We start from the raw sequence: 72,089 nt of genomic DNA on the forward strand, positions 1-72,089 counted from the left end.
GGACCTTGGGTGTTATGCTGCTGTCCACTAAGGCAGGGTTCCCCAACTCCAGTCCTCAAGGCCCACTAACAGGTCATGTTTTCAGGATTTCCTTAGTATTACACAGGTGATAATTGCATCACCTGCACAGGCAATAATTCCATCACCTGTGCAATACTAAGGAAATCCTGAAAACATGACCTGTTGGTGGGCCTTGAGGACTGGAGTTGGGGAACCCTGCACTAAGGGAACACTATGCATAATCTGAAAAAGATTAACCGTGGCTCCTCCTCTGCAGTATACACCCCTGGACGGCATCAGCCTTCTCCAGTTTTTGCTTAGTGTCGCATAGGAGGCACACCTAAAACTTTTACTCCGTTTTCTCCGACGGGATTACAGATGAAGAAAAGTGGGTCTACTGCGAGACTCCCGGCATGGCTCCTTCCTCGGCCTCTTATTACGAGGTGCACGGTTGAAGTCGAGATGGCTATTCCCCATGTCGCTCCTTCCCCAGCCCCTCGGGTGCTGGTTCGAAGTCGAGACCCCCCTCCTTCCCCAATTCCTTTTGGTTTCTGGGTTGAGGTCGAGGCGAGGATATAGCCCCCTGACGGTGACAGCAGCACCTCCCTAATCCCCACCCTGGGGGTATTAGGTTGAAACGCCTCAGGTAGGGCCTGTACAGGCAGCAGCTCCCAGCAGCCAGCACACTACGGCTCAATCCAGGGACCCCAGTCCTGCTGCGGGCTCCTGTTGGGGCCAGGGGGTGTGCAGGCAGGCATGACACAACAGAGGCACAGGCCTCCCTGCGCCCTGTTTCTGCGGCAGCACCAGCTCTATGGTGCCTCAGGGGGACTCTTCACAGGGCCCCCCCTTCCGCTCATACCCCACCGCTATCCTGCCTTTAAATCCGGGGGGGTCCGGTTCAGATCCGTCCCCCTCCTGGACTTCCGCGCCAGTCTGGAGTCCCTTTGGGCATCAGGCATCTAATTTAGGCCGCGGCTTCGGCCTAGCTGAAGCCACCACCTCCTCTCCCCGGCCCGCCCCCCCGGATGACAAATTTGACACTCTACAGTGTCATAGAGGGGGCAGATCGAGACTGAAAGGGCGCGATTTCACACAGTTCTGCCGCCCTTTTCAGCTCTCAACCCCACTTCTTTCTTAACTTTACTCCGGTGGCCATTATCTGCTGCAGGATAAGGGAAGACCAGCAAGTCTCCGGGGGGCACTGGACTGTGGATCTTCGGCGCTGGAACTACGGACACACTGGTGGGATAAGATCACAGCTTGAGTTCTTCCTCGGCTGTGAATCCATTATTCCTTATAGGCTCCTCTGCATAGCCAACCCTGTAGGGCCCTCTGCATAGCCACCCCAGTGCACTATGCCTGGCTCAAGGTCCAAGAGAACCAGGCAGGACTGCTATTATGCACTCTGTACAGCCTGCAGCAATACTCTCCCCAGTGGCAGCACGTACCCGTGCTGCCAGGACTGCATCCAGACTACTGTGCCAGAGCCCCAAGAAGCCCCTGTCAATGCTTCGGTGTCTAATTCCATGCCGGAATGGGTCACTCAGATGTCGCAATCTATGACGCAGTCTATAGATAACCTAACCTCCACATTGCTTCAGGCTCTGCAGAGTCATGCCTCGGCTATGAACGCTACCCAGCAAAGGGAAGGCTCGACTCAGGGACATGACGACCCGGGCACATCCACGTCTAGGTCACGACGCAAGCGGACCCACAGGTCACGTTCATCTGCGTCATCCTATAGCACACGGTCATCCCCTTCTAGAGAGAGACACCGTAGTTCCAGGTCATCTAGACCGTCCCCTACCAGGGACAGACAATGCAGTTTTCCACAGCGATCCCCGACCAGACCTCCACCCCGGTTCACCCAGCAGGAGATGCCTTAGCGATACACAGGATTCGGAAGGCATCTGTAATTCCGACTCAGACAAGGAAACTGAAGGGTCCCTGATCCCAATTCCCCCTAGCAATACAGCGCTAGTTGAGGACGTAACCTCGTCCATCCATCGGGTGCTGGACATTTCTGATCCGCCCCCGGAGTCACCACAACACAAGATTTCCTTTTGAAGGAGTTCTGAAGCCGCCTAAGGTCTTCTTTGACCACCCAGAGTTTAAGTCGATCCTTAAAAAGCAGTTCTCACAGCCTGAGTAGAAGTTTACTAATCGCAAATATCTGGAGGCGCGGTACCCCTTCTCACAGGAGGCCACCAAGGAATGGACAGATCCACCCGAAGTGGATCCCCCAGTCTCTAGGCTAGCAGCACAGTCACTCCTTTACAAGCTGGCCTCCAAGTATCTGCTCCTGAGCTGTTGGACCAAGCGGTTCAAATAGCAGTTGTAGCAGATTGCACGCTTCATGCAGCTCTGGATTCTGCAAGGGGTGCAGCGGGGATAGCATCAAACGCCATCAATATTCGGTGTATCCTCTGGCTGCGGGAATGGAAAGCAGATGCAGCCTCTAAGAGGTCCCTCACGCACCTCCCGTACCTCAGTGGTCGACTTTTTGGTGAATAGTTGGACACGATGATATCCAACGCCACCGGGGGTAAGAGTACCTCTCTCCCCCAACTGCAACCCAAACGCACTTACAAGAAGAGTAACCAAACTCGATTCCGATCCTTTCGGAACTCTTCGTGCTGGTCCGTCTCGAGGCCAGCACAAAATAGCAACCACTCCCCACACAGGGACAACTCACGGTCGACTCAAAAGTCGGACAAGACCTGGCAGTCAAAAGCAGGCTAGTCAAAGTCCAAAGGAGGAAAATCTCAGACTTCCTCCTCATCATGACTCATGGACTCCGGAAGACACCCCACCTATAGGTGACCGACTTTTGCTTTTTCATCAAGTCTGGCTGCCTATTACAGAAGACAGGTGGGTCAGGGAACTAGTGTCTTCGGGATGCAAAATAGAGTTCACTTCCAACCCACCAAACAGACTCTTTCTTTCTGTTCCCCCAAAACCGCCAGCCAAGGCTCGTGCCTTCCGCCAAGCGGTCTTCTCGCTTCTTCAAGCATGAGTCATATTACCGGTCCCCGCGGCCGAGGGTTCTACTCCAATTTATTCGTAGTCCCCAAGAAAGGAGGAGGCATACGGCCCATACTGGACCTAAAACAGCTCAACAAATATGTACGGGTACGTCACTAACGCATGGAGTCCCTTCGGTCAATCATTGCGTCCATGGAAAAGGGAGAATTTCTCGCCTCCATAGACATACAAGACGCATACCTGCATATACCAATTGCACCTCCCCATCAGAGATTTCTCAGGTTCGCAATCGACCAGGACCACTACCAGTTCGTGGCTCTCCCGTTCGGACTCGCCACGGCTCCCAGAGTGTTTACCAAAGTCATGGCAGCCACCATGGACTTCCTGCACTCCAGAGGCATAGTAGTCGTTCCATACCTGGACGATCTCCTTATCAAGGCTCCCACCTTCAAGGACTGCGAGCTCAGCGTCTCAATCACAATCGACACTCTGAGTCGCCTGGGCTGGTTAGTCAACCTACAAAAGTCATCACCAACCCCGAGTCAGTCTCTGACCTTCCTGGGAATGCTACTCAACACCTTCAGGGGTCTAGTGCTCCTTCCCAAGGACAAGGCACTGCCTCTCCGTCTAGAAGTTCGCACTCTCCTCAGCAAACCCCCTCGATCTCTCCGGTTTGCCATGAGAGTCCTTGGCAGGATGGTGGCGGCAATAGAAGCGGTCCCATTTCCCCAGCCTCTCCAACTAGCCATCCTCAAGTCATGGGACAGGAACCCTTTTTCTCTCGACAGGGAATTTCAGCTGACGTCGTCAACCAGGAGGTCCCTGCACTGGTGGCTCAAGCCAACCTCACTAACAAAGGGGTCAATGGAAGGTTCTGACCACCGACGCGAGCCTGACGGGTTGGGGTGCGGTGCACCTACACCACAGAGCACAGGGCAAGTGGTCCCCAGCGGAAGCGACCATGCCCATCAACATCTTGGAAATTCGTGCCATCCTTCTGGCGTTGAGAGCCTTCCATTTCTTACTGGCAGCCTCTCACATTAGAGTACAGTCGGACAATGCCACGGCTGTGGCATATGTGAATTACCAAAGGGGGACCCGCAGTGCCCAGTCGATGCGAGAAGTGACACACATTCTCCACTGGGCGGAAGACACAGGTTCGATTCTCTCTGCGGTCCACATTCCGGGGGTGAACAACTGGGAAGCAGACTTCCTCAGCCGGCAAGGAATGGACTCGGGAGAGTGGTCTCTCCATCCCGAAGTTTTTCGACAGATCTGCCATCGCTGGGGGACTCCGGACGTGGACCTAATGACATCCCACTTCAATGCCAAGGTCTCCAACTTCATGGCCAGAACACACGACCCGTGGGCGCTAGGAGCGGATGCCCTGGTTCAGGACTGCACCCAGTTCCAGCTCCTGTACATTTTTCCACCTCTCCCCCTGATATCCAGAGTCGTGAGGAAGATCAAGCAAGAGGGAGTTCCAACCATTCTAATCGCACTGGACTGGCCCAGACGTACATGGTATGCCGACATCGTACAGCTCACAGCAGACGTCCCCTGGCATCTCCCCGACCGCCCGGATCTTCTGTCATAAGGCCCGTTCTACCACCAGAACTTAGGGGCCCTCAAATTGACGGCGTGGCCATTGAGACCTGGGTTCTAACCCAGTCAGGGTTCTCGCCGGACGTCATTGGAACCATGATCAGGGCACGGAAGCCAACCTCTGCTAAGATTTATTACCGTACCTGGAAAGCCTTCTTTACCTGGTGTGAATCTCGTGGCCAGAACCCATTCCCTTATTCCCTCCCCAGGGTACTTGGGTTTCTACAGTCGGGTCTGGAGGCCAGACTGTCCCTGGCCTCCCTTAAGAGCCAGGTATCAGCTCTCTCAGTGCTTTTTCAAAGGTGCATTGCTAACAAGCCACAAGTAAGGACATTTCTTCAGGGGGTTTCACGATTGGTTCCCCCCTACAGACGACCACTAGAAGCGTGGGACCTCAACCTGGTGCTGACAGCATTGCATGAAAAACCCTTTGAACCCCTTAGGGAAGTCCCACTCTGCTTCTATCCCAGAAAGTGGTTTTCCCGGTGGCAATCACCTCGCTACGCAGGGTGTCTGAACTAACAGCACTCACCTGCAGATGGCCCTTCCTGGCTTTTTACCAGGACAAGGTAGTTCTCCATACGGTCCCATCCTTCCTTCCGAAGGTTGTGTCCAACCTCCACCTCAATGAGGAAATTTCACTGCCATCCCACTGTCCGGTCCCGGTTGATAGAGTGGAGAATGCTCTGCATACGCTTGACCTTGTCAGGGCATTGCGTATCTATGTGTTTAGGACTGCGCCCTTACTGAAATCTTATTCTTTTTTCCTTCTTCTGGAAGACGGTCGCAAGGGTCTGCCAGCTTCCAACGCTACCCTTGCCAGGTGGATCAAATCCACCATACAAGAGGCCTTCCGCCTCAAATTCTCCTCTTCCAGCAGGTATTACGGCACACTCTACACGTGCGGTTGGACCTCCTGGGCCATTCGGCACCAGGCTTCGGCACAACAATTGTGTAAGGCAGCCACCTGGACTAGCCTACACACGTTTACCAAACACTACAGGGTTCATACCCAATCCTCGGCAGATGCGAGCCTGGGTAGGTGTATCCTGCAGGCGGCGGTGCCCCAATTATAGGGGCCTGTCTACACAATATTTGTCCATTGCTTTCCACCCAGGGAATGCTTTGGGACGTCCCATGGTCCTGTGTCCCCCAATGAGGCGACAGAGTAAAGGAGATTTTTGTGTGCTCACCCTAAAATCTCTTTCTCTTAGCCTCTAATTGGGGGACACAGCTCCCACCCTGTTGCCCGTTTCGGGCCGTTGTTATGTTGAGTTCTCATATTGTTTTTTTTTTTTGAGCTCGTACATAGTTATATGAAAAAGTTTGGGCACCCCTATTAATCTTAAGCTTAATGTTTTCGAAAAATTGGTGTTTTTGCAACAGCTATTTCAGTTTGATATATGTTATAACTGTTGGACACAGTAATGTTTCTGCCTTGAAATGAGGTTTATTGTACTAACAGAAAATGTGCAATCTGCATTCAAACAAAATTTGACAGGTGCATAAGCATGGGCACCTCACCAGAAAAGTGATATTAATATTTAGTAGATCCTCCTTTTGCAAAAATAACAGCCTCTAGTCGCTTCCTGTAGCTTTTAATGAGTTCCTGGATCCTGGATGAAGGTATTTTTGACCATTCCTCTTTACAAAACAATTCCAGTTCAGTTAAGTTTGATGGTCGCCGAGCATGGACAGCCCTCTTCAAATGATCCCACAGATGTTCAATGATATTCAGGTCTGGGGACTGGGATGGCCATTCCCGAACATTGTAATTGTTCCTCTGCATGAATGCCTGAGTAGATTTGAAGCGGTGTTTTGGATCATTGTCTTGCTGAAAGATCCATCCCCTGCGTAACTTCAACTTTATCACTGATTCTTGAACATTATTGTCAAGAATCTGCTGATACTGAGTGGAATCCATGCGTCCCTCAACTTTAACAAGATTCCCGGTGCCGGCATTGGCCACTCAGCTCCAAAGCATGATGGAGCCTCCACCAAACTTTAATGTGGATAGCAAGTGTTTTTCTTGGAATGCTGTGTTTTTTGCCGCCATGCATAACGCCTTTTTGTATGACCAAACAACTCAATCTTGGGTTCATCAGTCCACAGGACCTTCTTCCAAAAAGAAATTGGCTTCTCCAAATGTGCTTTTGCATACCTCAGCCGACTCTGTTTGTGGCGTGCTTGCAGAAACGTCTTCTTTCGCATCACTCTCCCATACAGCTTCTCCTTGTGCAAAGTGTGTTGTATAGTTGACCGATGCACAGTGACACCCTCTCCAGCAAGTTGATGCTGCAGCTCTCTGGAGGTGGTCTGAGGATTGTCCTTGACTGATCTCACCATTCTTCTTCTCTGCCTTTCTGATGTTTTTCTTGGCCTGCCACTTCTGGCCTTAACAAGAACTGTCCCTGTGTTCTTCCATTTCCTTCCTATGTTCCTCACAGTGGAAACTGACAGGTTAAATCTCTGAGACAGCTTTTTGTATCCTTACCCTGAACAACTATGTTGAATAATCTTTGTTTTCAGATCATTTGACAGTTGTTTTGAGGAGCCCATTATGCCACTCTTCAGAGGAGATTCAAACAGGAGAACAACTTGCAAGTGGCCACTTTAACCCCTTAATAACATCTGACGTACTAATACGCGTCTGTGCCCTGGGACTTAAGAGCCAGACCCGTATTAGTACGTCATATCTTTAATGCGGCACCGCGACTTAAGTCGCGGTGACAGCATTAAAGTTACGGTGCCATCTTACCTCCTGGTAGATGGCGTCATCATCCCGGGGGCTGTCGCCGCCCCCCCGCACCAGCGATCGCTGTGATTGGCTGTTCAAATCTGAACAGCCAATCACAGCATTTCTCACTGTTTCCGGCAATGTGATTGCCGGAAACAGTGATCTGCAGCCTAGGATCGGTGCTCCTATGAGCACCGATCCTAGACTGTTGCAAGGACACCCCAGCCCTGGCCCCGGACTGCTATGATCGGTGCGATCGCCGATCACATCGATCGCACCTATCGTAGCGCGACTGCGCGGTGACAGGGCGGTCATGGGGCGGTGACCGGCTTGTGACCTGCCTGTCACCGCCCCATGACCCCCTGTAATGTGATTCAATCCCCCAGACTGCTGTGATTGGAGCGATCGATGATGACATCGATTGCTTCAATCAGAGTACCCTCATCCACCCCAATCCCCCTCTTCCCACTCCCCTGTTTTCTTACCCCTCTTCCCACTCCCCTGTCTTTTTACCCCCCTTCCCACCCCAATCCGCCTCACCCCAGTGTCCCTGTTAATTCTTTTGCTTCTGATCTCCAGCTCCAGTACTGGTCTCCTGCTCCGGGCTCCTGGTCTCCTGCTCCGGGCTCCTGGTCTACTGCTCCCGGTCACCAGCTTCGGGCTCCCGGTCAACAGCGCCGGGCTCCTGGTCTCCTGCACCGGGCTCCTGGTCTCCTGCACCGGGCTCCTGGTCTCCTGCTCCGGGTTCCTGGTCTCCTGCTCCGGGCTCCCGGGCTCCTGCTCTGGGTCTTCTGTTCCAGTACTGCTGACCCTTTGGTAAGTCCATCTCTGATCTCCCCTCATCCACCCCAATCCCCCTCTTCCCACTCTCCTGTCTTTTTACCCCTCTTCCCACTCCCCTGTCTTTTTACCCCCCTTCCCATCCCAATCCGCCTCACCCCAGTGTCCCTGTTAATTCTTTAATTCTTTTGCTTCTGATCTCCAGCTCCAGTACCAGTCTCCTGCTCCGTGCTCCTGGTCTCCTGCTCCGGGCTCCCGTCTTCCTGCTCCGGGCTCCCGGTCTCCTGCTCCGGGCTCCCGTCTTCCTGCTCCGGGCTCCCGGTCTCCTGCTCCGGGCTCCCGGTCTCCTGCTCCGGGCTCCCGTCTTCCTGCTCCGGGCTCCCGGTCTCCTGCTCCGGGCCCCCGGTCTCCTGCTCCGGGCTCCCGTCTTCCTGCTCCGGGCTCCCGTCTTCCTGCTCCGGGCTCCCGGTCTCCTGCTCCGGGCCCCCGGTCTCCTGCTCCGGGCCCCCGGTCTCCTGCTCCGGGCTCCCGGTCTCCTGCTCCGGGCCCCCGGTCTCCTGCTCCGGGCTCCCGGTCTCCTGCTCCGGGCTCCCGGTCACCAGCGCCAGGCTCCCGATCACCAGCGCCGGGCTCCTGCTACGGGCTCCCGGTCCTGAAAGAACAGAGAGGACTTTGGTAAGTAATCTGATCTCCCCTCATCCAACCCAATTCCCCTCTTCCCACTCCCCACACATTTGTGCGCACATCCAGCAGCCGCCGAGTATTGATCGGTGGCATAGTTCACCAATCCACACTCGTGCTCGCTGTTTGCACCACATACAGTATTTCCTTTTTCCACACACTCTAAATAAAGTACTGACACACACACACTCTCAAAGAATTGACACACACGCACCACATACATAACAAACAATGTCCTGCTCATCCCAAACTCATTATTCAGCGGAGGAGGCTTACGCTATTCTTGCCTCCGACACTGACAGTGAGGGTGAGGATCCCACATTTCTTTCTTTTTCCGACTCCTCGTCGTCTTCCTCCTTCTCTTCTTCCTCCTCTTCCTCAGGTTCTGCTGGCCCGCCCGGCCGTCGTCGCAGGAGAGATGTTCCAGCGCCCCCCACTACTGAGCCTATATGGACTTCGCCCCCCGAAAATTATGAGCCGCTGATTCCTGATTTCGTAGCGGAATCAGGAATCAAGTTTGACACCACCGGCCTCACAGAAATAGACTTTTTCAAAGTCTTTTTCTCTGAGGATTTTATAAACCTCATGGTGGGCCAAACTAATTTATACGCTCATCAATTTTTAGAACAAAACCCCTCTTCATCATTTTCTAACTGGTCTCCTGTAGACGCAGTAGAAATGATGAAGTTTTGGGGCCTGGTCCTTCTTATGGGGAACTTGAAGAAGCCCGAGCTTCGGCAATACTGGAGTGCTGACGTTTTGTATAACACTCCAGTGTTCCGAATGGTCATGCCCCGGACACGTTTTCAGGCCATCTACAAGTTCTTGCATTACCAAGATAATGCAAGGTGTCCTGCATGCGATGACCCGAACTTTGATTGTCTTTTCAAAGTTCGGCCGGTCATCGAACACTTCAACAACAAGTTTGGTGAAGTGTACGTGCCCCAAAGGGACATTTGTGTGGATGAGTCCTTAATTTCTTTTAAGGGGCGGCTTGGATTCCGGCAGTACCTGCCCAGTAAGAGGGCAAGGTATGGGATCAAGCTGTATAAACTTTGTGAGAGTACCTCAGGATACACTCACAAGTTTAGAGTTTATGAAGGGAAGGACTCCTGGATTGAACCCCCTGAATGCCCCCCTGTTCTGGGAGTGAGTGGGAAAATTGTGTGGGACTTGGTGCACCCACTGCTTGATAAAGGTTATCACTTCTACGTGGATAACTTTTATACAAGTATCCCGCTCTTCCAGTCCCTCTCTGCGCGACGTACCGCAGCCTGCGGTACTGTCCGCAAAATTCAGAAAGGCCTCCCAAAGACGCTAATTGGGCAGCTGCTCAAAAGGGGTGAGAGCAGAGCCCAATGTAGCGACCACCTGTTGATGGTCAAGTACAAGGACAAAAGGGATGTCCTTTTCTTGACCACCATACATGGTGATGGCAGCACACTCAGCACTGTACGAGGTTCCACTACACAGGTCGTCAAACCAGACTGTGTAGTGGGGTACAACAAGTACATGGGGGGAGTTGATCTCTCTGATCAAGTCCTCCAGCCATACAGTGCTTTGAGAAAGTCCAGAGTGTGGTACAAGAAGCTGGCCGTGCACATTGTACAGATGGCAATGCACAATGCTTTCCTTCTGTCACAATGTGCAGGCCAGACTTCTGCGTCGTACCTTCAGTTTCAGGAAACAGTTATCAAGGCCCTGATATTTGGCAGCAGTGACAGAGAGGGCCCCAGTACTTCTGGAATTGAAGGACCAAGAATTGTACCAGGCCAGCATTTCCCAGGGCAGATCCCTCACAGCGGAAAAAAAGGAAAGTCACAAAAGAGGTGCCGAGTGTGTTATAAAAGTGGAATACGCAAGGACACCATTTATCAATGTGACACCTGCCCTGACAAACCTGGCCTGTGTATGAAAGACTGCTTCAAAAGGTACCATACTTCGATGGACTATTGAATTAATTTATGAAGTATGGTATCCGCTAACAAATTGTCGGCTCAAATTGTTAGCGGATACCATGTGGCATTTGAAGAGTCCCTGTGTGCCCAAACATTGGAGCTCCCCCACAAGTGACCCCATTTTGGAAACTAGACCCCCCATGGCACCTATCTAGATGCATAATGAGCACTTGGAACCCCCAAGTGCTTCACAAATTGATTCATAAAATTGAATAAGTGAAAAAAAAAACACTTTTTCATTTTTATGGATCAATTTGTGAAGCACCTGGGGGTTCCAAGTGCTCACTATGCATCTCAATATGTGCCTTGGGGGTCCTAGTTTCCAAAATGGGGTCACTTGTGGGGGAGCTCCAATATTTGGGCACACAGCGACTCTCCAAATGCAACATGGTGTCCGCTAACAAATTTAACGGAAAATCGGCTCAAATTGTTAGCGACACCATGTTGCGTTTGGAGAGCCGCTGTGTGCCCAAACATTGGAGCTCCCCCACAAGTGACCCCATTTTGGAAACTAGACCCCCCAAGGCACCTATCTAGATGCATGGTGAGCACTTGAAACCCCCAGGTGCTTCACAAATTGATTCGTAACAATGAAAAAGTGAAAAAGAAAACACTTTTTCATTTTTATGAATCAATTTGTGAAGCACCTGAGGGTTCCAAGTGCTCACAATGCATCTCGATAGGTGCCTTGGGGGGTCTAGTTTCCAAAATGGGGTCACTTGTGGGGGAGCTCCAATATTTGGGGACACAGCGGCTCTCCAAATGCAACATGGTGTCCGCTAACAAATTTAACGGAAAATCGGCTCAAATTGTTATCGACACCATGTTGCGTTTGGAGAGCCGCTGTGTGCCCAAACATTGGAGCTCCCCCACAAGTGACCCCATTTTGGAAACTAGACCCCCCACGGCACCTATCTAGATGCATAGTGAGCACTTGGAACCCCCAGGTGCTTCACAAATTGATTCATAACAATGAAAAAGTGAAAAAAAAACACTTTTTCATTTTTATGAATCAATTTGTGAAGCACCTGAGGGTTCCAAGTGCTCACTATGCATCTAGATAGGTGCCTTGGGTGGTCTAGTTTCCAAAATGGGGTCACTTGTGGGGGAGCTCCAATATTTGGGCACACAGGGACTCTCCAAATGCAACATGGTGTCCGCTAACAAATTTAACGGAAAATCGGCTCAAATTGTTAGCGACACTATGTTGCGTTTGGAGAGCCGCTGTGTGCCCAAACATTGGAGCTCCCCCACAAGTGACCCCATTTTGGAAACTAGACCCTCCAAGGCACCTATCTAGATGCATTGTGAGCACTTGGAACCCTCAGGTGCTTCACAAATTGATTCATAAAAATGAAAAAGTGTTTTTTTTTCACTTTTTCATTGTTACGAATCAATTTGTGAAGCACCTTGGGGTTCCAAGTGCTCACTATGCATCTAGATAGGTGCCTTGGGGGGTCTAGTTTCCAAAATGGGGTCACTTGTGGGGGAGCTCCAATGTTTGGGCACACAGGGACTCTCTAAATGCAACATGGTGTCCTCTAACAAATTTAACGGAAAATCGGCTCAAATTGTTAGCGACACCATGTTGCGTTTGGAGAGCCGCTGTGTGCCCAAACATTGGAGCTCCCCCACAAGTGACCCCATTTTGGAAACTAGACCCCCCAAGGCACCTATCTAGATGCATTGTGAGCACTTGGAACCCTCAGGTGCTTCACAAATTGATTCATAAAAATGAAAAAGTGTTTTTTTTTTCACTTTTTCATTGTTACGAATCAATTTGTGAAGCACCTGGGGGTTCCAAGTGCTCACTATGCATCTAGATAGGTGCCTTGGGGGGTCTAGTTTCCAAAATGGGGTCACTTGTGGGGGAGCTCCAATGTTTGGGGACACAGGGGCTCTCCAAACGCAACATGGTGTCCGCTAATTATTCAAGCAAATTTTACAATCAAAAAGTCAAATGGCGCTCCTTCCCTTCCGAGCCCTGCCGTGCACGCAAACAGTGTTTTTTCCCCAAATATTGGGTATCTGCGTGCCCAGGGGAAATTGCACAACAATTTTTGGGGTCCATTTATTCTTGTTACCCCTGTGAAAATAAAAAAATTGGGTCTAAAGTAACATTTTTGTGAAAAAAGTTAAATGTTCATTTTTTTCTTCCACATTCAAAAAATTCCTGTGAAGCACCTGAAGGGTTAATAAAGTTCTTGAATGTGGTTTTGAGCACATTGAGGGGTGCAGTTTTTAGAATGGTGTCACTTTTGGGTATTTTCTGTCATAAAGACCTCTCAAAGTGACTTCAAATGTGATGTGGTCCCTAAAAAAATGGTTTTGTAAATTTTGTTGGAAAAATGAGAAATCGCTGGTGAACTTTTAACCCTTATAGCTCCCTAACAAAAAAAAATTTGGGTTCCAAAATTGTGCTGATGTAAAGTAGACATGTGGGAAATGTTATTTATTAACTCTTTTGTGTGACATATCTCTCTGATTTCAGGGCTCAAAAATTCAAATTTTGAAAATTGCAAAATTTTCAAAATTTTCGCCAAATTTCTGTTTTTTTCACAAATAAACGCAAGTGATATCGAAGAAATTTCACCACAATCATGAAGTACAATATGTCACGAAAAAACAGTCTCAGAATCAGGCGGATCCGTTGAAGCGTTCCAGAGTAATTACCTCATAAAGTGACAGTGGTCAGAATTGTAAAAATTGGCCTGGTCATTAACGTGCAAACCACCCTCGGGGCTTAAGGGGTTAAGTAGCTTTTCTCATGATTGCATACACCTGCCTATGAAGTTCAAAGCTCAATGAGGTGACAAAACCAAAAAAAGGGCTTTAGTAAGTCAGTAAAAAGTAGGTAGGAGTATTTAAAACAAGAAAATGATAAGGGTGCCCATACTTATGCACCTGTCAAATTTTGTTTGAATGCAGATTGCACATTTTCTGTTAGTACAATAAACCTCATTTCAAGGCAGAAACATTACTGTGTCCAACAGTTATTACATATATCAAACTGAAATAGCTGTTGCAAAAACACCAATTTTTATAAAACATTAAGCTTAAGATTAATAGGGGTGCCCAAACTTTTTCATATAACTGTAGTTGCCTTCTTATAGGCATGGTTATGTTATCCATGTTACGTTCCTCCTAATGCTTTTGCACAAAACTGGAGAAGGCTTATGCCGTCCAGGGGTGTATACTGCAGAGGAGGAGCCACGCTTAATCTTTTTCAGATTATGCATAGTGTCGCCTCCTAGTGGACAGCAGCATAACACCCATGGTCCTGTGTCCCCCAATTAGAGGCTAAGAGAAAGAGATTTTACAGTGAGTACACAAAAATCTCCTTTTTTCTGCCAGGGAGAGGCAAAAATGCTCAGGAAATTTCTGCTTCAAATCCTGATAGTGTGCACATACCCTTAAGAGGAATTCGACCCTCCCTTCCTGCTATGAACATCATGCTGAGCAGGCTGCAGGGAGACTAATGCAAAGGAAATATCCCAGGTGGATGCTGAACAGGGCTAATGACAGAGTGGAGAACAAACAAAGGGTTAATATGCTGCAGGACTGCAAAACAGATATGCCTGGCATTTTAACTGGAATGTGAATTTTTTTATGGAACGCATTTAATAAAGACAAGTTTTTAAGAAGGAAGTCTGGACGTTGGATTTATCCGTTTACCCAAATTTTATTTATGGTACAGTATATGTTTTATTTTTTGTAGATTATTTTTTCATTTAAAAAAAATATTTTGATTATGTGTATATATATATATCTATATATATCTATATATATATATATATATATATATATATATATATATATTTTTTTTCACTTTCTTACACTTTTTTTTACTTTTACACTTTGTCCCACTATGGGACTTTCATTTTTTGCAGGCCGATCGCTTGTACAGCATAGAGATGCAGCAGCGGCATCTCTATGCTATGCAGCCTGTCAGCGCTGCACACGCACAAGTTATTTTGATTGTGCACTGTGCATGATCAAAGTAACTTTCTGGTGACCCGGATGTTGTCATGACGACATCGGGTCACCATAGCAACGATCGGGACCCCGTGCTCACAGTGCGGTTTTTGATTCAAGGTAAGAGAGTCGCGCTTACCTCCCCCTGCTCCCGGAATGCTGCGATCGACTTAGTTCGCAACATTTCGAGGGAGCGGTGCGGCACGACTCCTGGCACAAAGCAACGGGTGTTGGCTGTGAGAATCAGCTGACACCCGGCAGCGATCGCGCCAGCACAGCCTCTGTGTGGGTGCGATCGCCAAGGCATAATAATACGCACCTGGTCCAATAGGCCCAGGTCACAGGTACATATTATTACACCTGACATCAGGAAGGGGTTAATATCAGATTTGTGGGGGTCCGGCACGTGGCACCTCCACTACTCAGTTGTTTGAAACTCCGGCAGAGGTCAGATGTAAACATTGTTGAGGAGCTGAACATCACAGCTCTGGTCACTGTGTAGTGGCCGCTCCCTGGTGCTGCAGATCAGCTCCTATTACATGAATATTAGCTGACTTGCAGGACCCACAGTACAGTGAATGGAGCAGTGATGTTCAGATCTTCAAACTATTTGCATCTGAGCGTTGCAAACAACTGATGGGTAGAGCCAGTGCCGCGTGTCGGAGTCCACCGATCTGATATTGATAACCCATCCCCAGGATGGCAGCTAAGTAGATACCGTACCAGGATGGGGGACATTATGCCAGAATGGGTACATTATACCAGAATGGGGACATTATATCAGAATTAGGTCATTATGCCAGAATGTGAGACACTGTAACTGTTAGAACCTTGCTCTTAGTTTTTTTTTCCTTTGCTGGTCACATGACCTTGTTGGCCTATTTAAGCCTGCTCCGCCCTTCTGGCTTTGCTGGACTTCATTGTATATCTACTTTCTAGCTAGCCTGTGCTCTGTGTCTTGCTCTTTTAGTTTGCTTGGTCTACTGACCTCTATGTTCTATATATTTTGTTTGTTCGTCTGTCTGCTACTATTTCTGTTAGGAGGTGTCCCATATTCCTCCCAGTCCTTAGTACTTGTAGGGATTCCTTCCCCACATCTATAGGTCTCCGTACAGACTAGCTTAGGACTTTAGCAGGTCTGATCGCAGGATCAGGTTCCCTGTTACATCGTAGGGATTTAGCTGAGTTCTATCGTAGGGACAGATCTCCTCTCTTTCCTTAGCTCTGGTAGCAGAACATAACAGTAACAGAATGGAGTGCATTGTACCAGGATGGAGGACATTAAACCAGGACGAGGGACATTAAACCAGGATGGGGACAATATATCAGAATGGGTACAATATACCAGGAATGGGGACATTATATCAGAATGGGGACATTATATCAGAATGGGGAAATTATAACAGAATTGGGGACATTATACCAGAATAAGGGACACTATACCAGAAAGGGGTACACCATACCCGGATGGGTGACACTATATCAGAATGGGGACATTATATCACAATGATGATGTTACACCAGGATGGGGGACATTATATCACAATGATAATATTATACCAGTATGGGGGATATTATAGCAGCATGGGGGACCTTATGCCAGAATTGGAGATACCATACCAGGATGTGGGGCATTATACCAGCTTTGGGGACATTATAGCAGAATTGGGAGCATTACACCAGCATGGGGAATATTATACCAGGTTAGAGACATTATACCAAAATGGGGACATTATATCAGAATGGGGACACTATACCAGGATGGGGACATTAAACCAGAATGAAGGAAATGATGCCAGAATGGGGACATTACCAGACAGGGGCACAGGTGGGGGAAAATGTTATAGCATAAGGCCCAGCATGTGGGAGATTATTACAAGAAGGAGCCAGGATGGGGGACATTACTACATAGGTAGAGAGCACATATTTCTTTATAGGATCCAGAACGCTACAAGGGCCCATACATCTGACCAACATGGCGGTGGGGGCCTATCAGACTCTAGTTACTCCACTGGGTGGCACCAGATCATTTCCAGGACTCCTTGTTCTTTACATTGAAGATAATTCTTAATGACATTGGCTGTATGTTTGGGGTTGTTGTTCTGCTGAAGAAAACATTTGGATCCAATCAGACAACTCCCTGATGATATTGCATGATGGCTAAGTATCTGCCTCTATATCTCAGCATTGAGGGAACCAATAATTCTGACCCAATTTCCACCTCCATTTGCTGAAATGCAGCCCCAAACTTACAGGAGCCTCCACCGTGCTTATGCATCACTATTGCCCACAGACGCTCATTATTGTTCTGCTCTCCAGCCCTTCAGTGAACAAAATCTCTTCTGTAATAACAACATTTTTCATATTTTGACTCAACCGTCCAGAGCACATCCTGCCAATTTTCTACACCCTAGTTCCTCTGTTTTAATGCATAGTTGAGTTGTGGCACCCCAGGGGTCTGGTTTCCACAGTAATAGCAATATTACGTCTGTGAGCAAGTGGGAGGTCTCCTGGTCAGGAATCCTATGCATGCCACACCTCCTGCCCAGTCCTGGGAGGGGAAGAACTTCCCCTATATAAAACTGGGGCTTAGGCAGGGTTAGAGTGAGAAGAGAGAGAGAAGAAGAGGAGTCCCAGACAGAGACATAGTCTGGTCTGGAGAGGAGCAGCTATAGGAAAGAAAGATCAGGAGCTCAGTGGGAGCAGTGCTAAAAGGAGTCAGGGGCTGGAAGCTGTAGAGCTCGCCCTGATTGAAGAATTATCACCGGACCCGGAGTCCGAGGCTGTGGGGACTAATCCTTACCCAGCAGCAGAAACCGACCGGCAGGGGATTTCAGGTCCTCTGGCCCAGAAACCCGAAGGCACGGTCACACGCGTGGAACCAGCACCGCCGTCGTGGAACGGAAGCTACCAAAAGGCCCCGAGTCACCGGCCATATGGGTGAGCACCACACGGTACACTCAGGGACGTGGGCTACTTTTACCCGCCTCTAGCAAGGTAGCCAGAAGAGTACAATTAGTTAGGGAGGCCTACAACTCCGCCTGGCCAGGGGAGATCCCATCTGCTCACGGACTGACCAGGCCCCGACCACTAGCCAGTACTCCGGGAGGGTCTACCTTTGTCACCAGTAAAGACCCTGAACTACACCGCACCGTCTCTGAGTGGTTCCTGCTACCTGCATGCTCTCCTGCTACCCCCATCATTCACGTCGGCTGCCCTGAGGCCATACCCCTCCCGTTGGGGGTTATACCATCTACGCTGCACAATCGTACCACCGGCCTCAGCGGTCTGCCCTGCAGCGGCGGCCTCATAGCCGCATTCAACGGGTGGCGTAGTCGAACATTCTAACATCTACTGCTAATACTGCCGCTCAGTTTGACTCCCTGGGCACGGACCGGGTCCCCGCCACGAGACTACTACCCCTATCGGATCCGGCTCCGGGTAGGCTCCCGCGTGCGCAACGCTGCGCGACTCAGGCCCAGGGGCGCGTCAGAGTCACTTGGCCTTGTTTTGATGTGGAAGATATGGCTTTTTCACCACAATTCTGCTATGAAGACCACTTCTGGCCAGTCTTCTCTGAACATTAGATGAGTGAAGCTGAGTCCCACTGGTTGCTGCCAGTTCTGAGCTGATGGCACTGCTGGACATCTTCCACTTTTGAAGGAAAGTAACCATAATGTGTCATACATCTGCTGCACTAAGTTTCCTTGGCCGACCACTGCATCTACTGACCTCGACGTTGCACATTTTCTTGTGCTTCTTCACAAGTGCTTGAATGACACATCTTGAACCCTCAATCTGCTTTGAAATTTGTGCCTTAGAGTCCTTGCTGATGTAGTATAACTCCCTTGTGTATTCTTGCTCAGTCTTGCCATGGTGTATGACCAGACACCTGACTGTATTATTACAAAATCCCAGACTTTGCGCAGGTGTACCTAGAAGAATTGATGCTGTTTTAGGCTATGTGCCCACGATGCAGAAATGAAGCAGAAAATTTCTGCAGCATTTCTGCATCTCCCTGGCAGAAAAAACACATGCAGATTGTGCATGCGTTTTTCCTGCAGAATACATGCGGATCCACATGCGGATTCACATGAGTTTCCGCATGCAGATTGACAAGCGCTTTCCAGGCGATAGCATCACTTGGAAAGTGCTTGACAACTAGGTCACACTGTATAAATCCATGCAAACAGCATGGATTTATACAGTGTGAACCATAAAAATGAAAACAAATAAAGCTATACTCACCCCCGAGGCCCCGGCGTGGCTGCAGCGCTCGTTCCTCTCTGCTTCCTGGATGCCGGCATATCGCGAGACAGAGCGGTGAAGGGCCTCCGGTCACATGACTGTGACGTCGCCGCAGGTCCTCAAGCGATGCCGGCATTCAGAGAGAAGCCTTCGGAAAGGTGAGTATAAACTTTATTTATTTTATTTTTTTTTTACAGGTACAATGGTACCCAGGTCTGGAGGAGAGTCTCCTCTCCTCCAGAACTGGGTACCATCCGCACATAGAGACGCATAGAAGCCGCTTGTACAAATGTACAGTCGCGGTTTCTATGCGTCTCAATGCAAGTCAATGGCGGGAGTTCCGCTGCGCTTCCGCAAAATTAAATGACATACTGCGGATTTTTGTACGCAGCATAAACGCTGCGGAAAAATCCGCAGCATGTGCATAGAACATGCGGAATCCCCTTGGGGACTATGGGGGGCCGATAACCTAGCGTTTAACAAGCGTTTACGCTGCGGAAATTCTGCAGCATAAACGCTTGAAAAATGCTACGTGGGCACCCAGCCTTAAAGTGAAAAGTTGGTCACACCAAATATTGATTGGATCTAGATTTTTTGTTTGTTCATTCACTTGTATTTTGTTAATTGATTAAATAGATCATTAACATTTCTATTTTTGAAGCGTTCTTACTTTACAGCATTTTTTCTACACCTTTCTAAAGATTCTTTTTATGTGATTGTGTCTTTTATTTGCTCATTAATAATCTGATATATCTTTTGGTATTTTGTGTATAGTTGTTTTTTTGCTGTTGGGGTAAATTGTAGGATATTGATTTCAGAGGGGTTTCCTGATCCTTTGATTGTAGGAATGGGAACAATATACCAGGAAGGGGGACATTATACCAGTATGATGGTCATTAAACCAGAATGGGGGGCATTATACCAGGATGGGGACATTATACCAGAATGGGGACTTTATACTAGTATGGGGACATTTTACCAAGATGAAGGACACTATATAAGAATGGGGACAATATATCAGAATAGGAACAATATACCAGGAAGGGGGACATTATACCAGAATAAGGGACACTATACCAGAAAGGGGTACACCATACCCGGATGGGTGACACAATATCAGAATGGGGACATTATATCACAATGATGATGTTACACCAGGATGGGGGACATTATATCACAATGATAATATTATACCAGTATAGGGGATATTATAGCAGCATGGGGGACATTATGCCAGAACTGGAGATACTATACCAGGATGTGGGGCATTATACCAGCTTTGGGGACATTATAGCAGAATTGGGAGCATTACACCAGCATGGGGGATATTAATAATCTGATATATCTTTTGGTATTTTGTTTATAGTTGTTTTTTTGCTGTTGGGGTAAATTGTAGGATATTGATTTCAGAGGGGTTTCCTGACCCTTTGATTGTAGGAATGAGTGGTATATATGTGCTAATAAATTAGGACAAAACGTAGGAAATTTAGGAAAAAACTGAACATCTCAGCAGTAATAACATGCTGATTGTGATGTCATGAAGATGACTTGAATTTCCACCAATCAGAGATCAGCATGTTTCAGGTCACCCAGATAGAACAGTCCATGAAACATGAGTCACGGCCACTGTGAGGTCATAATGCTGATTAGAATTTCCACCAATCAGAAAACAGAATTGCCCAGAAGAACCACCCAGGAGGTATGAGTCATCGCCACTGTGAGGTCATAATGCTGACCAATCACAGAGCAGCCACACCCAGATTTTCCACCAATCAGAGAGCAGCCACACCCAGATTTTTCACCAATCAGAGATCAGCAGTGGGTATAAATAGCCGCTGCCGCCTGCCCGGCTTAGCTTTGCACTGGTTGGGTCTCTCTTTTTTTCTCTCTCTTGGTATCTCCCGGTATCTCTCCCTCCCCTCTCTCTTCTCTCTCTCTTCTCTCTCTCTTCTCTCTCTCTTCTCTCTCTCTCTTCTCTCTCTCTTCTCTCTCTCTCTTCTCTCTCTCTTCTCTCTCTCTTCTCTCTCTCTTCTCTCTCTCTCTCTCTCTCTCCGGCCCTCTTAAGGGCTACCCCAAATGTGTAAAAGATAGAACCAATATTTGTGTTGTTTGTCCGTTTTATGAGCCTTTTATTAACCCCTTCCCACTCTTTGCCATATATATATATATTATATACATAGTATGTGCAGGTGGGCCTTAAAGGGAATTTCCAGGACAAACATATTGATGGCCTATCCCCTGGTTATCTCATTAATATCAGATTTGTGGGGGTCCGGCACGTGTCACCTCCACTAATCAGCTGTTTGCAGCTTCGGTCGAGGTCAGATGTAAACATTGTTGAGGAGCTGAACATCACAGCTCTGGTCACTGTGTAGTGGCCGCTCCCTGGTGCTGCAGATCAGCTCCTATTACATGAATATTAGCTGATCTGCAGGACCCGCAGTACAGTGAATGGAGCAGTGATGTTCAATCTTCACACTATTTACATCTGAGCGCTGCAATCAGCTGATGGGTAGAGCCAGTGCCGCGTGTCGGAGCCCACCGATCTGATATTGATAACCCATCCCCAGGATAAATCATCATTATTATACTACTGGAAACTCCATTAATGGATTGTCTGGGATTAATAACACGAGCCCCTTCTTTAAGAAAAAACAGTCCCTAACTGGTCACAGGATAAATGTGGGATTTCAGGTCACCCATTTACTGCAATGCAGCTGGCAATGCCACCCAGCGGATCTAAGCAAGTCCCGGGGCCTCAACAATATACAGCCAGTGCCCGAGTATAGGATGGAAGATTAAAAAAAATCTTCAAAAATGTATTTTGTATGAGGCATACATCAAAAATACAGGCAATGCTTTTCCTGACAACACTGAGTTTTATAATGTGGAAAAAAACGTTTAAAAAAACACTGTGTGAACATAACCCTAACTGCATTGTGACTGTGTATATACATATATAAGCTGCCCCTCCCCCACCATGTGAGCATTCTCAGCGCGTACTGACCAATGCTGTCCACCAGGTGGCATCAGCAGGAAATTACAGCGATGAGACAAGCACTGCATGACAGCCCCGCCCCAATCTGCCCTATACCAGACACGCCCCCTACCAACGCCCCGCCTCCACTGCCATGACAACCGAATTATTTAATGGCAGAAAGAGAGACCTTATATGAGCAGAGAAGTAGCGGCCGGAGCGCGGGGTCCGCACAGGTGAGCGCCCCCATAACACAGTGTATGTACTGCACGTCAGCTCTATGGCAGACTGTCACCTGTGCTGGATCCAGTACGTGTTACACTTATATCTGTACAGAGACACAGAGGACGCAGCGGGGCCCTGTCGCCAGATATATATATGTGTGTGTGTATATACAGTATATATGTGTATGTATATGCTGTATTACTGTATATATGTGTGTGTGTGTGTGTATATACAGTATATATGTGTATGTATATGCTGTATTACTGTATATATGTGTGTGTGTGTGTGGGGATATACAGTATATATATGTGTATGTATATGCTGTATTACTGTATATATGCGTGTATATATGTACTAGCTATTGAACCCGTTCTACGCCCGGGTGGCGAGCATTTTTATTGGTATATGGTCTCCCATCCTGGTATTTGTGCTGCCCCCATCCTATTGTGGTATGCATGGCACCCCTCACCCCCTAATCCTGGTATGGATAGTCCCCTCACCCCCTAATCCTGGTATGCATGGTCCCCTCACCCCCTAATCCTGGTATGTATGGCACCCCTCACCCCCCAATCCTGGTATGTATGGCACCCCTCATCCCTATCATGCTACACACACATACAAGAAAAGAAACACTTATACTCACCTTTCTTCCCTGTGCTCCAGCGCTGTTTCCCGTTCTGCTGGAGGCCGGGGGAGGAGTGCGGCGCCGAAGTACGCGTGTGCTCATACCACGCTGTCCGGCTCCATTTTGCTGAAGACACATTGCAAATGTATCTTCAGTAAAATGGCACCAGATAGCGCTATGCGCATGCGCCAATTTCAACGCTACCCTCTTCCCCCGGACTCTGGACCGAACAGAGGCGCCGCGGTAGCGCTCATCCCGGTCAGGTAAGTATGTAAGTATGGCGCCAGAGATCGCGGTATGTGTTCAGTGTATACGCATACCGTGATCTCCAGCACCATACACTCCTCTTACCTGTAACGGCTCCATGCGTTCTTCAGTCTGGAGCCAGACTGTGCAGGCGTGTCGCACTAGCGCAGACTATAAAGGCTTCAGACAGAGGGACGCTTGTAGCGTTATATTATAGATACTCTATATGTATGTATATATATATATGTATACTGTATATGTGTATATGCATACTGTATGTATATATATATATGTATACTGTATATGGGTGTGTATATATGTATACTGTATGTGTGTATATATATGTATACTGTATATGGGTGTATATATGTATACTGTATATGTGTGTATATATGTATACTGTATATGTGTGTGTATATATATGTATACTGTATATGGGTGTATATATGTATACTGTATATGGCTGTATATATGTATACTGTATATGTGTGTATATATGTATACTGTATGTGTGTATATATATGTATACTGTATATGGGTGTATATATGTATACTGTATATGTGAGTATATATGTATACTGTATATGTGTATATATGTATACTGTATATGTGTGTATATATGTATACTGTATAAGTGTGTATATATATGTATACTGTATATGTGTGTGTATATATATGTATACTGTATATGTGTATATATGTATACTGTATATGTGTATATATGTATACTGTATATGTGTGTATATATGTATACTGTATATGTGTGTGTATATGTATACTGTATATGGGTGTGTATATGTATACTGTATATGGGTGTATATATATGTATACTGGTATATGTGTGTATATATGTATACTGTATATGTGTGTATATATGTATACTGTATATGGGTGTGTATATGTATACTGTATATGGGTGTGTATATATGTATACTGTATATGTGTGTATATATATGTATACTGTATATGGGTGGATATATACAGTACAGACCAAAAGTTTGGACACACCTTCTCATTTAAAGATTTTTCTGTATTTTCATGACTATGAAAATTGTACATTCACACTGAAGGCATCAAAACTATGAATTACCACATGTGGAATTATATACTTAACAAAAAAGTGTGAAACAACTGAAAATATGTCTTATATTCTAGGTTCTTCAGAGTAGCCACCTTTTGCTTTGATGACTGCTTTGCACACTCTTGGCGTTCTCTTGATGAGCTTCTAGAGGTAGTCACCGGAAATGGTCTTCACTTCACAGGTGTGCCCTGTCAGGTTTAATATGATAAAGTGCTTTATTCTTTGTCGGGTCCAGGGGTCCTGTAGAATGTGAATCCCTGAGGAACAGCGTATCCTTGGCTTGTGCCAAGACAGAAGAAAAGTTGCTGAACACTTGGTACCCCAACGTGATCAATCTATTTGCCAATCAAGATGCCCTGCAGTTGATTAATGCGGACAAATTGGATTCCTTTTATAACTGCGTCTCGACTAGCGGGGTGCCTCAAGGGTCTGTCTTGGGCCCTATATTATTTAATATACTTATTAATGATCTAGTGGAAGGGTTGCATAGTAAAATAGCAATATTTGCAGATGATACTAAACTTTGTAACGTAGTTAATACAGATGAGGATAGGGCACAGCTACAGGAGGATTTAGATAAATTGGGGAGTTGGGCCAAAAAATGGCAAATGGGGTTCAATGCCAATAAATGTAAGGTCATGCACATGGGAAAGAAAAACAGCAGTCACCCATACATATTAAATGGGAAACCGTTGGGGAAATCTGACATGGAGAAGGACCTGGGCGTCTTGGTTAACAGCAAATTAAATTGGAGTGCCCAGTGTCAGGCAGCAGCTGCGAAGGCAAATAGAGTCATGGCATGCATCAGAAGAGGAATAGGGGTATATGATGAGAACATTGTTCTTCCTCTGTATAAAGCGCTGGTAAGGCCGCACTTAGAATATTGTGCACAGTTCTGGGCTCCGGTACTCAGGAAAGACATATTGGAGCTAGAGAGGGTACAAAGGAGGACGACTAAGGTAATAAAGGGAATGGAGGGACTAGAATACCCAGAGAGGTTGTCCAAATTAGGCCTATTTACGTTGGAAAAGAGAAGGCTTAGGGGAGACCTCATAATCATGTATAAATACATCAGGGGGATGTACAGAGATCTCTCCCATGACCTGTTTATACCAAGGATGGTGACAAAGACGAGGGGGCACACTATGCGTCTGGAGGAAAGGAGGTTCCTGCACCAGCATAGAAGGGGATTCTTTACGGTCAGAGCCGTGAGACTCTGGAACTCTCTGGGAGAGGAAGTGGTGATGTCCAACTCACTTAATGAGTTCAAGAGAGGCCTGGACGCCTTTCTTGAGAACAATAAAATTACATCTTATGCTTAGTGATAGTTAATTAATCCAGGGATTTAATCTGACTGCCAGATTGGTGTCGGGAAGTGAATTTTTCCTCAATGATGTAAATTGGCCTATACCGCATGGTTTTTTTTGCCTTCCCCTGGATCAAGGCTGCGGAATAGCTGCAGTGCACAAGAAATAGGCTGAACTGGATGGACGCTTGTCTTTTTTGGCCTTATAAACTATGTAACTATGTAACTATGTAACTATGTGACTTAAATATGAGCAAAGGGTCTGAATACTTATGACGATGTGATATTTCAGTTTTCCTTTTTTTAATAAATTTGCAAAAATTTCTACATTTCTGTTTTTTTCAGTCAAGATGGGGTGCACAGTGTACTTTAATGAGAAAAAAATGAACTTTTTAGAATTTACCAAATGGCTGCAATGAAACAAATAGTGAAAAATGTAAAGGGGTCTGAATGCTTTCCGTACCCACTGTATATAGTACTCAATGGGTGTGGCCTGCCTCTGATTGAGAAGTGCCTCTTCCGGCAGTCTGAATAAGGGTCTATCGTTAGGGGTGTGACTAATTTGTTTTCACTTAAGGTGATATATGTCCCGCTTTTAATGAGATTTAATAACATTTGTATTTTAGGGTTTCTATTATAATTCTGGGATTTCCTAATTTGTTTATAGAATTTTTGAATTGCATAACACATAGGATAAGGATAATAGGTTTAGTATCTGAGATAGGAAATAGTTATTGATAGAACTAGTGCAGTGGATGGGCACTAGTGTTAATAAAAAGAGGGGCAGTTCCTGATAGTGTGCGCCATGTCCCATGATTTGGGAATCTTACAGACCATATTGCACTATCATTAAGTTGCTGTTTTGTTGCTATGCAGTTAGGTTTTCCTTTCTTATAAGTTTGTCCTTTGTCTCTCCCTGTCTCTCTCAGATGTAGCTGTGATGTCAGTGACTCGCCCCCTGGGCCGTGGGGCACTCGGATCCGGGCAGTAGGGGAACGATGGGAGTAGTAGTGGCAACCCGGTTCCGTGGCTCAGGGTGGTCAGGCCAGTGGTAGTCCGTTATGTGCTGATGTTTATGTCCGACTACGCCACCCGTGGATTTGCGGTTATTAGGAACCGCCGCTGCATGCAGACTGCTGGGGCTGATGAGGTGTGCAGCTAGGGTAGTGTGACTCCTCACGGGAAGAGTGCGGCCCCAGGGCAGTATAGTGGATGGTGGGAGTGATGGTAGTGAGGGTCTCAGTGCTGATAGTGCTGGAGAAGCAAGGAGCACACAGACAACAGGTTGCAGTCCAGGGTCTTTACTAGAACAGGTAAATTGACCCATAAACAGTCCCGGCTAGGAGGGGGACCTGGATGTCTGAGAGCAACGGGGAAATTGGCCCTGGTCAGGGTGAGGGTGTAGGCCTACCGTGCTTTCTGCGCTCCTTCTGGCTATCTCCTCCTGATAGGGTAACAGCCCACGTTTCCGAGCTTTCCGTGTATTCTCGCCTGTATGGCCTGCGACGTGGGTTCCTTTCTGCTCCCAGCCTTGTACGGCTTTACTGGTCCCTTCGGTTGTGGCAGGGCCTCCAGGCTTCTTAGGCCAAGGAATATACAGTCTCTTGCGGACTGGTTCTCTGCTGGGGGATGTGGAATCCTTCCAGCCTCAGACACCAAAGTCTGGTAAGGTCAGTCTCTGATTTGCCAAGACAGGCTCTCTTCGCCTCTCGTCTCTGGCTGGTGGCTCTCCTACTGCCACACTTCCTCTTAGGTGCAATCAACTTTCTGTCCCTGCTCCACTCTGGGACACGTCTCAGTGCTGAGACAGGCCATCCAGTTCTTTCTAACCCTGCCCCCTTCACCAGCTTTTATAGGGGCAGCCTGCTCCCCCTACTGGCCTGAGACAGGAGGTACTGCATGCTAATGTTCCCCTGACTAGAGAACCTCCCCCTTGCTCTCAGACACAGCTTTATTACATTTTGTGGCATCCAGGCCAGGGTGACACATTCCCCCCTAGTGAAATTTAGTACTCCGGGACTAAACAATAAACAAAGACAATATGCATAACCATAAAACATTAATAGACAGACGACGCACAAATTGAGTTCTTAAGGTCACAGTGTGGCCTGTGACCGGGTGTCCATATCACCAATACAACGGGGAGCCTTAACCAGGTGGGGGTCTGTCCTACCCCAAGTCCTTTACAGTCTTAGTTCATTCCTGGGTTAGGCTCCGAATGCAGTCCATACAAGGTCCTGGTTATAAAAAGTCCATAACCTTTGAGTCCTTACGGTAGCTGCAAGAAACTGAAACACACTATTAATAAACATGCAGGTAACTTTGGCAAACATTTCAACATTTGGCAACAAGGTTATTTACAATTTTAGTACACTCTATATTCTCCAGCGAGCGGGTATCAGCCCCTTTGTGCTCCTGGTTGACCTCCTTAACCCACTGTCTGGTGGTGGACCAACCTGGCTTTCCCCACTAGCGTTAGGGGTACAGCTACCAGCTGGGTGTACAGGTAGGGCAGGCAGCTGTCTGCGGGTCCTTTGGCTTACTGCAGGCATGGCAGGCTCACTGTCAGCAGAGGGTTGACTCTCCTGGGCTGCTGGTACAGGCTCTTCTGCCTCTGGAACCGCTTGCTCCTCTTCACCTTCCGGCTCTGGTGTTGGCTGTTGCTGGGCCGGTTGCAGGAAATGCAGGACGGGTACCACTATGGCATCATTTATGCGAGTCCAGGACTGAGGGAACTCTCCGAGAACGGTGCTGATCATTTCTTCCTTGTCCTCTGCGGGTTCAAGGTCACTCTGATCCTCTTCTGCACTACGGAGTTGCTCGGGGCATCTTTTGAGGTGGTCTCTGGAGACGACACTAGTGGTTTCTCCTCCGTCCTTGGTGATTACGCACACCTTTGGGTTGTCGTGGTCAGACTGCAGTACGGTGTAGGGTTTCCTTTCCCACTGGTCGTCAAACTTATGTAGCCTTCTCTTCCACTTCAGGACTTGCTCACCAGGTTCTAGGGGACCAGCAGGGGCGTGTTGGTTGAAGAGTTTTTCTTGCCTTTCTCTCACCTGGGCCAGGCTCTTCTCCACACTCTCCTGTACCTTCTTGTACTGCAGTTGCCTTTCCGTATCCCAGTCCGCATCCGGGGAGGTGTCCTCAGGTATTAGGACTCCCATCTCCAGGTCTACGGGCAGCTTACCTGGTCTAGCTCGCATCAGGTAAGCCGGGGTGCAGTTGGTAGCATTCACCGGGATGTCATTGTATAAGTCTATCAGGTCTGGCAGTTTTTCTGGCCACAGGCTGCGTTCCTCCAGGGGCAACGTCTTCAGGAGATCAATGACTATATTGTTCATCTTCTCACACATCCCGTTAGTATGGGGGTGGTAAGGCATTGTACGAATCTTCTTACAGCCATAGAGGTTGCAGAACTCCTGGAAGATTTCAGCCTCGAACGCTGGACCCTGGTCTGTCAGGACCTGTTCCGGATACCCGTGTGGACGGCAGAAATATTGCTGGAAGGCTCTGGCCGCTGTTTGGGCTGTCAAGTCCTTTACCGGGACCACCACTAGAAAACGGGAATAGTGGTCCACGATTGTCAGGGCATAGATGTATCCAGACCGGCTTGGAGCCAATTTGACGTGGTCCAGAGCTACCAGCTCAAGAGGCTGCGTGGTGACGATGGGCCTCAAGGGTGTCTTCTGGCTGGTGCGGTCCTTCCTCCTCAGGTGACAAGGGCCACAGTCTCTGCACCACTTTTCTACAGCTCCTCTCATGCCGACCCAAAAGAACCTTCCTCTTAGCAGGAACTCCAGTTTCTTCCAACCGAAGTGCCCCGCTCTGTCATGGTAAGCCCCCAGGACCATAGCTGCATCTCGCCTTGGGACCACGACTTGCCAGGTCAGCTCGTTCGTCCGGTGGTTGACAATCCTTCTGCACAACTTGCCTTCGTAGAGGAACAGCTTGCTCTTCTCCTTCCACAGCTGCTTGGCTTCCTCTGGAGCATCCGGATCCATGCGGGCGTCTTCCTGGGTCAGCAGATCTTTCACCAGGCGGATGGCAGGGTCACTATCTTGGGTCTCGGCCCAGCTGTGGTGAGGTAGGGGATTTATCATCACGGTTGTCAGATCCTCCTCCTTCACACGGTGGGAGTATTGAGCGGCTCCATACCGGTGAAACGCGGGGAGTTCTACCTCCTCCAGCTCTTCTGGGTCTTCGTCACCTTCAGGTAAGTGAGGCATCCTCGATAGGGCGTCAGCATTGGCATTGGTTTTGCCGGCCCGGTACTTGATCACGAAGTCATAGTTGGAGAGACGGGCCATCCACCGCTGTTCTAGGGCACCCAGTCTTGCATTGTCCAGGTGTGTCAACGGGTTGTTGTCCGTGTACACGGTGAACTTTGCGGAGGCCAGGTAATGCTTGAAGCGTTCCGTCACGGCCCACACCACCGCCAAGAATTCTAGCTTGAAGGAGCTGTAATTCTCTGGGTTCCTCTCGGTGGGCCTCAGCTTCCGGCTGGCGTATGCGATCACCCGTTCTCTGCCCTGTTGGTTTTGGGACAGTACAGCTCCCAGTCCCACATTACTGGCGTCCGTGTGGAGAATAAAAGGCTGGCCATAATCAGGGTAGGCCAGGATCTCATCCCCCGTGAGGGCCATCTTCAACCGGCGGAAGGACTCCTCTTCCAGTTTATCCCACTTGAAGGGTGGATTTTGACTTCTGGATTAGACTGTCCGATTAAGAGGTCCTGCATAGGAGCTGCCATCTTAGTGGACCCGGGGATGAACCTTTGGTAGTAGCCTACCAACCCGAGAAACTGTCTCACCTCCTTGATGTTCGAGGGGCTTGGCCAGTTCTTGATTGTCGTGACCTTGTCAGGGTCGGGGGCTACTCCTTCCGCACTTACCACGTGCCCTAGGTACTGGACCTTTGGTTTCAGCAGGTGACACTTCGATGGTTTCACCTTCAGGCCGTAGCCTGCCAGGGCTTCGAACACCTCGGCCAGGTGCTTTAGATGGTCCTCGTAGGTTTTCGAATAGACGATCAAGTCGTCCAGGTAAAGGAGGACCGTCTCGAAGTTTCGGTGCCCTAGACAGCATTCCATCAGCCGCTGGAAGGTCCCTGGTGCGTTGCAGAGCCCGAAAGGCATACAGTTGAACTCACTCAGTCCCATCGGGGTGGTGAAGGCGGTCTTCTCCTTGTCAGCCTCTGCCACAGGAACCTGCCAGTACCCGCTAGTAAGGTCCAAAGTAGAAAAGAAGTTAGCTGATTTTAGTGCAGCTAAAGACTCCTCTATTGTAGGCATCGGATATGTGTCTTTGCGGGTGATACGGTTGATTTGTCTATAGTCGACGCACATTCTCATGGTGCCGTCTTTCTTTTTGACCAGAACCAAGGGGGCTGCCCAGGGGCTACAGCTGTCTCTAATGACCCCAGCTTCTTTCATCTCTCTTAGCATGCCCTTTGCGTTCTGGTAGTGTGCAGGGGGTACAGGCCTGTGTCTCTCTTTTATTGGTGGGTGGCTCCCTGTGGGGATGTGGTGTTCTATCCCCTTTACTCTGCCGAAGTCCAGCGGGTGCTTACTAAAGACTCTCTCGTACTCCTGTACCACCCGGTAGACTCCTTGTTTTTGGTGCAAGGGAGTGGAGTCAGCACCCACATGGAGTTTCTGGCACCAGTCCTCCTTTTGTTTCTGGGAGCCATTACCCTCCGCCTGTGGAGATGGAGGCAAGGGTTCCACGGCCCTGATAGCTTTGTGCTCAACAGCAAACAGTTTGGCAAGTGTAGCGTACCTGGGTAAGTGTACCTCCCTCTCCCCAATGTTGAGAATGTGAACGGGCACCCTCCCATGACGGACATCAACCACCCCCCAGGCTGTCAAAATGGTGGGCCTGCTGTCTGAGTACACGGGTTCTACCATGGCTTGGTAGTCTCTACCTCTCAACCCAATTGCAGTCCGACACCAGATCATCATTTCACTTTTGGGAGGCATGGAAATGGGGAATGGGTCACTCATTCTTACGCTACCGATCTCACCACCAGACAGTTCTACCTGCTGCCGTCTCATCAGGGCTTTTATTTCCTTGTTGAGGACTCTCTGTTGGCTGGAACTAGCATTCACCGCCACCTGTTGTAAGATCACAATTACCTCTGAAAGACAATTTTCAATTACGTTAGTACCCACAGTTATTTTAGGGTGACTTTCACGACGGTCAATGTCCACAATAATCACTCCCTGTGCCGGTAGTTCAACTTTACCAATTTTAATGGTCATCTCCTTGAACCCCATCTGCGGCACGGGTAAGCCATTACTGGCGATGATGCTCAAGTTACTGTCTGGATACCGTGTGATATCAGCATCAGTCCAATACTGCTTAAAAAGTACATAAGGGATAGTGGTTACTTGTGACCCAGTATCCAGCAAGGCGCTCATGGGGATACCGTCCAGCACCACGGGTAAAACCAGGCGCCCCCCAACGTACTTATTACGCCAATTGTAAGGGCCTGGTGATCTTATGTCTGGGGGTTGGCCCTCTGCCCCAGGTTGGACCCGTTTAAATTACAGTACCTGGAAATGTGTCCGGGCTGATTGCATCGACGGCAAATGGGCTGTCCATCCTCTGCGTAGCGGTCTGTGGGCCTCCCTCGGAATGACGGGATCCTCCTCTGTCGACGCCACGGGACATCCTCCGGACTTGAAGCCAGCTCGATGGGTCTTGACGGGTCCACTTGCAACGCCTGGACGGTCCTGGTCAACGCCGCGACGCTCCTGGTCAGCTCCTGGACTTGGTGGTGCAGGTCTTTCGACGGGGCTTGGTTCAGGGCCTGTGTATCAGCCCCCACGGGATCCATAGAGGAGGGCGCCGCCTCCTGGTGGTTGGTGAGAGCATGGCGCCGGGGGTTTATAGCGCCACTGGTTGCAGATTCACGGAGCACCCTTATGGCCCTGTCCTTAAATTGGGCAAAGGTCAAGTCGGGGTTCTGAAAGAACATGAGGCTCAGTTGGGCCCTGTGGGCGCTAGACAGCAGACCTTCTATGAATTGTTCTGTTAGCAGCTTATCCGTTTCCTGCACACTGCCAGGGTCAGTTTGTTGAATAGCCCTCAAGGCTTCCTGCAGATTTAGGGCATAGTCTCTGATGCTGTCCTGTGCCCGCTGCTTACATCCATAGAACCTCATTTTAATTTCAGCGGAGGTACGTGTGTCAAAGGTACCCCGCAGCCGGGACAGAATACCCTTCACAGTCCTTTTCTCCTCAGTGGGCCATGATTTTACCTCCCTTTGGGCTGCGCCAGTTAACTGCCCTGTTAGTATGCTGACCTTCTGTTCCTCTGTCAGGGGGTAAACCTGGAAAAAACTGTATAGCCTTTCCTTGAAGTCAGTTAGGGCATGGGGCTCCCCTGAATATTTGGGCAGCCAGGCCGCTCCAGGGATGTAGGGCAGGGAATAGGGCATCACCGCTGCTGCAGCTGCGTTGGTGGTAGTGGGCGCCTCTGTGTCCGACATCTTCCTCCCCCCTAGTCAAGAGTGGCCTACCTTCCGACGATCCTCTTCTGTAGGCCGCGGCTCCGCTGCTGCTGCTATGGACGAGGACCTGGCGTCGCGTCCTGATGACGTCAGCGTCGCTCTCTCTCCCTTCCAGGACCTTGCGCAGCGTCGGTGCGTGGGGCGGAGCTTCGGATCTCGGGCGGTTTTGACGTCCACGCCCCTCTTCTTCCCGCGCGGCGTCCTGAAGATGGCGTCCGATGGCGGGAAACAGCTGCGGATGGCGGGAAGACGGCAGAAGACGGCAGGAAACGGTCCAAGATGGCGTCTGATGGCGGGAATCGGCTCCGGATGGCGGGAAACGACACCGGACGGCGGGAAACTTCGCCACAGGTAAGTTATAAAAGTCTTTTTCAGGCACGCAGTACCCGGTGGTTGCGGGCACAAAATCCTGCCGACTACGCCAAAGCTGACTCGCCCCCTGGGCTGTGGGGCACTCGGATCCGGGCAATAGGGGGGACGATGGGAGTAGTAGTGGCGACCCGGTTCCATGGCTCAGGGTGGTCAGGCCAATGGTAGTCTGCTACGTTCTGCTGATAATGTCCGACTACGCCACCCGTGGATTGCGGTTATTAGGAACCACCGCTGCATGCAGACCGCTGGGGCTGATGAGGTGTGCAGCTAGGGTAGTGTGACTCCCCACGGGAAGAGTGCGTCCCCAGGGCAGTATAATGGATGGTGGGAGTGATGGTAGTGAGGGTCCCAGTGCTGATAGTGCTGGAGAAGCAAGGAGCACACAGACAACAGGTTGCAGTCCAGGGTCTTTACTAGAACAGGTAAATTGACCCATAAGCAGTCCCAGCTAGGAGGGGGACCTGGATGTCTGAGAGCAACGGGGAAATTGGCCCTGGTCAGGGTGAGGGTGTAGGCCTACCGTGCTTTCTGCGCTCCTTCTGGCTATCTCCTCCTGATAGGGTAACAGCCCACGTTTCCGAGCTTTCCGTGTATTCTTTACTGTATGGCCTGCGACGTGGGTTCCTTTCTGCTGCCAGCCTTGTACGGCTTTACTGGTCCCTTCGGTTGTGGCAGGGCCTCCAGGCTTCTTAGGCCAAGGAATATACAGTTCCTTGCGGACTGGTTCTCTGCTGGGGGATGTGGAATCCTTCCAGCCTCAGACACCAAAGTCTGGTAAGGTCAGTCTCTGATTTGCCAAGACAGGCTCTCTTCGCCTCTCGTCTCTGGCTGGTGGCTCTCCTACTGCCACACTTCCTCTTAGGTGCAATCAACTTTCTGTCCCTGCTCCACTCTGGGACACGTCTCAGTGCTGAGACAGGCCATCCAGTTCTTTCTAACCCTGCCCCCAGCACCAGCTTTTATAGGGGCAGCCTGCTCCCCCTACTGGCCTGAGACAGGAGGTACTGCATGCTAATGTTCCCCTGACTAGAGAACCTCCCCCTTGCTCTCAGACACAGCTTTATTACATTTTGTGGCATCCAGGCCAGGGTGACACATCAGTAACCCCTCCCTTCTTCTCCATTCTTCTTCCTCATTCACCATCTTCAGCCATGTTAGAAGCTTATGTGCTTCCAGCCTGTTTCTAAAAAAGTCTTTTTACCTGCTGTACATTTGCACTTCATCGAGTATTCTGCTAGAAAATAAATCTTCTTCTGAATCTTCAACAATGTGCTTCTTGCAGTCGAGTTAAACTATCTGAAGACATCACTATGTGTGAATACGGTAAAGAGACAGCCTAGAAACGGTGTCTCACAGCGCCCTATGCTTGCAGCTTAGTCATGGAGTCAGAATAGTGTGAGTTCAGTGAAAGTTAGTGAAGTGCATAGTGAAGGTCAAGTTCAGGTGCGGTGGGCTGCTAGGGGCAGCATGTGTCACTTGTTCCAGGCAGTGGGAGGCATTACTGGGATCCAGAGCAGTCGCTCCAGTCACGTCCAGAGCCTAAGGTCTGGCATAGGAGCTGCCGGACACTTTGTGTGCTCTGAAGTACAAAGGAAGATGGACAGGGACCTGCATAGATGGAAGTTGAAGGCCAGTCCCGGGTGCACTGCAGAGGTGGACGAGAAATACAGGATGAGCTAGCAACAGGGCTGAAGAGGAGTTATGCTAAGAAGGAGGATAATGTGAATTGCTGTGCCTTATCCCATCTGTACCCACCTGATGAACTTGAACTGTCAAGTATATGTTTGACTGTTACAAAGAACTTTGTGTCCCCTAAATTGTGTGCGGCGGCTTCTGAGGACAGAAGCCTGAAGGCAGTGGAGACCTGCGGCCTACAAGAGAGTGTGCTGCACCCCACACCCTAGAGCACACTGGGACTGGGACACCCATTGTCTGTAAAGTGCCAGAGCGAAATCAGACAGACGTTCAGTCACGACTACCGCTCTGTGCCACTTTACAAGATGAGTGATAAGGGAACTTCTCGATCAGAAGAGAAGAGGAAATAATGGTCGCTGCCCAAACTGTGACAAGAACAGGACCACAATGCAACAAGAACTGTCTCACAATGCTCTTGGAACTTTCCCATAATGCATTGCAAATTGAAACTAGAGCAAATACATTAAATCACTAGCAGACAGTGCAGTTATCAAACAATAAAAAATAGACAGGATTCAAATGCAAGCAACATAATGTCAGAACTGATATACACATAAAGTGACTAGATTCCCTGGATAGCTAAATTCGCAGATGAGGCCAGAACACGGGCTGCCCAGCACTATTTAAGTGCACCCCATGAAGATAGACACTCTAATTTACAAGGCCATAACATATAGGTGCATCTCACAAAATTAGAATATCATCAAAAAGTTAATTTATTTCAGTTCTTCAATGCAAAAAGTGAACCTCATATATTATATAGAGTCATTACAAACACAGTAATCTATTTCTAGTGTTTATTTCTGTTAATGTTGATGATTATGGCTTACAGCCAATGAAAACACAAAAGTCATTAACTCAGTAAATTAAAATAATTAACAAAAAACACCTGCAAAGACTTCCTAAGCATTTAAAAAGGCCCCTTAGTCTGTTTCAGTAGGCTCCACAATCATGGTGAAGACTGCTGACTTGACAGATGTCCAGAAGGCAGTCATTGACACACTCCACAAGGTCCCAGAGTTCCAATTTTCATTTAAAATCAAGGTCCCAGAGTCTGGAAGAAGAGTGGAGAGGCCACAATCCAAGCTGCTTGAGGTCTAGTGTGAAGTTTCCACAATCAGTGATGGTTTGGGGAGCCGTGTCATCTGCTGGTCTAGATCCACTGTGTTTTTTCAACACTAAAGTCAGCGCAGCCGTCTACCAGGAAATTTTAGAGCACTTCATGCTTCCCTCCGCCACAGTATCATAGCTACCAGGGGGGCAAAGGGGGCGGTGGCCCCGGGCCCCTCGCTCTTAGGGGGCCCATCCAGGGCTACGCCAGTGTAACTGTATCTGGCATGCCCCTGGTGCCAGCATCGGGCCCCACCGCCCGTCACCGCCGCAAGTTTACTGATGAGAGGGAGCGCGGATCTCTCTCCCATTAGTCCCTTCTGTGACTGACGTCTCTGACATCATCACTTGGTGCCCGGCCCGCTGTGCTGAAGATGTGTGCGGGCTGGGTGCTCTGAGCAGTGAGGGAACCAGGAGGAGAGATGAGTACTGTTTATTTATTTTTTGCCGGGAGGGGGGCGGCATTATATTACAGACTCTGCCTATGGGAAGGGGGAGGTGCATTATACTACAGACTCTGCCTATGGGGGAGCATTATCCTAAAGACTCTGCCCACAGAGAGGGGGGGCATTATACTAAAGACTTTGCCTATGGGGAGGGGGGGCATTATACTAGAGACTGTCTATGGGGAGGGGGGAGCATTATACTAAAGACTCTGTCTACGGGGGGGCATTATACTACAGACTCTGCCTATGGGGGGCATTATACTACAGACTCTGTTTATGAGCAGGGGAGAGCAGTATACTACAGACTCTGCCTATGGGGGGGGACATTGTACTACAGACTCTGCCTATAAGAGGGGGAGCATTAATCTACAGACTCTGCCTATGGGGGGTGCATTTTACTACAGACTCTGCCTATAGGTGGGGCATTATACTACAGACGCTGCCTATGAGATGGGGGGGCATTATACTACAGACTCTGCCTATGAGGAGGGGGGGCACATTATACTACAGACTCTGCCTATGAGATGGGGGGGCATTATACTACAGATTCTGCCTATGAGGAGGGGGGGGCATTATACTACAGACTCTGCCTATGAGAAGGGGGGGAGCATTATACTACAGATTTTGCCTATGGGGGGGAGCATTATACTACAGACTCTGTCAATGGGGGAGCATTTTACTACAGACTCTGCCTATGGGGGCGCATTATACTATACGAAGGACTATGGGGAGTGCATTATACTATATTGAGGATTATCTGGTGCATTATACTATATGTAGGCTATTTATACAGTGTGGGAGATAATGTGGGTTCTTTGAACAGTGTGGGGGCCATCATACAGTGTGGGAGATAATGTGGGGTCTTTGTATAGTGTGGAGGCCATCATACAGTGTTGGAGCCATCAGCTTGGGGGCTACTAAGGGGTCAGTATACTGTTTGGGGGTACTATACAGTGAGGGGGAATTATATCGTGAATAGGAGAACATCATACTGGTTAGAGCGGAGCTCTACATGGGGGGAGACTCAGGACATTATTAAATCTTAGGTGGGCACTTATTGTTATAGGGGAATTCAGGTTATCGTGACTGTCGAAGGGGCACTATTACTTTCTAGGGGGCACAATGTGGGCACTGTTTTCTAGGACACTTGCACACGGCATTACTTTATTTTAGAGGTTTGTTTTACCATCTAGAGGGCACACAGTAGGTGCAGTAATAGGGACACATTTTGCAGCAGAGGCTCAGTATTGGGGTATCAGCAGGACGAGAAGTTTGTGCAGGTTGGGGATAGATCTGGTCAGTGCCTGAAATGTAAGGAGTCAAATGTGTCTTTGTTGTGATCTCTGCATACCTGAGACTCTGAGCCCTGGCTGGAGAAGTAGTCGTGTCGGTCTGGGCCAGATGGAAAAGACGGGAAAAGTGAACAATTTAATCAGAAAGAACGTCAGCTGTAAGGTACTATATAAAACTGAGCTGTGATCTCTTATATGTTCTGCAGGACTGGCATCAATCAATATATGTCACCATATGGCGGTAATATCAGTGCTGGTCTTTGTATAGAGATTATTTTTAGTAACATCGCGGTCATCTGCTGAGGTTTTCCTACATCCACTATCTGGGTGCGCCGCTATAGTTGTAATCAGGGTTACCTGGTTAGAGGCCCACTCAGAAGTTTCGGCCCCCTGAACCAAAACCTTAGCTACGCCAAGCTTTTTGGAGATGGAAATTTCATTTTCCAGCAGGACTTGGCCCCTGTCCACACTGACAAAAGTACTAATACCTGGTTTAAACACAACAGTATCACTGTGCTTGATTGGCAGCAAACTGGCCTGACCTTAACCCCATAAAGAATCTATGGGGTATTGTCAAGAGGAAAATGAGAGACACCAGACCCAACAATGCAGACGAGCTGAAGGCTTCTATCAAAGCCACCTGGGCTTCCATAACCCCTCAGCAGTGCCACAGGCTGATCGCCTCCATGCCACATTGCCGCATTGATGCAGTAATTGATGTAAAAGGATCCCCGACCAAGTATTGAGGGCATTTATTGAACATACTTTTCAGTAGGATAACATTTTGGATTTTAAAAACATTTTTCAAGCTGTTGTTATAAGGTATTCTAATTAATTGAAATAATGACTTTTGAGTTTTCATTGGCTGTAAGCCATAATCATCAACATTAACAGAAATAAACACGTGAAATAGATCACTCTGTGTGTAATGGCTCTATATAATATAAGAGTTTCACTTTTTGTACTGAAGAAATGAAATAAATTAACTTTTCTGGTGATATTCTAATTTTGTGAGATGCACCTGTAGATGGGCTTGGCTGCACCCTGAATAAAAATAGCATGTAAAAAATATATATGATATATATGAGGTATTGGTCGATATTTTGGCCAAAATATACAAGCTCGCAACCTGCTCAAGGGTCCTCATACTTGCGAGTCCCTACACTAACATTAAAAGCAAAGTCACAAAAACAAGGAATTAAAGTTCCCACCAAAATTCAAGAATTAACACCGCAAATACAGCAACAATAATTACAAGGATGCAGCAAACCCATATAATGAAGAAGTCAGCAACACAGGTGCAAAATATTGATGAGACAACCACTCACAACCTACCAATTCATGGAGGGGGTGATTGCTCAGTATTAAAACTGCACACAAATAAGCCTTGTATAGGGCACTGGTCACACACAGGTAGTGCACAATGTCTGGCTTACAGCCTATTAGTGAAGCCGAAACTATTAGATTAGGTGGGCTGCCGAGCACTTTTTAAGTGCACCCCATGAAGACAGACACCCTAGTTTACAAGGCCAACATTGATGGGTCTGGCTGCACGCTGAATAAAAATAACGTGCAAAAATTATATATGATATATATGAGGTATTAGTAAATATTTTGGCCAAAATACACAAGCTCGCAACCCGCGTCAAGGGTCCTCATACTTGCGAGTCCCTACACTAACATTAAAAGCAAAGACAAATTTAAATTCCCACCAAAATTCAAGAATTATCACAGCAAAAAAAGGGCAACAGTGTTTACCTGCCTAGGTCTCAGTACTAATCATACAATATAATAACGATGACAGCAACACAGGTGCAAAATACTGATGCGACAACCACTCACATATTACCAATTAATGGAGGGGGGTGATTACATAGTATTAAAACTGCACACAAAATTATATGGGATTGCTACATCCTAATAGTGCATTAGTTCTGAGATCTGGGCAGGTAAATGCTATATTAATAATTGATTTTTGGGGGAAAGTTAAATTCTCTTTTGTTGGCTTTACTTTTAATCTAACTGAAATAAACAAAAGCTTTTTTCCTAAACATTAGGATCTGTGTAGAGCCATCAGCTCAAAAAGGCTTCCTCGGACAGACTTGGCATAAGCAGGTCAAAAGGAACCCTGACTTTTACCATTACACCCCTGTACTGGAATGGAGACTTACTACATGCTCAGGGTTGCATCTACAGAGTAGCTGCTGGCCAGAGGAGTGAGCTTGAGGCTATAACTCTAACTACAGCTTTTTTATTACCAAATGATGGGTTCTGTCTAAGGCCGTTGGCTCAAACAGGCTTCCTTGGACAGACTTGGCGCAAAACACACCATTTCTGATGGTTCCAAATGAACCCTGGGCTTCACCCTTGAACCTCAATACAGGGACAGTTTCATAGTTTTAAGGTTGAAAGACACAAGTCCATCAAGTTCAACCTTAAAGCTAATGTGTTGATCCAGAGGAAGGCAAAAACCCCATGAGGCAGATGCTAATTGCTCCATATTAGGGGAAAAATTCCTTCCCGACTCCACATATGGCAATCAGACTAGGTCCCTGGATCAACGTCCCATAACAAAATCTAGTACGGATAACCTGCAATTTTATATTATTCAAGAAAGGCACACACATGCCCTCCTTGAATTTTTTTTAGAAAATTAAGTATTTCAAGTTCATGTGGTAGAGAGTTTCATAACGTCATTGCTCACACAATAAAAATTTGCCAACTAACTTCCTTTAGACAAAGTGAATTAGGATCTTTGTGCTAGAGTAATTGAATTAACTCTAACTGAAATAGATTAATGCTTTTTTCCTAAATGTTGAAATTTGTTTAAATCCATCAGCTCAAAAAGGCTTTCTCGGACAGACTTGGCGCAAGCTACTCCATTCTGCAGATCCCAAGGGAACCCTAGCCTTTACCATTACACCCCTGTACAGGGATAGATACTTACCATAGGCCCAGGGCTGCATCTACAGAGTAGCAGCTGGCCGGAGGAGCGAGCTTGAGGCTATAGTGGTTGATTCAACTCTAACTAAAGCTTTTTTTTCCTAAATACTGGGATCTGTTTAAGGCTGTTGGCTCAAACAGACTTCCTCGGACAGACTTGGCGCAAGCTACTCCATTCTGCAGATCCCAAGGGAACCCTGGTTTTTACCATTACACCCCTGTACAGGGATAGATACTTACCATAGGCCCCGGGTTGCATCTACAGAATAGCTGCTGGCCGGAGGAGTGCGCTTGAGGCTTGAGTAGTTGAATCAATCCTAACTAAAGAAAAACCTATGTAATGCCACTTTCTTGTTAGGACCTGTCTGAGGCCTATGGCTCAAAAAAGCTTCTTTGGAAAGGCTTGGCAAAAGCCAGTCTATCCTACAGGTTCCAAAGGAACTCTGACCTTTACTCTTACAGCCCTGTACAGCGATAAAGACTTATTACAGGACCTTGATTGCATCTACATAGTAGATGCTGACTGGAGGGGCAAACTTAAGGCTAGAATGGTTCAGCCAACCCTAACTATTGCTACTTTCTTAAATGTTAGGATATTTCTGAGGCCGTTGGCTCAAACAGGCTTCCTTGGACAGACTGGACGCAAAACACACCATTTCTGATGGTTCCAAATGAACCCCGGGCTTCACCCTTGAACCTCAATACATGGACAGTTTCATAGTTTTAAGGTTGAAAGACACAAGTCTATCAAGTTCAACCTAAAAGCTAATGTGTTGATCCAGAGGAAGGCAAAAACCCCATGAGGCAGATGCTAATTGCCCCATATTAGGGGAAAAATTCCTTCCCGACTGCTCATATGGCAATCAGACTAGTTCCCTGGATCAACGTCCCATAACAAAATCTAGTACGGATAACCTGAAATTTTATATTATTCAAGAAAGGCACACACATACCCTCCTTGAATTTTTTTTAGAAAATTAAGTATTTCAAGTTCATGTGGTAGAGAGTTTCATAACCTCATTGCTCACACAATAAAAATTTGCCAACTAACTTCCTTTAGACAAAGTGAATTAGGATCTTTATGCTAGAGTAATTGAATTAACTCTAACTGAAATAGATTAATGCTTTTTTCCTAAATGTTGAAATTTGTTTAAATCCATCAGCTCAAAAAGGCTTTCTCGGACAGACTTGGCGCAAGCTACTCCATTCTGCAGATCCCAAGGGAACCCTGGCCTTTACCATTACACCCCTGTACAGGGATAGATACTTACCATAGGCCCAGGGCTGCATCTACAGAGTAGCTGCTGGCCGGAGGAGCGAGCTTGAGGCTATAGTGGTTGATTCAACTCTAACTAAAGCTTTTTTTTCCTAAATACTGGGATCTGTTTAAGGCTGTTGGCTCAAACAGACTTCCTCGGACTGACTTGGCGCAAGCTACTCCATTCTGCAGATCCCAAGGGAACCCTGGTTTTTACCATTACACCCCTGTACAGGGATAGATACTTACCATAGGCCAAGGGTTGCATCTACAGAGTAGCTGCTGGCCGGAGGAGTGCGCTTGAGGCTTGAGTAGTTGAATCAATCCTAACTAAAGAAAAACCTATGTAATGCCACTTTCTTGTTAGGACCTGTCTGAGGCCTATGGCTCAAAAAAGCTTCTTTGGAAAGGCTTGGCAAAAGCCAGTCTATCCTACAGGTTCCAAAGGAACTCTGACCTTCACTCTTACAGCCCTGTACAGCGATAAAGACTTATTACAGGACCTTGATTGCATCTACATAGTAGATGCTGACTGGAGGGGCAAACTTAAGGCTAGAATGGTTCAGCCACCCTAACTATTGCTACTTTCTTAAATGTTAGGATATTTCTGAGGCCCGCTGGCTCAAACAGGCTTCCTTGGACAGACTGGGCGCAAAACACACCATTTCTGATGGTTCCAAATGAACCCTGGGCTTCACCCTTGAACCTCAATACAGGGACAGTTTCATAGTTTTAAGGTTGAAAGACACAAGTCCATCAAGTTCAATCTAAAAGCTAATGTGTTGATCCAGAGGAAGGCAAAAACCCCATGAGGCAGATGCTAATTGCCCCATATTAGGGGAAAAATTCCTTCCCGACTCCACATATGGCAATCAGACTAGTTCCCTGGATCAACGTCCCATAATAAAATCTATTACCACTAACCTGAAATGTTATATTATTCAAGGAACATTTTTCATCAAGCAGTTTTCTCCGGAAATGTGTTGCACAACTGTTTGAATCTCAGTAAATTCCTGCACAACTTACATTTAAATACTCTGACCTTTTTACACCCACTCTTTTAACTTCTTAAATAGTGAACAGAGCTTATCTGGACCGCTTGTGGCTTAGCTTTACCTGAAAACTTATTACAAATTAGGCTGGAAAAGTGGTGTAAATTAGGACTGAAATTGACTCCATCTTTTGACTGGAGTACATTTCTTGAGGTCTAGTACGTCAGCTTTAAGGGGATATTTCAATAAATGAATGACCCTGGCTGCAGGTATAAAGAATCAAACTGTGCTGTCCTGACCCATTCCTGGGATTGTGTATGGCACTGCCATCACCTCAATACTGCCGCAGCCAACAAATGTAATCAGACGGACTGCCCAGCTGAGCGCACTGAGCTGCTGCAGCTCTGAGATGGTGGAACCTCTTTTTTTTAATTAAATGACCTGCAGCTAGGGACATTCATTTATTGAAAGGGAACAACCCCTTTAAGGATGAGTCAAGTTCATTAAGAGGTTTAGTCTTTTTAATGAATTTGGTGCACGTTCCTCCAATAGGCGCTTCATGAATGCTGGTATAGAAATCCACCAGCCTTGATGAATCGGCCACCATAGGTTTACATGGCATGAGCATATACAGAACAGTTGTGTAGTATACGTTACCAGGCCCTCATGATGCTCTTGGTCCTGGATGGCCTTCCACAGTCTGCTTTCTTGCTTCATCATCTTGAAGGGCTCCACTTTCTTTTCTTCTGGCTGGCATGGTGCGGCTCTATCATCCTGCTCCTTTAACACGAAGGGATGACTGTAAAGCTGCCAGGAGCGTTTTTTTTATCCCCTTAGATCAGAGGTCCCCAACCTTTTTTGCACCAGGGACCGGCTATAAGGAAGACCAGTTTTCCATGGCCCGGTGGGGGTGGGGGCGGGGCTTTGGTCATATGGGGGTGGGGTTATGGAGGGGTGGAGCTGTATGGGGAGGATGCTGGCGGGACCTCGGTGTACAGCGCTGCTAAGTAGCAGCATTGTACATTGAGCGTCAGTGTATACAGCGCTGCTGCTTAGCAGCGCTACACACTGAACACCGGTACCGGGAGCCGCGTCACTGAAGCCAGTCTGCTGCCCCAGCACGCCCCACATAACATGTTCTGCCGGGGGCGTGTCAGTGAGGAGAGCCTGCCGCCCCACCCCGTCAGGAACACACCATGCTGTGCTGTGGAGGGCTGCGTCACTAAGACCCGCCCGACGCCCCACCCCGTCCTGCATAATGTTCTCTGCCAGGAGCTGCGAGCTGTCACGGCTATGGCAGAAAACATTATAAATCCACACAGAGCGAGCTCTGACCAGGCGCAGGGCCGCGGAGCTAGCTGTCAGCGGCGCCGCGGACCGGCTGAAAAACCCCAACGGCCCGGTCCTGGTCCGCGGACCGGCGGTTGGGGACCTCTGCCTTAGATCATTGTGACACCACAAAGTGATGACATAGACAAGTGGGTGAGGCGCCTTTATTCAGTCATCGGGTGTGGTCAGAAGAAATTAGCATATTCCGTGATGTTACTACAATGAGAACAGACATGAACATTCTATTCGGAACCCGACCGCCATTATCAGCGGAACCTTCACTGCTGTCAGATTGGCACTAAAAACAAAAAGAGACCGCGGTGAACCTGGACAGTAACAATCTACAGGGACAGTGACTGCTAAGCGGACTTCATGTCAGATGTTATGCAGTTTTGTCAGATAAAAAAACAATAAAATATATAAAAGACAGGCTCCAATAAACCTTAAACACTGGGCTGTAGTCACAGATTCTCCTTCCACCTGCAGCACATTGCTCCCCTGCCTAACCCTCCCCGTCCTGCAGCATATTTCTCACCGCTTAATTCTCCCACTCCTGCAGCACATCACTCCCCTGTCTAAACCTCCCCCTCTTGCGGCACATTGCTCCCGTCTAATCCTCCCCTCCTTGCAGCACATTGTGCCCTTTCTAAATCTCCCCCTTCCTGCACCACATCACCCACTGCCAAATCCCCTCTTGCACCACATCGCCCACTGCCAAATCCTGCACTTCCTGCAGCATATCGCTCCCTGCCTAATCCTCTCCTATTGCATTACATCACTCCCCTGCATAAGCCACCTCTTCCTGCAGCACATCGCTTCCCTGCCTAAGCCTCCCCCTCCTGCATTACATCACTCCCCTGCCTAATCCTCCTCTTCCTGCAGCACAGCGCTCCCTGCCTAATCCTCCTCTTCCTGCAGCACATCGCTCCCTGCATGATTCTCCCTATCCTGCATTACATCACTCCCCTGCATAATCCTCCTCTCCCTGCAGCACACCACTCCCCTGCCTAATCTTCCCCCTCCTGCAGCACATCGCTCCCCTGACCCCCTCTTACGTGACATCTTTTCTATCAGTTACATTTGTGAAGTAACTGCTGTCTCCTGTGAGCAGTGGAGAGCGAAGCTGAGAGCCAGGAGGCTCTGCCCCTCTGCCCCTTCTTGCCACATCATCATCCATCTACATCAGGGCTGTCAAACTCAAATATATAGAGGGCCAAAAGGAAGAGTTTAACTCAGAAAAATAAGTCAACACTTTATCAGATGTTTCTGTGAAAACTTGAGTACAACAAATAAGATTTTGTTAATTTCCCTCAGTTATAAAAAAAATAGTTATGAGAAAAGTGTGACAAAAAGGAGTCATAAAATGCACCAAAATGAAATATCACAATTTATGGCTCAAATTGAGGTGAAGCAAGGAAGAGGTTGAGCTTAGCTAATGAGATGCATCAAACATACAGGTGCTTCTCACAAAATTAGAATATCATCAAAAAGTTAATTTATTTCAGTTCTTCAATCCAAAAAGTGAAACTCATATATTATACAGAGTCATTACAGAGTGATCTATTTTAAGTGTTTATTTCTGTTAATGTTGATAATGATGGCTTACAGCCAATGAAAACACAAAGTCATTATCTCAGTAAATTAGAATAATTAGCAAAAAACACCTGCAAAGGCTTCTTACGCATTTAAAAAGGTCCCTTTGTCTGTTTCAGTAGGCTCCACAATCATGGGGAAGACTGCTGACTTGACAGATGTCCAGAAGGCAGTCATTGACGCACTCCACAAGGAGTGTAAACCACAAAAGGTCATTGCTAAAGAAGCTGGCTGTTAACAGAGTGCTGTATCCAAGCATATTTATGGAAAGTTGAGTGGAAAGAAAAAGTGTGGTAGGAAGAGGTGCACAAGCAACCGGGATAACCGCAGCCTTGAAAAGATTATTAAGGAAGGGCCATTCAAACATTTGGGGAAGATTCACAAGGAGTGGACTGCTGCTGGAGTCATTGCTTCAAGAGCCACCACACACAGACGTATCCAAGACATGGGCTACAAGTGTCACATTCCTTGTGTCAAGCCACTCATCACCAATAGACAACGCCAGAAGCATCTTACCTGGGCCAAGGAGAAAAACACCTGGACTGTTGCTCAGTGGTCCAAGGTGTTGTTTTCCGATGAAAGTAAATTTTGCTTTTAATTTGGAAATCAAGGTTCCAGAGTCTGGAGGAAGAGTGGAGAGGCCACAATCCAAGCTGCTTGAGGTCTCGTGTGAAGTTTCCACAATCAGTGATGGTTTGGGGAGCCATGTCATCTGCTGGTGTAGGTCGACTGTGCTTTATCAAGACCAAAGTCAGCGCACCCGTCTACCAGGACATTGTAGAGCACTTCATGCTTCCCTCTGCCGACAAGCTTTTTGGAGATGGAAATGTCATTTTCCAGCAGGACTTGGCCAATGTCCACACTGCCAAAAGTAAAATGGTGTGTTTGGCGCCCAGTCTGTCCAAGGAAGCCTGTTTGAGCCATCGGCCTCAGAAATATCCTAACATTTAAGAAAGTAGCAATAGTTAGGGTTGGCTGAACCATTCTAGCCTTAAGTCTGCCCCTCTAGTCAGCATCTACTATGTAGATGCAATCAAGGCCCTGTAATAAGTCTTTATCACTGTACAGGGTTGTAAGAGTTAAGGCAAGAGTTCCTTTGGAACCTGTAGGATAGACTGGCTTTTGCCAAGTCTTTCCAAAGAAGCTTTTTTGAGACATAGGCCTCAGGCAGGTCCTAACAAGAAAGTGGCATTACATAGGTTTTTCTTTAGTTAGGATTGATTCAACTACTCAAGCCTCAAGCGCACTCCTCCGGCCAGCAGCTGCTCTGTAGATTCAAACCTGGGCCTATGGTAAATATCTATCCCTGTACAGGGGTGTAATAGTAAAAGCCAGGGTTCCCTTGGGATCTGCAGAATAGAGTAGATTGCGCCAAGTCTGTCCGAGGAAGTCTGTTTGAGCCAACAGCCTTAAACAGATCCCAGTATTTAGGGGAAAAAAAAGCTTTAGTTAGAGTTGAATCAACCACTATAGCCTCAAGCTCGCTCCTCCGGCCAGCAGCTACTCTGTAGATGCAGCCCTGGGCCTTTGGTAAGTATCTATCCCTGTATAGGGGTGTAATGGTAAAGGCCAGGGTTCCCTTGGGATCTGCAGAATGGAGTAGCTTGCGCCAAATCTGTCCGAGAAAGCCTTTTTGAGCTAATGGATTTAAACAAATTTCGACATTTAGGAAAAAAGCATTCATTTATTTCAGTTAGAGTTAATTCAATTACTCTAGTATAAAGACCCTAATTCACTTTGTCTAAAGGAAGTTAGTTGGCAAATTTTTATTGTGTGAGCAATGAGGTTATGGAACTCTCTACCACACGAACTTGAAATACTTAATTTTCTAAAAAAAATTCAAGGAGGGCATGTGTGTGCCTTTCTTGAATAATATAGAATTGCAGGTTATCCGTACTAGATTTTGTTATGGGACGTTGATCCAGGGAACTAGTCTGATTGCCATATGTGGAGTCGGGAAGGGATTTTTCCCCTAATATGGGGCAATTAGCATCTGCCTCATGGGGTTTTTGCCTTCCTCTGGATCAACACATTAACTTTTAGGTTGAACTTGATGGACTTGTGTCTTTCAACCTTAAAACTATGAAACTGTCCCTGTATTGAGGTTCAAGGGTGAAGCCCAGGGTTCATTTGGAACCATCAGAAATGGTGTGTTTTGCGCCCAGTCTGTCCGAGGAAGCCTGTTTGAGCCAACGGCCTCAGAAATATCCTAACATTTAATAAAGTAGCAATAGTTAGGGTTGGCTGAACCATTCTAGCCTTAAGTTTGCCCCTCCAGTCAGCATCTACTATGTAGATGCAATCAAGGCCCTGTAATAAGTCTTTATCGCTGTACAGGGCTGTAAGAGTGAAGGCCAGAGTTCCTTTGGAACCTGTAGGATACACTGGCTTTTGCCAAGTATTTCCAAAGAAGCTTTTTTGAGCCATAGGCCTCAGACAGGTCCTAACAAGAAAGTGGCATTACATAGGTTTTTCTTTAGTTAGGATTGATTCAACTACTCAAGCCTCAAGCGCACTCCTCCGGCCAGCAGCTACTCAGCAACCCTGGGCCTATGGTAAGTATCTATCCCTGTATATATACTGCTATATACTGCCCGCAATATCTTGTAGAAAGCTCACAGTGTCTAAAAATGTATAAATAGTTCTCTTTGGAGAATTTAATTAGATCCATTCATACCTTACCTTATAATGAGGACTTAAAGGGCTTTTATAACTAGGTAAAACAAGCTTAACGGGACTGTCCAGGACTTATATATTAATGACCGATTTTAGGATAAGTCATCAACAGGGTGGGACTGGGCTGGCGGGGTACCCTCCTGCAGAGGAGAGGGGGAGAAGAGAATGAAGAAAAAAAAAACCTGCGGGTTTAAGGGGCACGGGCCCTTTAAAAGCGCAGGCACAGTGTATGCAGGGACGCGCGCACGCGGCGCTCATTACCTGAACCGCCGCGACACACGTCCCAGTGAAGCAGCTGAAACTGCGCGTCTCCCTTCCCCGGCCAGCATATGATGTCATCGTCATGCGCCTGCTGTGAAGGAGGCGCGCAACTCAGCCGCCGGAGAAGAAGGACACCGCACGGGAACGTAGGAAGGTAAGAGGTGTCTGTGTCTGTGTGTGTGTCTGTGTGTGTGTCTGTGTGTATATGAGTGGATGCAGAATGGGATGGGCCGCTGGCTGGACACACAAGGGGGGGCCCGCTGGACACACAAGGGGGGACCCTGGCTGGACACACAAGGGGGGGCCCGCCTGGACACACAAGAGGGGCCTTGCTGGACACACAAGGGGGAGCCCTGGCTGGACACACAAGGGGGAACCCTGGCTGGACACACAAGGGGGAGCCCTGGCTGGACACACAAGGGGGGAGCTGGCTGGACACACAAGAGTGAACCATGACTGGACACACAAGGGGGGAACCCTGGCTTGACACACAAGGGGGGGAGCCTGGCTGGACACATAAGGGGGAGCCTGGCTGGACACATGGGAAAGGGGGGGCAGGATGGCTATATGGGGGGCAGGCTGGACACACAAGGGGGGGCCCGGCTGGACACACAAGAGGGGCCTTGATGGACACGCAAGGGGGAGCCCTGGCTGGACACACAAGGGGGAACCCTGGCTGGACACACAAGGGGGAGCCCTGGTTGGACATACAAGGGGGGAGCTGGCTGGACACATAAGGAGGAGCCTGGCTGGACACATGGGAAAGGGGGGGCAGGATGGCTATATGGGGGTGCAGGCTGGACACATGGAGGCCAGGATGGATATGTGGGGGGGATGGATATATGGGGGGGCCAGATATATGGGGGGCGGGGCAGGCTGGACACATGATGGCCAGGATGGATATGTGAGGGGGCAGGCTGGACACATGAGGGGCTAGGATAGATATGTGGGGGGGGCAGGCTCGATACACATGGGCTAGGATAAATATATGGAGGGGCCACGCTGGACATATGGGGGCCAGAATGGATATATGGGGGGGTGTCAGGATGGATATATGCAGGGGGGAAGGGCAGGATGGATATATGAGGGGGCAGGCTGGACACATGGAGGCCAGGATGGATATATGGGGGGGCAGGCTGGAAACATGGAGGCCAGGATGGATATATTGCGGGGGGCAGGCTGGGATACATGGAGGCCAGGATGGATATGTAGGGGGGCATGCTGGACACATGGAGGCCAGGATGGATATATAGGGGGGCAGGCTGGACACATGGGGCTTTAGGACGGATATATGGGAGGGGGCAGGCTGGACACATGGAGGCCAGGACAGATATATGGGGGGGCAGGCTGGACACATGGAGGCCAGGATGGATATATGGGGGGAACAGGCAGGCCACATGGGGGACTAGGATGGATATATGGGAGGGGGCAGGCTCCATACACGTGGGCTAGGATAAATATATGGAGGGGTCACACTGGACATATGGGGGCCAGAAGGGATATATGGGGGGATGTCAGGATGGATATATGCAGGGAAGGGGGGGCCAGGATGGATATATGGGGGTGCCAGGCTGAACAAGGGACTTAATTACTGTTTGGGGCCAGATTGAGGAACATACTTTATTAGTTTATGGTGGCCAGTGGGGAACATTATTATTTTAGAGTCCAATTAGGGACATTATTACTTCTGTAATATAATTTACTTTTTAGGAAATTGTTTTCCATGGGATGGGACAAAAGCGGGCTCCTGTTACTGTGCAGGGCCGCACTATATTGATTTTTTTCTTCAACTGGTGTAGTGTAGAAGTCGGGGGGTGGAGTGGGAATATTCCCTAGAAGAGATCAGTTATTGATAACTGTGTGTTATTTTCTGCAGAGATGATTCCTGGCTGGAAGAAGTGATGGCCGTCTGTGCCAGATGAAGAAGAAAAGCGAAGATGAAGGACTTCACCTAGAGACGTCACTGGTGAGTCAGTGTATTACATGTACACTTACACTACACACGTGGTCAAAATTGTTGGTACCCCTCGTTTAATGAAAGAAAAACCCACAATGGTCACAGAAATAACTTGAATCTGACAAATATTTTGCTGAACAACCTTTTGAGGCAATCACTGCAATCAAACGATTCCTGTAACTGTCAATGAGACTTCTGCACCTCTCCACAGGTATTTTGGCCACTCCTCATGAGCAAACTGCTCCAGTTGTCTCATGGTTGAAGGTTGCCTTTTCCAGATGTCATGTTTCAGCTCTTTCAGCTCTTTCCAAAGATGCTCAATAGGATTTAGGTCAGGGCTCATAGAAGCCACTTCAGAATAGTCCAATGTTTTCCTCTTAGCCATTGTTGGGTGTTTTTAGCTGTGTGTTTTGGGTCATTATCCTGTTGCAAGACCCATGACCTGCGACTGAGACCACGCTTTCTGACACTGAGCAGCACATTTCTCTCTAGAATCCCTTGATAGTCTTGAGATTTCATTGTACCCTGCACAGATTCAAGACACCCTGTGCCAGATGCAGCAGACCAGCCCCAAAGCATAAAAGAGACTCCTCCATGTTTCACAGTAGGGACAGTGTTCTTATCTTGATATGCTTCATTTTTCCATCTGTGAACATGAAGCTGATGTGCCTTGCCAAAAACTTCCATTTTTGTCTCATCTGTCCATAGGACATTCTCCTAAAAGCTTTGTGACTTGTGAACATGTAGTTTGGCAAATTCCAGTCTGGCTTTTTTATGTTTTTTTTTCAACAATGGTGTTCTCCTTGGTCGTCTCCCATGAAGTCCACTTTAGATCAAACAACGACGGATGGTGCGATCTGACACTGATGTTCCTTGAGCTTGAAGTTCACCTTTAATCTCTTTAGAAGTTATCCTGGGCTCTTGTTACCATTCATATTATCCGTCTCTTTGATTTGTTATCAATTTTCCTCCTGCGGCCACGTCCAGGGAGGTTGGCTACAGTCCCATGGATCTTAAATTTCTGAATAATATGTGCAACTGTAGTTACAGGAACATCAAGCTGCTTGGAGATGGTCTTATAACCTTTACCTTTAACATGCTTGTCTATAATTTTCTTTCTAATCTCCTGAGACAACTCTTTCCTTTGCTTCCTCTGATCCATGTTGAGTGTGGTACACACCATGTCACCAAACAGCACAGTGAGTATCTGTAGCCCTAAATATAGGCCCACTGACTGATTACAAGATTGTAGACACCTGTGATGCTAATTAGTGGACACAACTTGATTTAACATGTCCCTTTTGTCACATTATTTTCAGGGGTACCATCATTTCTGTCCAGGCCTATTTCATGAGTTTAATTTTTTTTTCATTTCTGTGGAAGCAGGGTTGAAAAGCAATGTCTGTCTTTCCTTTGTTCATTTTCATCGATTTTTAATTTATTATTACTTTTGTCAGATTCAATTTTTTTCTGTGACCATTGTGGGTTTTTCTTTCATTAAACGAGGGGTACGAACAATTTTGACCACGTGTGTATATAGTATATACAGAGCTCCTGTGTATGTCACTGGTGATCACTGTATTACCTATACACTATATACAGAGCTCCTGTCTATAATGTCACTGGTGATCACTGTGTTACCTGTACACTGACACTATATACAGAGCTTAGTTAGTATTAGTGGTTTTGTATTCATGATCAGTATTGTAGTATTTGGTCACTTTGGGGTGGTAATATATGGTCTGGTCATAGTGTGGCCATATTTGTTCCTTGTATGTGGTATTATTCGGTCACTATGTAGTGGTAATATGTGATCTAGTCATGGTGTGGCGATATTTGTCCCTTTTGTATGTGGTATTATTGGTGTTGATATAGTGGACTGTGTTGTGTATGGCGGTCATTCTGTTCTCGCTGATCTTAACTAGGAAAAGATTTTTTTCCATTAGGCCACAGCCCCACCATCAGTATTTGTTCAGTATTTTTCTCAGGAGTGGCTGCCAAAACCAGGAATGGTTGATAAATGCAGAATTGGTGACTTGTTTCTATTATACCTTTTCTCTGATTGTTCATCACCTGTTTTGGCTCCCACTCCTGAGAAAAAATACTGACTGGATACTGACCGAATACTGATAGTAGGGCCGTGGCCTTAGTGATTAAATACTTGGACCAGAGCGGCAGAGATGCACTTACAGGGGTTCTCCGGTGAAAACAAGTAATCACCTCTCCACAGGATCAGTGATAATATTGATTGGTGGGGGTCTGACTGCTTGCACACACCGGCAGAATGTGGAGCTTTTCTCCCCATTAGACTGGAGCGGCATGTGAGATGCGACCACTGATCCATTCATTCTCTCAGTGGCTGTGAGCGCTGCTCTTTTTTGCAAGTCTCTAAGAGAATGAATAGAGCTGCGGTCAGACGTCCCACCTGCCGCAGCATTTTAAAATAGGGATAAGTGTTCTGTCAGGGATAAAACTTCCCCATTCTTCCGATAGGTGCGTTTTCCAATGTTCGGACACAAATGCTCAATAAGTGATCACCTATCCTGTAGAGCCCATGGATCGGTGATAACTTGTTTTAACTAGTGTTGAGCGAGTATGTTCTGTCCGAGTATGCTCGGGCCGAGCGCCGAGTATTTACAGCTGCTCGGTGATATGGTTGAATCGCTCCCGTGTGCATGATTTGCAACTGTTTGACAGCTTTAACCCCTTAACGACATGTCACGTATTAGTACGCGCATGTCGTTATCCTCCGGTTCAGTGAGGGCTCCGGCGCTGAGCCCGCACTGAACCAAGCACATGTCAGCTGATTATTACAACTTACATGTGCCCGCAACAGGCGCGGGTGGAATTGCTATGAGCGCCATCTAGTGGTCGGTGCTCATAGGACAGGACCATTTCTGCTGCATACAGGGGATCTGATCGTCCCCTGTATGTAGCAGAGGCGATCGGACAGTTGCTGCTTCTAGTCTCCTATGGAAACTACAGAAGCAAGCAAAAAGTGAAAAAAAAAGTTTTAAAAAATATGAAAAAAAATAAAAAAATTTAAAAGTTTAAATCACCCCCCTTTCGCCTCATTCAAAATAAAATCATAAAAAAAAACCCTACATACACATATTTGGTATCGCCGCATTTAGAATTGCCCTATCTATCAATATAAAAAAAGAATTAATGCGATCGGTAAATGGCGTAATGAGAAAAAAATTCTAAACGACAGAATTACGTTTTTTGGTCACCGTAAAATTGCAATAAAATGCAATAACGGGCGATCAAAACATCGGATCCACCCCAAAATAGCATCTATAAAAACTTCAGCTCGGTTCACAAAAAATAAGCCCTCACCCTGCCCCAGATCCCGAAAAATGGAGACGCTACGGGTCTCGGAAAATGGCACCATTTTTTTTTTTTACCAAACTTTGGAATTTTTTTTCATCACTTAAATAAAAAAGAACCTATACATGTTTGGTGTCTACGAGCTCTTAATGACCTGGAGAATAATAATGGCAGGTCAGTTTTAGCATTCAGTGAACGTGGTAAAAAAAAATTAAAAAAAACCTCAGTGGTATTGCACTTTTTTTGCAATTTCACGGCGCTTGGAATTTTTTTCCCGTTTTCCCGTACACGGCATGGTAAAACTAGTAATGGCGTTGAAAAGTACAACTCGTCCCGCAAAAAATAAGCCCTAACATGGCCATATTGACCAAAAAATACAAATGCTATGGCTCTGGGAACAAGTGGAGCAAAAAGCGAAAATGCAAAAACGGAAAATGCTCCGCGGCTTAAGGGGTTAATACATGTGAGGAATGTCTATTTCTTACACATTCCTCACATGTATTAAAACCGTCAAACAGTCGCAAATCATGCACACGGGAGCGATTCAACCATATCACCGAGCAGCTATAAATACTCGGAGCTCGGCCCGAGCATACTCGCCGAAAGGGTTAACAGAACATACTCGCTCAACACTAGTTTTAACCAAAGAAGCCCTTTAATGCAAACATGTCCATCCCAGTTAGAGTGTCGCCCAGTAGATGTGCAGGAGCCGCCAGTCAATGCTCCACTATAACAGGGAGAGCGGATAACAGATATTTGCATCTTGCTGTAGGTGGGCCCCTAGAGTTAATTTCCCCTGTGGGCCCCAGACACCGCAGTCCGACCCTGGTCATCAATATCAGATCAGTGAGGTTCCAACACACGGCCCCCTCACCAATAAGACAGCAGCTGGAAATACTCAGCGTAGAGCCCAAACAGCACAGCGCTGTACACTGTGTAGTGGCCGATCTTGGTACTGCAGCTCCTATTGAAATGATTGTGATCTGAGCTGTAGTACCCGAAACCAGCCATTGCACAGTGTGCGGAGCTGTGCTATTCCAGCTCTTAACACTGTGTACATCATCTTGCAGAAGTAGCTGATGTCTGGGGATTTCAGGTGTCAGACCCCCACTAATCACTGTATGAGTTCTGCTCTACTCCTTTATTAAAGGGGTGGTCTTGTGTTCCTCTCATCAGAAGCTGAAGATTTACAGTTCTGGCCGGTGGCTTGGCTGAGCCGCTTGTCTGAATTGTGCCCTCTTGCATTCTGCGGGCAGAGGCGGCTTTGCCTCTGCAGAATGGGACAGGCACAGGGGCGCTGAAGTCCACCAGTCTGCAAGTGAGCGCTTCTTGCCAAGGAGACCGGCCACTTCTCAGGTGGTCAGTAACCATAGCAATGAGCTGTACACTGCAGAATTAAAAATCTTTTCCTTCTTGAGAACAGAGAAGATTTTGAATAAGAAGGAAATTGCAAAGTTTCTTGTTTTTACAAGCTCTTTGCAATCTTAGCCTTTTAATACATTCATTTTATTTAGTTATATATTTATTTTACTCTCTTATATAGCGCCGTTAGATTTTGTAGCACCTTACAGACATTATCATCACTGTCCCCATTGGGGCTCACAATATGAATTCCCTATCAGTATGTCTTTGGAGTGTGGGAGGAAACCGGAGAACCCGGAGGAAACCCACACAAACACGGGGAGAACATACAAACTCCTTGCAGATGTTGTCCTTGCTATTATATGAACCCAGCCCTACAGCGTTAATCATTGACCCACCATGTTGCCCACATTCCTCGGCTTTTTTAAGATTTTCTGCAATGAATAAGAACACTGAAGAAAATCTAGATTGATCAACATTTCCTATCACAAATGCAGTTGCTGCAAAACTTGTCCATAGTCCTGTTCCCAGCTGAAAATTGGATACAATTGTATCTTGTGTAGACAATGCTCTGTGAGCTAAATAGCCGGGATCCACTGCTACAAGGCAGGAAACAGACAGATTCTGCTGATGGGTTCTGCTCCCAGAGCATTATTCAGCCCGGACATCTCAGCTCAGAGCAAAACCAGCTATAAGGCTGTGTGCACACCTAGCAGATTTGATGCAGATTTACATGCGTTTTTTCTGCTAGAGAGAAGCGTTTTCACATGCATTTTTTCAAGCAATTTTCCAAGCGATTTTGAGCATCACTTGGAAAAGTGCTTGACAAGTTGATCACACAATATAAATCCATGCAACCGACATGGATCTATAATGTGTGAACAACTTAGATGCTTTAAATGCAGCATCTATAGTAAAAAAAAGAATCAAAACGTTAATAAATAAAAAAAAACAACGGTATATTCACCTCTCCGGCGGCCCCCGGTCTGCTCTCCGGTCTCCTCCGGTCTGCTCCCGGCCGCGTCTTCTCTCTTCAGCGTCCCGCAGTGTACGGTCAGGACCTGCGGTGACGTCATTTAGTCAGCTGATGGCCACGCGACCATCACCTGATGCCGACGTCAGCGGTCATGCGACCATCACCTGACTAAATGACGTCAGCACAGGTCCTGACAGTACAGACAGCAGACCGGAGGAGACCGGAGAGCAGACCGGGGGCCGCCGGAGAGGTGAATATACAGGTTTTGTTTGTTTTTAACATTTTTATTTCTTTTTTTCACCGCGTGGTAGCCGGGATGAAGAGGAGTTGTAGTCTCGTCTTCCTCCCAGATACCACACGCATCGCGAATAAGCTTCAGCGTAATCGCAGTAGAAATGGTCATGCTGCGTTTTGCAAAGTAATGCGAATTCGGCGCGCAAATTAGCGCATCATGTGCACAGCACATCCGAATTCACATGGCTTTGCATGGCAGACTGTTCTACAAACGTTTTCGCGGCCGTAAAAACGCCGCAAAAACACTACAAAAACGCTACGTGGGCACATAGCCTAAGACTGTGTGCCCACGACGCGTATTTTAAGCGTTTCCGCATGGCAAAAATGCTGCAGAAACGCTTAAAGACGCATGTTAGAAGGTCTGCCATGTTCCCCAATGATAGTCCGCATGTGTTGTGCACATGCTGCGGAAATTTCCGCTGCGGATTATCATTGCGGAAAAAAACGCAGCACTACCAATTATTTTGCGGAAGCGCAGCGTTTTCCTGGCCATTGACTTGCATTGGAACGCATGGATTCCGCTTCACTAGATAAGCACATGCGGAATACATGCGTTCAATGTGCGGATGGTACCCGGGTGTGGAGGATGGGAGACTCTCCTCCGGACCCGGGTACCATAGAACCTGTCAAAATAAAGAATAAAATAAAAAATAAATGTTATATTTACCTTCTGACGGCCCCCGCTGCGCTCGTCCTCCCATGTCGGCAGCTCGCGATGGACTGAAGGACCAGCGCTGACGTCATAGTCATGTGACGGCAGGTCCTTCAGTGTACCGCGATCTGCCGGCAGCCAGGACGGAGCGAAGCGAGACTGCGGGGGCCATCGGAAGGTAAGTATAGATTTATTTTTTTATTTTTAACCAGTCGTTGGGGTCACACTATATAAATCCATGCCGTTTTCATGGATTTCTATAGTATGACCAAGTTGACAAGCACTTTCCAAGTGATGCTAAAATCGCTTGTAAAGCGCTTGTCAACCCGCATGCGGAAATGCATGTGAAGAACGCTCCACTTCTGCATGTCCCTGCCAGGAAAAACGCATGTACAATCCGCATATACAATCCGCATGTACAATCCGCATATACAATCCGCATGTACAATCCGCATGTACAATCCGCGTGTACAATCCGCGTGTACAATCCGCATATACAATCCGCATGTACAATCCGCGTGTACAATCCGCATATACAATCCGCGTGTACAATCCGCGTGTACAATCCGCATATACAATCCGCATGTACAATCCGCGTGTACAATCCGCGTGTACAATCCGCGTGTACAATCCGCGTGTACAATCCGCATGTACAATCCGCATGTACAATCCGCATGCGTTTTTTCTGCCAGCGAGATGCAGAAACGCTCAGGAAAAATCCGGAGCTTTTGTGCATCGTGGGCACATAGCCTAAGTCTCTGCATTTGTCTGCTTACACATCTGTACATTTCTGAACACATTCAGCAAAAATTGCAGTACATTTGTTAAAATTGGGCATATAGCATACTATAGGTGCTTCTCACAAAATTAGAATATCATCAAAAAGTTAATTTATTTCAGTTCTTCAATACAAAAAGTAAAACTCATATTATATAGAGTCATTACAGACAGAGTGATCTATTTCAAGTGTTTATTTCTGTTAATGTTATTATCTCAGTAAATTAGAATACTTTATAACACCAGCTTGAAAAATGTTTTTAAAATCTGAAATGTTGTCCTACTGAAATATATGTTCAGTAAATGCCCTCAATACTTGGCCAGGCTCCTTTTGCATCAATTACTGCATCAATGCGGCAATGTGGCATGGAGGCGATCAGCCTGTGACACTGCTGAGGTGTTATGGAAGCCCAGGTGGCTTTGATAGAAGCCTTCAGCTCGTCTGCATTGTTGGGTCTGGTGTCTCTCATCTTTCTCTTGACAATACCCCATAGATTCTCTATAATAGATTCTCTATGGGGTTAAGGTCAGGTGAGTTTGCTGCCAATCAAGCACAGTGATACTGTTGTGTAAACCAGGTATTGGTACTTTTGGCAGTGTGGACAGGTGCCAAGTCCTGCTGGAAAATGACATTTCCATCTCCAAAAAGCTTGTGGGCAGAGGGAAGCATGAAGGGCTCTACAATGTCCTGGTAGACGGGTGCGCTGACTTTGGTCTTGATAAAACACAGTGGACCTACACCAGCAGATGACATGGCTCCCCAAACCATCACCGATTGTGGAAACTTCACACGAGACCTCCAGCAGCTTGGATTGTGGCCTCTCCACTCTTCCTCCAGACTCTGGGACCTTGATTTCCAAATTAAATGCAAAATTTACTTTCATCGGAAAACAACACCTTGGACCACTGAGCAACAGTCCAGGTGTTTTTCTCCTTGGCCCAGGTAAGATGCTTCTGGCGTTGTCTATTGGTCATGAGTGGCTCGACACAAGGAATGTGACACTTGTAGCCCATGTCCTGGATACGTCTGTGTGTGGTGGCTCTTGAAGCAATGACTCCAGCAGCAGTCCACTCCTTGTGAATCTTCCCCAAATGTTTGAATGTCCTTTCCTTAATAATCTTTTCAAGGCTGCGGTTATCCCGGTTGCTTGTGCACCTCTTCCTACCACACTTTTTCTTTCCACTCAACTTTCCATAAATATGCTTGGATACAGCACTCTGTTAACAGCCAGCTTCTTTAGCAATGACCTTTTGTGGTTTACACTCCTTGTGGAGTGTGTCAATGACTGCCTTCTGGACATCTGTCAAGTCAGCAGTCTTCCCCATGATTGTGGAGCCTACTGAAACAGACAAAGGGACCTTTTTAAATGCGTAAGAAGCCTTTGCAGGTGTTTTTTGTTAATTATTCTAATTTACTGAGATAATGACTTTTGTGTTTTCATTAGCTGTAAGCCATCATTATCAACATTAACAGAAATAAACACTTGAAATAGATCACTCTGTAATGACTCTGTATAATATATGAGTTTCACTTTTTGGATTGAAGAACTGAAATAAATAAACTTTTTGATGATATTCTAATTTTGTGAGAAGCACCTGTATGTTTGATGCATCTCATTAGCTAAGCTCAACCTCTTCCTTGCTTCACCTCAATTTGAGCCATAAATTGTGATATTTCATTTTGGTGCATTTTATGACTCCTTTTTGTCACACTTTTCTCATAACTATTTTTTTTATAACTGAGGGAAAATAACAAAATCTTATTTGTTGTACTCAAGTTTTCACAGAAACATCTGATAAAGTGTTGACTTATTTTTCTGAGTTAAACTCTTCCTTTTGGCCCTCTATATATTTGAGTTTGACAGCCCTGATGTAGATGGATGATGATGTGGCAAGAAGGGGCAGAGGGGCAGAGCCTCCTGGCTCTCAGCATCGCTCTCCACTGCTCACAGGAGACAGCAGTTACTTCACAAATGTAACTGATAGAAAAGATGTCACGTAAGAGGGGGTCAGGGGAGCGATGTGCTGCAGGAAGAGGAGGATTAGGCAGGGAGCGCTGTGCTGCAGGAAGAGGAGGATTAGGCAGGGGACTGATGAAATGCAGGAGAGAGGGGATTAGGCAGGAAGCGATGTGCTGCAGGAAGAGGAGGATTAGGCAGGGTAGCAATGTGATGCAGGAGGAGGATTAAGCAGTTAGAGATGTGCTGCAGAAATAACCAGTATATAGATGAGTGGAGCAATGTACTGCAGCACGGTGCTGAGAGGAGTGATATACTGCAGTCAGTGGCTGTATAGGCAGACAGCGAAATGTTGCTGGAGGGGATTAGACAGGAGAGCGATGTGCTCCATGAGGAGAAGGCTTAGGCAGGAGAGAGATGAGCTGCAGGAGGTGGAGGATTAGGCAGTGAGCGATGTGCTGCAGGAGGGGGAGGATTAGGCAGGTGAGCGATGTGCCGCAGGAGAGGGAGGATTAGGCAGGGAGCGATATGCTGCAGGAGGTGGAGGATTTGGCAGTTGCCGATGTGGTGCAAGAGGGAATTTGGCAGTGGGCGATGTGGTGCAGGAAGCGGGAGATTTAGAAAGGGCACAATGTGCTGCAAGGAGGGGAGGATTAGATGGGAGCAATGTGCCGCAAGAGGGGGAGGTTTAGACAGGGGAGCGATGTGCTGCAGGAGTAGGAGAATTAAGCGGTGAGAAATATGCTGCAGGACGGGGAGGGTTAGGCAGGGGAGCAATGTGCTGCAGGTGGAAGGAGAATCTGTGACTACAGCCCAGTGTTTAAGGTTTATTGGAGCCTGTCTTTTATATATTTTATTGTTTTTTTTTCTGACAAAACTGCATAACATCTGACATGAAGTCCGCTTAGCAGTCACTGTCCCTGTAGATTGTTACTGTCCAGGTTCACCGCGGTCTCTTTTTGTTTTTAGTGCCAATCTGACAGCAGTGAAGGTTCCGCTGATAATGGCGGTCGGGTTCCGAATAGAATGTTCATGTCTGTTCTCATTGTAGTAACATCACGGAATATGCTAATTTCTTCTGACCACACCCGATGACTGAATAAAGGCGCCTCACCCACTTGTCTATGTCATCACTTTGTGGTGTCACAATGATCTAAGGGGATAAAAAAACGCTCCTGGCAGCTTTACAGTCATTCGTCCCTTCGTGTTAAAGGAGCAGGATGATAGAGCCGCACCATGCCAGCCAGAAGAAAAGAAAGTGGAGCCCTTCAAGATGATGAAGCAAGAAAGCAGACTGTGGAAGGCCATCCAGGACCAAGAGCATCATGAGGGCCTGGTAACGTATACTACACAACTGTTCTGTATATGCTCATGCCATGTAAACCTATGGTGGCCGATTCATCAAGGCTGGTGGATTTCTATACCAGCATTCATGAAGCGCCTATTGGAGGAACGTGCACCAAATTCATTAAAAAGACTAAACCTCTTAATGAACTTGACTCATCCTTAAAGGGGTTGTTCCCTTTCAATAAATGAATGTCCCTAGCTGCAGGTCATTTAATTAAAAAAAAGAGGTTCCACCATCTCAGAGCTGCAGCAGCTCAGTGCTCTCAGCTGGGCAGTCCGTCTGATTACATTTGTTGGCTGCGGCAGTATTGAGGTGATGTCAGTGCCATACACAATCCCAGGAATGGGTCAGGACAGCACAGTTTGATTCTTTATACCTGCAGCCAGGGTCATTCATTTATTGAAATATCCCCTTAAAGCTGACGTACTACACCTCAAGAAATGTACTCCAGTCAAAAGATGGAGTCAATTTCAGTCCTAATTTACACCACTTTTCCAGCCTAATTTGTAATAAGTTTTCAGGTAAAGCTAAGCCACAAGCGGTCCAGATAAGCTCTGTTCACTATTTAAGAAGTTAAAAGAGTGGGTGTAAAAAGGTCAGAGTATTCAAATGTAAGTTGCGCAGGAATTTACTGAGATTCAAACAGTTGTGCAACACATTTCCGGTGAAAACTGCTTGATGAAAAATGTTCCTTGAATAATATAACATTTCAGGTTAGTGGTAATAGATTTTGTTATGTTACGTTGATCCAGGGAACTAGTCTGATTGCCATATGTGGAGTCGGGAAGGAATTTTTCCCCTAAGATGGGGCAATTAGCATCTGCCTCATGGGGTTTTTGCCTTCCTCTGGATCAACACATTAGCTTTTAGGTTGAACTTGATGGACTTGTGTCTTTCAACCTTAAAACTATGAAACTGTCCCTGTATTGAGGTTCAAGGGTGAAGCCCAGGGTTCATTTGGAACCATCAGAAATGGTGTGTTTTGCGCCCAGTCTGTCCAAGAAAGCCTGTTTGAGCCAACGGCCTCAGAAATATCCTAACATTTAAGAAAGTAGCAATAGTTAGGGTGGGTGATCCATTCTAGCCTTAAGTTCGTCCCTCCAGTCAGCATCTACTATGTAGATGCAATCCAAGGCCCTGTAATAAGTCTTTATCACTGTACAGGGCTGTAAGAGTGAAGGCCAGAGTTCCTTTGGAACCTGTAGGATAGACTGGCTTTTGCCAAGTCTTTCCAAAGAAGCTTTTTTGAGCCATAGGTCTTAGACAGGTCCTAACAAGAAAGTGGCATTACATAGGTTTTTCTTTAGTTAGGATTGATTCAACTACTCAAGCCTGAAGCGCACTCCTCCGGCCAGCAGCTACTCTGTAGATGCAACCCTGGGCCTATGGTAACTATCTATCCCAGTGCAGGGGTGTAATGGTAAAAACCAGGGTTCCCTTGGGATCTGCACAATGGAGTAGCTTGCGCCAAGTCTGTCCGAGGAAGTCTGTTTGAGCGAACAGCCTTAAACAGATCTCAGTATTTAGGAAAAAAAAAAGCTTTAGTTAGAGTTGAATCAACCACTATAGCCTCAAGCTCGCTCCTCCGGCCAGCAGCTACTCTGTAGATGCAGCCCTGGGCCTATGGTAAGTATCTATCCCTGTACAGGGGTGTAATGGTAAAGGCCAGGGTTCCCTTGGGATGTGCAGAATGGAGTAGCTTGCGCCAAGTCTGTCCGAGAAAGCCTTTTTGAGCTGATGGATTTAAACAAATTTCAACATTTAGGAAAAAAGCATTAATCTATTTCAGTTAGAGTTAATTCAATTACTCTGGCATAAAGATCTTAATTCACTTTGTCTAAAGGAAGTTAGTTGGGAAATTTTTATTGTGTGAGCAATGAGGTTATGAAACTGTCTACCACATGAACTTGAAATACTTAATTTTCTAAAAAAAATTCAAGGAGGGCATGTGTGTGCCTTTCTTGAATAATATAAAATTGCAGGTTATTCGTACTAGATTTTGATATGGGACATTGATCCAGGGAACTAGTCTGATTGCCATATGTGAAGTCGGGAAGGAATTTTTCCCCTAATATGGGGCAATTAGCATCTGCCTCATGGGTTTTTTCCTTCCTCTGGATCAACACATTAGCTTTTAGGTTGAACTTGATGGACTTGTGTCTTTCAACCTTAAAACTATGAAACTGTCCCTGTATTGAGGTTCAAGGGTGAAGCCCAGGGTTCATTTGGAACCATCAGAAATGGTGTGTTTTGCGCCCAGTCTGTCCGAGGAAGCCTGTTTGAGCCAACGGCCTCAGAAATATCCTAACATTTAAGAAAGTAGCAATAGTTAGGGTTGGCTGAACCATTCTAGCCTTAAGTTTGCCCCTCCAGTCAGCATCTACTATGTAGATGCAATCAAGGCCCTGTAATAAGTCTTTATCGCTGTACAGGGCTGTAAGAGTGAAGGCCAGAATTCCTTTGGAACCTGTAGGATAGACTGGCTTTTGCCAAGCCTTTCCAAAGAAGCTTTTTTGAGCCATAGGCCTCAGACAGGTCCTAACAAGAAAGTGTTATTAGATAGGTTTTTCTTTAGTTAGGCTTGATTCACCTACTCAAGCCTCAAGCGCACTCCTCTGGCCAGCAGCTACTCTGTAGATGCAACCCTGGGCCTATGGTAAGTATCTATCCCTGTACAGGGGTGTAATGGTAAAAACCAGGGTTCCCTTGGGATCTGCAGAATGGAGTAGCTTGCGCCAAGTCTGTCCGAGGAAGTCTGTTTGAGCCAACAGCCTTAAACAGATCCCAGTATTTAGGAAAAAAAAAGCTTTAGTTAGAGTTGAATCAACCACTATAGCCTCAAGCTCGCTCCTCCAGCCAGCAGCTACTCTGTAGATGCAGCCCTGGGCCTATGGTAAGTATCTATCCCTGTACAGGGGTGTAATGGTAAAGGCCAGGGTTCCCTTGTGATCTGCAGAATGGAGTAGCTTGCGCCAAGTCTGTCCGAGAAAGCCTTTTTGAGCTGATGGATTTAAACAAATTTCAACATTTAGGAAAAAAGCATTCATTTATTTCAGTTAGAGTTAGTTCAATTACTGTAGCATAAAGATCCTCATTCACTTTGTCTAAAGGAAGTTAGTTGGCAAATTTTTATTGTGTGAGCAATGAGGTTATGGAACTCTCTACCACATGAACTTGAAATACTTAATTTTCTAAAAAAAATTCAAGGAGGGCATGTGTGTGCCTTTCTTGAATAATATAGAATTGCAGGTTATTCGTACTAGATTTTGTTATGGGATGTTGATCCAGGGAACTAGTCTGATTGCCATATGTGGAGTCGGGAAGGAATATTTCCCCTAATATGGGGCAATTAGCATCTGCCTCATGGGATTTTTGCCTTCCTCTGGATCAACACATTAGCTTTTAGGTTGAACTTGATGGAATTGTGTTTTTCAACCTTAAAACTATGAAACTGTCCCTGTATTGAGGTTCAAGGGTGAAGCCCGGGGTTCATTTGGAACCATCAGAAATGGTGTGTTTTGCGCCCAGTCTGTCCGAGGAAGCCTGTTTGAGCCAACGGCCTCAGAAATATCTTAACATTTAAGAAAGTAGCAATAGTTAGGGTTGGCTGAACCATTCTAGCCTTAAGTTTGCCCCTCCAGTCAGCATCTACTATGTAGATGCAATCAAGGCCCTGTAATAAGTCTTTATCGCTGTACAGGGCTGTAAGAGTGAAGGCCAGAGTTCCTTTGGAACCTGTAGGATAGACTGGCTTTTGCCAAGCCTTTCCAAAGAAGCTTTTTTGAGCCATAGGCCTCAGACAGGTCCTAACAAGAAAGTGTCATTAGATAGGTTTTTCTTTAGTTAGGCTTGATTCAACTACTCAAGCCTGAAGCACACTCCTCCGGCCAGCAGATACTCTGTAGATGCAACCCTGGGCCTATGGTAAGTATCTATCCCTGTACAGGGGTGTAATGGTAAAAACCAGGGTTCCCTTGGGATCTGCAGAATGGAGTAGCTTGCGCCAAGTCTGTCCGAGGAAGTCTGTTTGAGACAACAGCCTTAAACAGATCCCAGTATTTAGGAAAAAAAAAGCTTTAGTTAGAGTTGAATCAACCACTATAGCCTCAAGCTCGCTCCTCCGGCCAGCAGCTACTCTTTAGATGCAGCCCTGGGCCTATGGTAAGTATCTATCCCTGTACAGGGGTGTAATGGTAAAGGCCAGGGTTCCCTTGGGATCTGCAGAATGGAGTAGCTTGCGCCAAGTCTGTCCGAGAAAGCCTTTTTGAGCTGATGGATTTAAACAAATTTCAACATTTAGGAAAAAAGCATTAATCTATTTCAGTTAGAGTTAATTAAATTACTCTAGCATAAAGATTCTAATTCACTTTGTCTAAGGGTATGTGCACACGATGCAGAAATGAAGCAGAAAATTTCTGCATCATTTCTGCATCTCCCTGGCAGAAAAAACGCATGCAGATTGTGCATGCGTTTTTCCTGCAGAATACATGCGGATTCACATGCATTTCCGCATGCAGATTGACAAGCGCTTTCCAGGCGATTTTAGCATCACCTGGAAAGTGCTTGACAGCTAGGTCACACTATATGAATCCATGCAAACAGCATGGATTTATATAGCGTGACCCGAGAGAGTGTATATACTTACCTCCGATGGCCCGCGCTGTCCTGCTTTACACTCCGTTCTCCCGGCTGCCGGCAACTTTGAATTGAAAGACCTGCCGACGTCAGCGTCACGTGACCCGTCACATGACTCTGACGTCAGCGCAGGTACTTCAACTCACTGCAAGTGCCGGGAACCAAGCAGGAGCGCTGCGCGGGCCGACAGATGGTAAGTATATATATATTTTTTATTTTATTCTTGTTTTACAGCTTTTTTAATGGTACCTTGGGTTTGGAGGAGACTCTCCTCTTCTCCACACTCGGGTACCATCCGCACATTAGAACGCGCCAATTACGCAAGTACAGATGCTGTCTTGCGGAATTGGCGCGTTCTAATGCAAGTCAATGGCGGCGAAAACGCTGCGTTTACGCAAAATTAATTGACATGCTGCGGATTTTTGAGCGCAGCGTTTACGCTGCGGAAAAATCCGCATCATGGGCACAGCACATGCGGATTTCAATTGGGGAACATTGCTGCCCTTCTACCATGCGTTTTTCATGCGTTTCCGCGGCGTTTACGCAACTGCAAAAACGCCGCGGAAACGCATTAAATATGCATCGTGTGAACTCAGCCTAAAGGAAGTTAGTTGGCAAATTTTTATTGTGTGAGCAATGAGGTTATGAAACTGTCTACCACATGAACTTGAAATACTTAATTTTCTAAAACAAAATTCAAGGAGGGTATGTGTGTGCCTTTCTTGAATAATATAAAATTGCAAGTTATCCGTACTAGATTTTGTTATGGGATGTTGATCCAGGGAACTAGTCTGATTGCCATATGTGGAGTCGGGAAGGAATTTTTCCCCTAATATGGGGCAATTAGCATCTGCCTCATGGGGTTTTTGCCTTCCTCTGGATCAACACATTAGCTTCTAGGTTGAACTTGATGGACTTGTGTCTTTCAACCTTAAAACTATGAAACTGTCCCTGTATTGAGGTTCAAGGGTGAAGCCCAGGGTTCATTTGGAACCATCAGAAATGGTGTGTTTTGCGCCCAGTCTGTCCAAGGAAACCTGTTTGAGCCAACGGCCTCAGAAATATTTTAACATTTAAGAAAGTAGCAATAGTTAGGGTGGCTGAACCATTCTAGCCTTAAGTTTGCCCCTCCAGTCAGCATCTACTATGTAGATGCATTCAAGGCCATGTAATAAGTCTTTATCGCTGTACAGGGCTGTAAGAGTGAAGGCCAGAGTTCCTTTGGAACCTGTAGGATAGACTGGCTTTTGCCAAGTCTTTCCAAATAAGCTTTTTTGAGCCATAGGCCTCAGACAGGTCCTAACAAGAAAGTGTCATTAGATAGGATTATCTTTAGTTAGGATTGATTCAACTACTCAAGCCTCAAGCACACTCCTCCGGCCAGCAGCTACTCTGTAGATGCAACCCTGGGCCTATGGTAAGTATCTATCCCTGTACAGGGGTGTAATGGTAAAAACCAGGGTTCCCTTGGGATCTGCAGAATGGAGTAGCTTGCGCCAAGTCTGTCCGAGGAAGTCTGTTTGAGCCAACAGCCTTAAACAGATCCCAGTATTTAAGGAAAAAAGAGCTTTAGTTAGAGTTGAATCAACCACTATAGCCTCAAGCTCGCTCCTCCGGCCAGCAGCTACTCTGTAGATGCAGCCCTGGGCCTATGGTAAGTATCTATCCCTATACAGGGGTGTAATGGTAAAGGCCAGGGTTCCCTTGGGATCTGCAGAATGGAGTAGCTTGCGCCAAGTCTGTCCGAGGAAGCCTTTTTGAGCCAATGGCCTTAGACAGAACCCATCATTTAGTAATAAAAAAGCTTTAGTTAGAGTTATAGCCTCAAGCTCGCTCCTCTGGCCAGCAGCTACTCTGCAGATGCAACCATGAGCATGTGGTAAGTCTCCATTCCTGTACAGGGGTGTAATGGTAAAGGTCAGGGTTCCTTTTGACCTGCTTATGCCAAGTCTGTCCGAGGAAGCCGTTTTGAGCTGATGGCTCTACACAGATCCTAATGTTTAGGAAAAAAGCTTTTGTTTATTTCAGTTAGATTAAAAGTAAAGCCAACAAAAGAGAATTTAACTTTCCCCCAAAAATCAATTATTAATATAGCATTTACCTGCCCAGATCTCAGAACTAATGCACTATTAGGATGTAGCAATCCCATATAATTTTGTGTGCAGTTTTAATACTATGTAATCACCCCCCTCCATTAATTGGTAATATGTGAGTGGTTGTCGCATCAGTATTTTGCACCTGTATTGCTGTCATCGTTATTATATTGTATGATTAGTACTGAGACCTAGGCAGGTAAACACTGTTGCCCTTTTTTCCTGTGTTAATTCTTGAATTTTGGTGGGAATTTAAATTTGTCTTTGCTTTTAATGTTAGTGTAGGGACTCGCAAGTATGAGGACCCTTGACGCGGGTTGCGAGCTTGTGTATTTTGGCCAAAATATTTACTAATACCTCATATATATCATATATATTTTTTGCACGTTATTTTTATTCAGAGTGCAGCCAGACCCATCAATGTTGGCCTTGTAAACTAGGGTGTCTGTCTTCATGGGGTGTACTTAAAAAGTGCTGGGCAGCCCGCCTAATCTAATAGTTTGGGCTTCACTAATAGGCTGTAAGCCAGACATTGTGCACTACCTGTGTGTGACCAGTGCCCTATACAAGGCTTATTTGTGTGCAGTTTTAATACTAAGCAATCACCCCCTCCATGAATTGGTAGGTTGTGAGTGGTTGTCTCATCAATATTTTGCACCTGTGTTGCTGACTTCTTCATTATATGGGTTTGCTGCATCCTTGTAATTATTGTTGCTGTATTTGCGGTGTTAATTCTTGAATTTTGGTGGGAACTTTAATTCCTTGTTTTTGTGACTTTGCTTTTAATGTTAGTGTAGGGACTCGCAAGTATGAGGACCCTTGAGCAGGTTGCGAGCTTGTATATTTTGGCCAAAATATCGACCAATACCTCATATATATCATATATATTTTTTACATGCTATTTTTATTCAGGGTGCAGCCAAGCCCATCTACAGGTGCATCTCACAAAATTAGAATATCACCAGAAAAGTTAATTTAATTCAGTTCTTCAATACAAAAAGTGAAACTCATATATTATATAGAGCCATTACACACAGAGTGATCTATTTCAAGTGTTTATTTCTGTTAATGTTGATGATTATGGCTTACAGCCAATGAAAACTCAAAAGTCATTATTTCAATTAATTAGAATACTTTATAACAACAGCTTGAAAAATGTTTTCAAAATCCAAAATGTTATCCTACTGAAATGTATGTTCAATAAATGCCCTCAATACTTGGTCGGGGATCCTTTTACATCAATTACTGCATCAATGCGGCAATGTGGCATGGAGGGATCAGCCTGTGGCACTGCTGAGGGGTTATGGAAGCCCAGGTGGCTTTGATAGAAGCCTTCAGCTCGTCTGCATTGTTGGGTCTGGTGTCTCTCATTTTCCTCTTGACAATACCCCATAGATTCTTTATGGGGTTAAGGTCAGGCGAGTTTGCTGCAAATCAAGCACAGTGATACTGTTGTGTGTAAACCAGGTATTGGTACTTTTGTCAGTGTGGACAGGGGCCAAGTCCTGCTGGAGAATGAAATTTCCATCTCCAAAAAGCTTGGCGTAGCTAAGGTTTTGGTTCAGGGGGCCGAAACTTCTGAGTGGGCCTCTGACCAGGTAACCCTGATTACAACTATAGCGGCGCACCCAGATAGTGGATGTAGGAAAACCTCAGCAGATGACCGCGCTGTTACTAAAAATAATCTCTATACAAAGACCAGCACTGATATTACCGCCATATGGTGACATATATTGATAGATGCCAGTCCTGCAGAACATATAAGAGATCACAGCTCAGTTATATATAGTACCTTACAGCTGACGTTCTTTCTGATTAAATTGTTCACTTTTCCCGTCTTTTCCTTCTGGCCCAGATCGACACGACAACTTCTCCAGCCAGGACTCAGAGTCTCAGGTCTGCAGAGATCACAACAAAGACACATTTGACTCCTTACATTTCAGGCACTGACCACATCTATCCCCAACCTGCACAAACTTCTCATCCTGCTGATACCCCAATACTGAGCCTCTGCTGCAAAATGTGTCCCTATTACTGCACCTACTGTGTGCCCTCTAAATGGTAAAACAAACCTCTAAAATAAAGTAATGCCGTGTGCAAGTGTCCTAGAAAACAGTGCCCACATTGTGCACCCTACAAAGTAATAGTGCCCCTTCGACAGTCACGATAACCTGAGTTCCCCTATAACAATAAGTGCCCACCTAAGATTTAATAATGTCCTGAGTCTCCCCCCATGTAGAGCTCCGCTCTAACCAGTATGATGTTCTCCTATTCACTATATAATTCCCCCTCACTGTATAGTACCCCCACACAGTATACTGACCCCTTAGTAGCCCCCAAGCTGATGGCTCCAACACTGTATGATGGCCTCCACACCATACAAAGATCCCACATTATCTCCCACACTGTATGATGGCCCCCACACTGTTCAAAGAACCCACATTATATCCCACACTGTATAAATAGCCTACATAAAGTATAATGCACCAGATAGTCCTCAATATAGTATAATGCACTCCCCATAGTCCTTCATATAGTATAATGCACCCCCATAGGCAGAGTCTGTAGTATAATGCCCCCCCATAGTATAATGCACCAGATAGTCCTCAATATAGTATAATGCACTCCCCATAGTCCTTCGTATAGTATAATGCGCCCCTATAGGCAGAGTCTGTAGTAAAATGCTCCCCCCATTGACAGAGTCTGTAGTATAAAGCTCCCCCCCATAGGCAGAGTCTGTAGTATAATGCTCCCCCCCTCATCATAGGCAGAGTCTGTGGTATAATGCCCCCCCATAGGCAGAGTCTGCAGTATAATGCCCCCCCCATAGGCAGAGTCTGCAGTATAATGCTCCCCCCTCCTCATAGGCAGAGTCTGTAGTATAATGCCCCCCCTTCCTCATAGGCAGAATCTGTAGTATAATGCCCCCCCCATCTCATAGGCAGAGTCTGTGGTATAATGCCCCCCCATCTCATAGGCAGCGTCTGTAGTATAATGCCCCACCTATAGGCAGAGTCTGTAGTAAAATGCACCCCCCATAGGCAGAGTCTGTAGTATAATGCTCCCCCTCTTATAGGCAGAGTCTGTAGTACAATGTCCCCCCCATAGGCAGAGTCTGTAGTATAATGCCCTCCCCTGCTCATAAACAGAGTCTGTAGTATAATGCCCCCCATAGGCAGAGTCTGTAGTATAATGCACCTCCCCCTTCCCATAGGCAGAGTCTGTAATATAATGCCGCCCCCCACCCGGCAAAAAATAAATAAACAGTACTCACCTCTCCTCCTGGTTCCCTCGCTGCTCAGAGCACCCAGCCCGCACACATCTTCAGCACAGCGGGCCGGGCGCCAAGTGATGATGCCAGGGACGTCAGTCACTGAAGGGACTAATGGGAGAGAGATCCGCGCTCCCTCTCTCATCAGTAAACTTGCGGCGGTGACGGGCGGTGGGGCCCGATGCTGGCACCAGGGGCATGCCAGATACAGTTACACTGGCGTAGCCCTGGATGGGCCCCCTAAGAGCGAGGGGCCCGGGGCCACCGCCCCCTTTGCCCCCCTGGTAGCTATGATACTGTGGCGGAGGGAAGCATGAAATGCTCTAAAATTTCCTGGTAGACGGCTGCGCTGACTTTGGTGTTGAAAAAACACAGTGGACCTACACCAGCACATGACATGGCTCCCCAAACCATCACTGATTGTGGAAACTTCACACTAGACCTCAAGCAGCTTGGATCGTGGCCTCTCCACTCTTCTTCCAGACTCTGGGACCTTGATTTCAAATGAAAATTGGAACTCTGGGA

This window comes from Phyllobates terribilis, unplaced genomic scaffold, assembly GCF_046119375.1.
Source record: "Phyllobates terribilis strain yellow unplaced genomic scaffold, ASM4611937v1 Scaffold_30__1_contigs__length_15301838, whole genome shotgun sequence".
NCBI classification, from domain to species: Eukaryota; Metazoa; Chordata; class Amphibia; order Anura; family Dendrobatidae; genus Phyllobates; species Phyllobates terribilis.